This window comes from Phymastichus coffea, unplaced genomic scaffold (assembly GCF_024137745.1).
Source record: "Phymastichus coffea isolate CEN01 unplaced genomic scaffold, Cenicafe_Pcof_1.1 PCOF00016, whole genome shotgun sequence".
Classification (NCBI taxonomy): domain Eukaryota; kingdom Metazoa; phylum Arthropoda; class Insecta; order Hymenoptera; family Eulophidae; genus Phymastichus; species Phymastichus coffea.
In genome coordinates, this window is record NW_026706827.1 from 64,334 (window position 1) to 135,513 (window position 71,180).

General features: G+C 34.7%; 8 protein-coding genes and 1 long non-coding RNA gene across 11 annotated transcripts in view; 5 read left to right on the forward strand and 4 right to left on the reverse strand.

Moving 5' to 3' along the window:
* Positions 1-4,801, forward strand: part of LOC131675075 (protein pygopus-like) — a 6,310-nt gene extending 1,509 nt beyond the window's left edge. For 2 of the 3 annotated variants that reach the window (XM_058953917.1, XM_058953918.1), the window contains exons 5-9: positions 1-377; positions 449-690; positions 767-962; positions 1,503-1,831; positions 4,197-4,801. The exon at positions 1-377 is cut by the window's left edge and continues 89 nt beyond it. In XM_058953917.1, the coding sequence (XP_058809900.1) occupies positions 1-377; positions 449-690; positions 767-962; positions 1,503-1,831; positions 4,197-4,403 (1,351 nt within the window). In that variant the 3' untranslated portion in view covers positions 4,404-4,801. Of the gene's footprint in view, positions 378-448; positions 691-766; positions 963-1,502; positions 1,832-2,906; positions 2,987-4,196 lie in introns of all 3 variants that reach the window. The other variant, XR_009302987.1, reaches the window with a different exon arrangement.
* Positions 4,802-10,701: 5,900 nt separating this feature from the next.
* LOC131675137 (breast cancer metastasis-suppressor 1-like protein) lies at positions 10,702-13,942 on the forward strand. The gene is made up of 3 exons (XM_058953996.1): positions 10,702-11,028; positions 11,423-11,643; positions 12,149-13,942. Exons 2-3 carry the CDS (start codon positions 11,423-11,425, stop codon positions 12,618-12,620), a joined length of 693 nt encoding a protein of 230 aa, XP_058809979.1. The 5' UTR covers positions 10,702-11,028; the 3' UTR covers positions 12,621-13,942.
* A 4,131-nt stretch (positions 13,943-18,073) lies between these two features.
* LOC131675132 (pre-mRNA-splicing factor Slu7) lies at positions 18,074-21,007 on the forward strand. The gene is made up of 6 exons (XM_058953989.1): positions 18,074-18,260; positions 18,693-18,923; positions 19,096-19,364; positions 19,435-19,764; positions 19,890-20,187; positions 20,265-21,007. Exons 2-6 carry the CDS (start codon positions 18,696-18,698, stop codon positions 20,859-20,861), a joined length of 1,722 nt encoding a protein of 573 aa, XP_058809972.1. The 5' UTR covers positions 18,074-18,260; positions 18,693-18,695; the 3' UTR covers positions 20,862-21,007.
* Positions 21,008-21,141: 134 nt separating this feature from the next.
* Positions 21,142-24,015, reverse strand: LOC131675152 (uncharacterized). Its single transcript, XM_058954018.1, has 2 exons — positions 21,649-24,015; positions 21,142-21,281 (listed from the first exon to the last, which is right to left on the reverse strand). The coding sequence occupies exon 1, from the start codon at positions 23,392-23,394 to the stop codon at positions 21,661-21,663; it is 1,734 nt and encodes a 577-aa protein (XP_058810001.1). The 5' UTR covers positions 23,395-24,015; the 3' UTR covers positions 21,142-21,281; positions 21,649-21,660.
* A 634-nt stretch (positions 24,016-24,649) lies between these two features.
* On the reverse strand, positions 24,650-28,537 carry LOC131675083 (integrin alpha-4-like). The gene is made up of 10 exons (XM_058953928.1): positions 28,151-28,537; positions 27,599-27,995; positions 27,239-27,528; positions 26,707-27,169; positions 26,483-26,628; positions 25,982-26,398; positions 25,735-25,898; positions 25,226-25,674; positions 24,868-25,151; positions 24,650-24,786 (listed from the first exon to the last, which is right to left on the reverse strand). Exons 1-10 carry the CDS (start codon positions 28,535-28,537, stop codon positions 24,766-24,768), a joined length of 3,018 nt encoding a protein of 1,005 aa, XP_058809911.1. The 3' UTR covers positions 24,650-24,765.
* Positions 28,538-29,963: 1,426 nt separating this feature from the next.
* Positions 29,964-36,517, reverse strand: LOC131675141 (DDB1- and CUL4-associated factor 5). The gene is made up of 8 exons (XM_058954003.1): positions 35,044-36,517; positions 34,037-34,217; positions 33,499-33,774; positions 33,184-33,401; positions 32,882-33,099; positions 32,537-32,801; positions 32,041-32,468; positions 29,964-31,718 (listed from the first exon to the last, which is right to left on the reverse strand). The coding sequence occupies exons 1-8, from the start codon at positions 35,420-35,422 to the stop codon at positions 31,062-31,064; spliced, it is 2,622 nt and encodes an 873-aa protein (XP_058809986.1). The 5' UTR covers positions 35,423-36,517; the 3' UTR covers positions 29,964-31,061.
* A 942-nt stretch (positions 36,518-37,459) lies between these two features.
* On the reverse strand, positions 37,460-40,499 carry LOC131675142 (WD40 repeat-containing protein SMU1). The gene is made up of 7 exons (XM_058954004.1): positions 40,329-40,499; positions 40,167-40,233; positions 39,959-40,102; positions 39,754-39,868; positions 38,916-39,660; positions 38,493-38,829; positions 37,460-38,429 (listed from the first exon to the last, which is right to left on the reverse strand). The coding sequence occupies exons 1-7, from the start codon at positions 40,352-40,354 to the stop codon at positions 38,331-38,333; spliced, it is 1,533 nt and encodes a 510-aa protein (XP_058809987.1). The 5' UTR covers positions 40,355-40,499; the 3' UTR covers positions 37,460-38,330.
* Positions 40,500-41,771: 1,272 nt separating this feature from the next.
* On the forward strand, positions 41,772-42,534 carry LOC131675167 (uncharacterized). Its single transcript, XR_009303009.1, has 3 exons — positions 41,772-41,917; positions 41,988-42,291; positions 42,367-42,534. It is a non-coding gene; the product is annotated as an uncharacterized LOC131675167 (long non-coding RNA).
* Positions 42,535-43,398: 864 nt separating this feature from the next.
* On the forward strand, positions 43,399-45,314 carry LOC131675164 (uncharacterized). The gene is made up of 4 exons (XM_058954036.1): positions 43,399-43,862; positions 43,988-44,264; positions 44,338-44,433; positions 44,504-45,314. Exons 1-4 carry the CDS (start codon positions 43,671-43,673, stop codon positions 44,569-44,571), a joined length of 633 nt encoding a protein of 210 aa, XP_058810019.1. The 5' UTR covers positions 43,399-43,670; the 3' UTR covers positions 44,572-45,314.
* Positions 45,315-71,180: the final 25,866 nt, after the last annotated feature.

A 71,180-nucleotide genomic window follows, 5' to 3' on the forward strand; every position in this document is an offset into this window, starting at 1 on the left:
TATTAATTACCAATTAGGTCCTGGTTTAAACCCAAGGGATGATATTGCTTTACATGTATCACCAAGATTCAATGAAGGATTCATCACTAGAAATCATATCCAATCTATGACCTGGGGACCTGAAGAAAACAGTGGTCCTATGTGGATAGAGCGTAGTGCACCTTTTGAAATTATCATACTATGCGAATACCAATGCTTTAAAATTGCAGTTAATGGGAGACATTTTACTGAGTTTGGGCATAGATTCCCTTATAGCAAAGTTACTCACTTAGTGATTGATGGTGAAGTAGAAATAAGTTCTATTTTCTATGAAACAATTCCAATTCCTAAACCAGTAGGTCCGATACCTGATCCTCCTATAAATGTTGGTCCACCAGGTTAGCCGAATCTATACAATGATTTATAATTTTTTTTTTAAATTGTAACATTAATTTATAAATAATTGTAGCACCTGGAGGTTTGTACCCTACATTGAATCCACAAGGACCTCCATCAGATCCAGGTGCTCCTGGTGGTCCACCTTCCTTTGAGGATGATTTCAGAAGTAATCCACAAGATTATGGCTATCGACCAAAATCACAGAAATCTGAAGAAGATGATCTTTTTGGTGGATTTGGAGATAAAGCTGCCCTAGCAGTTGGAGGACTTGTTGCAGCAGGAGGTTTAGCAGCTGCGATGCATGCATATAATGTTAGATTACAAATTTAATTTTATTACAAGAAAGTCTAATTTTATTTGTTACTGATTATGATATTTGCTTTACCAGAAAAATAAGCAGAAGCATGTGAATGAAGGTGACCATGAGAGATCTCAGGCTACAACAAATGAAAGTGGTCTAGGTGGATTAGGTGCTTTGGGAGCAGCTTTAGCAAGCAGCTTAGTATCTAATTCTCATGCACAACAAGGCTATCCTCCGCCAGATGCTAAAAGTGATGTTATAGGTTCTATTTTGGGAGCTTTAGGTAAGCCATATTTTTAAATGCATGGATATGATAATTTTGTGATTCTATTAGATGTACAGAAAAAAAATGTTTCACTAGTTCAATATATGATATGAAATAATGAATAATATATAAATTATTTTAATTCTTTCAATATATAAGATCTTAAACTAAAGAGAAATGTCTAAATTTGGTTATAAACTAATTAAAAAAAAGCAGATGTAAAGTAATAATTTAAAATATAGAATGTATCTAAAATTAGAAAATTGCCAATTTGAATGATACTTACATGACATCATACTATGGAATCTGGACTTATTATGAAGGTTAAACTAATGATTCATTTATAAGATAACTAACTGTGAAAATGACTTGTAATTTTGCAGACTATGAAGTTGCTATCTAGGATTGAAATAATTTTGAGATATAACTAAGAAAATTATTTTATTAGAAACAGTATTCAACAATTATTTTAGTCATTAGTAAAATTAAAAAATTTCAATGTTATTTGCTTGATACAATAAAATGAGAAAATGTGAAAATTTTCATTGAATATTTTAGGAGGAGGAGGAGCTTCTCACAATCAGCAATCATTATCTGATCCTCTTGGTGGAGCTTTGGGATCAATTCTTGGTGGACTTGGAGGAGGATCTCATTCTAATCACAATCAACAATCACCACCTGATCCTCTGGGTGGAACTCTGGGATCAATTCTTGGAGGAGTCCTTGGAGGCGGTGGTCATCATCAACAACCTCAATATCAACCATCTGGGGGTTATGGAGGCTATCCACAAAACCAAAATTCACAAGCTGGCAGTAGTGGTAGTGATTTACTTAGTGGTTTAGGAGGAGCTTTATTCAAATCAGCACTTGATGGCTTATCCAAACATGTAAGTTACAAAGTTGAAACAAGAATTTGGTCAAGAAATAGACCAAGTGCTTGAATAAAAATTCTATAATATCCATAATATTTTACGACTTTGAGTAGCTTTACTAATTATAAAACATATTTCACTGCTCTACTCACATAGATTTTTCGATACGGCGCACAGTGATGGAAATCGGAAACAATTCGAGCCACGCGCCAATTTTAATTGAATCCTAACAATTGTTGTGTTATTCTTCTCTAAAAGAATTTCTTCTGTTTTATGTGACTGGTGAAATAATTTCAATATCAACCCCTATAACCACCCTTATCAACCCCTAGGTAGGCTAACCCACCTGACCCAGGATAGAGCGAGATCAATCAACTGTTTCTTTTTACAAAAATCTCACATGATACAGGTTGGTTAGCCTATTTGTGGTTCAGATAATTGAGATTTTTGTAAAAAGAAACAGTTGATTGATCTCGCTCTATCCTGGGTCAGGTGGGTTAGCCTACCTAGGGGTTGATATTGAAATTATCTCACCAGTCACATAAAACAGAACAATTTTAGAGAAGAATAACACAAAAATTGTTAGGATTCATTAAAATTGGCGCGTGGCTCGAATTGTTTCCGATTTCCATCACTGTGCGGCGTGTGGAATAGTACATTACGGTACAAGTGCGGGAAAGTAGATTCTTGTCTCGTGTAGCTCTTACGCTCGAGCAAAGCAAGTTTACTTGTATCATAATGCACTATTTTCAATGCAAAGTTGTTGGCTGAGCGTGCGAAAAAACTATTAAGTGTTTAAGCCTAATTATGTCTGCTTTAACACACATTTTATTTATAAAATTTATTTATTTTTGCATATTGTTTCAATAATATTTTCTATCCAACTATATGTATTAATAATACGTATCTAGTATAGTTATGTTAATACAACTAGTATCAACATAACTATGTGTATTTTCCATTCTTTATTCGTGCTTCTTTTTCTTCTGTTCTATATATTATTTCTCTTACAACAAGCATTTATCTTTAAAATTTTCTTAACTTTTTTATTAATTTATGAAATCATTAATAGATAATTTTTTTTATTAAGGATGAAAAGTAGAATGGACAATTTCACAATAAAAAGTAAGCTACATATTGAAATATCTATATCTGCTTCAAATCTTTAAGGTACAAAATTTTAAAGGTTGTTGATAATAACTAAGAGTAATTGTGCTTACAATAATTGAAAAAATAGTTACAGTATTTTTCATTTATTAAATAAGCTTGAGTGATCATGAGAATGCAGCTTACAGTTCCAATAATTTAAGCAATTTTAATGCGTTTAATTTTGTACACAATGGTTTTTTTTTGGTCAATCATATGCAATCTTTTACATTAGAAGTCTTGGAATACTATTGGTATGAATTAAAATTCTTTTTTTGCTACAATAAAAAATTAGAGATTATATTTACAACATAATATTATCTAAAATAATATTAATCCTAAGTTCTTGGAGCAGAAAAAATTTATTGCGACAAACAACAATAATAACGAAAAAATTTAAAATATTTATTTTAAAACTCATTCCTTCTATTCAAATTTTGAACATAATTTATTTTTGAAGTTCATTAACATTTTTGGAATAGAAAGATTGATGTTGAATTATCATTAATGCTTACTTGACAATACATGTCTATCCATTAAAAAATAATATATTTTGATACTAATGCGAAAAAGTAATTTGAACCTCTTGTGGACGTTTGTGTCCGAATGAAGCAAGGGTAAAGAGGTCATACGAAGGTTTATTAACATAGAGAAAGTATAAACTCTTATATCTTGTAAGGTTTACCGAGCGAAGGTATTAAAATCTGAGCTTTCCACACATGCTGATAATAGTACATTACGATACAAGTGCGGAAAAGTAGATTCTTGTCTCATTTGGCATTTACGCCCGAACGAAACGAGAGTGGACAGACACACGAGACGAGAAACTTTTTCCTGAACATGTATCGTACAAACTATGTCTAACATGTTCGAGAAAGAAATTCTCGTCTCGCGGAAAAACGCGCGGAAAGTCTTGCTTTGCGCACGCTTGATCAACAACGTGTACTAACATCGAGCAGTTTCCAAATATTACATCAAAAAGTAATCTACCTAATATATTTAGAAAAGAGTATTTGCTTCTCAGCACTTAGATAGTGTATTATTTTATGATTATTATTTTATTGATACTATTAACTTAATAATGCACTTACTTGATGTTATATTGCTAACCCTAAATGTCAAATAACTGCTTGCACTACAGCGAAAATTACAGAATAATGTGTCAGCTTCTACTAATGAAAGCTCTTTAACTAAAGAAAAAAATATAATGTGTATAACCATCATTTGACCATAGTCGCACAAACCTCGGTATGGCAACGATGAGCCCAGCGGCGGGCATTATTCGGCGCCTCAACCTACGGCTCATTACGACGGCAGACATGACGGCGACTATAATTCACCTCCGTCACGACCACCACCTCAAGCACCAAGTCCACCAGCTTCAGGTGGCGGGAAACTCACCGCCGAGGAAATTTCCAAAGGTCTTGGACTTGACGATTAGCACCTTCCGCTGAACACCTGTGTTTTTTCAAACTATGCACTTTACAAAAAGCTTTAAGAGTTCATATTTTTGATTCTACATATGATATTATTAGTTATTAACAATTAGACGTCATTTTAAAGTGCACAGCTTTGAGTGCTACACTTATTTATACATAAGTACAAATTGTGAGAAATTATATTAACTCTCTATATATGATAAATTGTTATAAAAGCATCATTTTTATTGTAAAACTGATGAATTTTAAAAATTCATCTTAAGTTCAGCATTTATAATTACATTATGTAAATTTATTTTAATTGTAAGTTTATATTACAAGTTTTCATGGATAATGGACATCTATGTTAAGGGTAATAATTCAAAGATCTAATTTTTTTTGTATTAAAAATCAACAAAGTTTTTGTCTTTTAAATGTCACAGATCTTATAATATATTTATTTTGAAAAAGATTTTAATATCTACAAAACACATTGAAATTAAATATATTAAAACTTGCTTAGTTTTTATTAAATGACCGATTTTTGAGATATTTTTATTATTTAATAATACGATTTATTAAAAAGAGTAAATTTATTATATAATATTGATTTTACTAATTTTTTATGGTGGTATCACCATTATATTCAAAACAGTTGAATTTTGTTTGGAATGAAAATCATATTGCTTTTCACAATTATTTGAATAAAAGTATCCTCAATATTATAAATATAAAACTGCGAGTTTTATGGATTTATTAAATGTCTATTAATATCTATCACTGGATCTATTAATATACTATCACTGGAGAAAAAATGTTCTCTATGCATTGTTAAAAAATGTATTAATGTATACTATTTTCAAATGTTTGAAATCTTTCAGCCTTAATTTACAACTTAAAATTTACTACTACTTTACTTACAGTTGAGTTTGTATTTTTATCACGCTAATAACCATTATAATAATTGCTTTTGAGTAATTTTTTTGAATACTAATAATATTTATCTTCCATAAATTTGCCTACAAAAGCAACGAATGAATTGTTTTAATTTGATTTTTGATAGAAGCGTATTTTTACATATACATTTTACAGCTTATTGGCTGAATATTTTAAAGTTATTTTACTTTTAGAAAATAAAATTATATATTTATACTATGTTAGATCTGCTCAAAAATTATATAAATAAAAATATATCTTTTTCAACAGTAATTACCGTAGAGTTTTAATGTCCTTAAAATTAAACTTTATTTTAAGGGGTAACACTATTGTAAAATTTTCCAAAAATCGATTTTTTTCCTTAAATGGTAGAGAAACATCTCAAAATCAATGTCCTAAAGTAGTTTTGCAAAAAAAATTTTTTTCCCCGAGTTATGAGCATCAGACCCTAGGCGCCCCGTTGCGCGCTTAAGCTCACGCAGCGCGCCCATCGCTCCGAAATACTTACCTGCCTCAGGCATCCCTAACGACCTATTCCTAGTCGTACATAGTACACACAGATACCTACAAATGTCAGTAGTTGAATTTTGAACTGCATTTGTGTGAGTGTATCAGTGTAGCGTCAGTTTAACCGTTGTGCACGCTGATTCGAACACCGTGTGTAGATTCAAAGTAATATTCTCGCACAAATTTTGTATTCGATATGACGCCTACTAAAAAAGGATTTTTTACGAAAAAAGGTACGAAATCAACAATCCGGAAGGCAGGCAGAGGAAAGAGGCGTCCTTTGAATCGTTACGAGTCAGAAGCTGATTTCGAAGAAGTTAGTGCGTCGGCAAAAAAATTGAGAAGAGACAGTACGCGTGATCCGATGGTCGACCCTACTTTCTCTTACTGTTTTATTGCTTTTGTGTCAGTGTTTACAGAAATGTCAAATCATCTTGTATGTGGCATTTGTCATTCACCAGTGAAGTTTTTCCAATCTTCAAAACGTGGCTTCGGTTTCAAAATTGACATTGTCTGCGACACGTGTGCCAAAAACAGCAGAGATAAAGTGATTGCCAGCATTCCTAATAGTCCATTTATTCGAAACGCATACGACATTAACCGCAGAATAGTATTGGCAATGCGTTTGATAGGAGTGGGACTAAATGGATTATTAAAATTTTGTGGTATTATGGATATTCCTCCGCCAATGTTTCAGTCATGCTACGACTCCATTGTAAAAACGATGTCTGCTGCAACAGAGAGTGTGCGTAATGCAAGTATGAAGAAACAGCAAAGGAGGAAGCCGAATTATCTGCTGAAAAAGGACAAACTAATGGACTAACAGTTTCTGGCGATGGAACCTTGCTGGACCTTGCTGAACCTTGCATGGACCTTGCTGTGTGTATCTTCAATGATGGAATTTCAAGCGTTATGGAGGTGATGACAGTATTAGATATGACAATTGGAGAAAACTGCTACAATTACTGCATGGAGTTCGACGAAACACGTATCGCACTCTCGGAGCGCTCATTGACTGACGCGGCGAGAGAGGCTCGATTGAGTTTGAGAACGTCGAGGATTAAAGAAGAACAAGAGAATGCCAGCTTGGAAGTAGAACTTTATGGCCCTGGTATCGCTGACTAAAGGTAAAAATCATAAAAAGTTAATATTTCTAACGTTATCACCAAGTTTCGCCATTTTCAAACTTCAAACGCGATTTTCTCGAAACCACTTTTTTCCACACGGCCATCAAAGTTATTCAGCCAATTTTTATCCGATCAATCTCAAATTTTGACACAGCCTTCGAAACATCATTTCCAAGGGAACCACGTAGGATTTTTTGAAAAAGTTGAAAACTTTTTTATTTACGTCTGATTATTTGCGATTTTTTTAGCGAAAAAGACCAAAATTTTTTTCAAACTTATGCCAATTTGTGAAAATTTAATATTTTTGAAAACGGCTACGTGGTTCCCTCACTTTTAACTCTAACATGAAGAAAAAATTTCGATTTTGTGTTTCAGATGAATAATGACGACAAAAAAGTGATGGCCATGGAGGCCTCCTTAAAAATTCTATCATCGCTCATAGCTGTGTGCAGCCGCCATTTTTTTTTTTATTGCTTCGAAAAAATTATTTTGTGTAGTTAATATCATGTATAAGAAAGTTATTAAGTCCAATTTTCAATATAAAACTATGTTTCTTTTAAAAAAATTCCAAAAAAGACCTTCAAAAAGTGTGGTCTACAGTAGTATTACCCCTTAACATGATATAAATGAATTACAATGTTATCAGGAAGCTATTTATTCTTGCATGTAAAAAATAAAGACTTTTATTTTAATTTAGAAAAAATCAACGAAATATGAGTAATTCTTGGCTGTTCCAATGGGTCTAGAGATACAAGGTCACGGATTTTGTTTTATATTTTGCACAAGATTTGTGCATATTGAAGTACGTTTCCTCCTAAATTTTATTCATAAAATATTAATTATATTAAACAAGTTTAAGAGGCTATATTTTAAAAACTAATAAAGATATCCAAGTAAACGTTCTTTTTTTAAATACGTATAATATCTTAAGCTTTCCATATAATCACTACAATAAACAGTAATTTTTCTTTTTTTTAAATTATTTACTTTACTTTTATACTTTATATTTATTTTTAATTTTAACTTTGTTCGAGATGGGTCCTCGTTCGTCAACCGCCACATCTTGGGTGCATGTGTAAAACAGCCATTATTGTTTGTGAAGTCGCCACATGGTGAGTTTTCCCTAAAATTTCGAATTTATTGTAGTGTCGTATTTCACGGTCGTAAAATAATTAAGCGTTGCTGCTCTCAATATCTTTGCGTCTCATTTCCCTCAGCGCTTAAAATTATAACGAGTTATTAGATTAAGAATGTTAATCAGGTCGAAGCGACAATATCAACGATCGGTTGATTCCCGGCGCCTCTCCCTTTCTACTTTACTCGAAGCTCGAGAAAACGAGCATGGGTGTAAAAGCGTTACCATGGCCATGAAGCCGCCAGCTCCAAGAGTTTGGCTCTTTGAGGCTGTAAGAACTCGTGAGAAGTGCTTCTGGGTATTGAAGGTCACCTAATACGGAAAAAGCAGCGGTTAAGCTGTCTTTAGGCCAGTAGGCTGCAGAGCAAGGAGAAGGGTCAGTCTATATCTTCCGTTCTTCGCTCGACTTGCCTTCTTCACCGCAAATCAAGTATAGAAAATACTTCATAATATATGTACAGAAAATACTTCAATACTTATTGAATCATAGAAAATACTTAAGTACTTATTGAAATATAGAAAATACTTCAATATATTGAAATATTTTTATAATATGCTACAATGGATTATTACTTTATATTGTTAAGAAGAATGGAAGTAAAATTAAGTTCGTTATTAAATAATTCAACAAATATAAAACTAAGCTATAAGTTTTTGATCAATGATTGTTTTTTTCAATTTTAACTAGTCAATTCAATTTTTTTATTACTTTGTTTAGAATTATGTTATTTTATATAGTTAAAATATTATTTATAAAATTGGCATGTTGACAAACTTATAGAAAACCTTAGAAAAAATTATTTATGTATATGTACATAAAATGTGAATGGTTAATTGAGTAGAATTTGAATTACTTATTATAATTACGTAATGTAGAACTCATATAGGGATATCTGGTGATTAGCAAACGTTTGACCTGCTTTATCGACTAACTGCCGCATATATTACTAATTTTTACATTTTCATCAATTTTGGATAGAAAATCGACAAAAGGAACATTGTTTCGTAATCCGGGAATAAGGAGCTATCATCCGCTATCGATATTATTTCTTTTTAAACAGGAGAAAAATGTTTAATGCATTTTGCGCGCTGTACGAACACCCGATTTTTTTCGCAATTTTCTTAAAAACGGAAAATCCGGAAATAAAATTTCAAGCGGAGACATAATCCGGAAAAAGGGAGAAAACGTTTTAGCTCATGAAAACTCAAAAATATGATTAAAAAATTTTTTTAGGCGTCAGATTCACAAGTCTTGCACAGGCTGGCATTCACTTCTAGCCTTGCAAAGTGAGCACATGAGTATGAATAAACTTGGCTAATACATACGTTCTTTCTCTCATTGTAATTAACTGAACAAGACTTCCTCTCCTATAATTCGAGCTCAACTTATAGAACATCTCGCGCTATAAGAAACTTGGGCCGAATTATATCCAATCCCAAGAAAACTTTATCTCTGCTTATAGGACAATTCGCACCATAAGAAACTAGGGCATAGTCTGAATTTCCTTAAAACCTCAGCCATATTCGCATATATTTGATTTTTCAATTTATTTGACATAAGTAGAGTAGATTTATTAGAAACGAATTCTTACTCATTAGCGCAACTAGATACGAGAGTTTGAATTATTTATAAGTGATACGAACATCACAACAATTAAATTTTGTCTATCAATAAAAAAAATAGCTCCAAGTATATATGCAATCATTTTTATTCTTCTAAAGTGAAGAAAAATGAAATATTGAAAAATCAGGCTACTTGATATTATGACGGAAAAAAAATGTTTTCATATGGTTATGAAAAAATTTTTGCGTATTTTCCTTACAAAATAGAACATTATCTTTCAAATAAACTTTTTTCTACGATTCAAATTTTCCAAGATCAAAAGCAATAAATATAGACGCTGATTCTGAAGGAAACGCTTTTATATTCGCTGAATCTAAATCAAAAATATTTTTAAAAAAGTGCTTTGCATAGTACATGAAAAGAACAAAAATGGTTTTTTTTTATTTTTTCTATTTTTTTCTCAAAATGGCAAGCGGTTATAAATACGACAAAAATGTTGTAATTTTTGTTTTGATTTTTGCCTCGCTATATGCAAAAAATATATATTAGCATAATTTTAATATACACCATTTAAAAAACCTGAAAAAATAATCTTTCAAATAAGCTTCCGCAATGTTTTATATAGGTTTATTTTCAGTCAATATATGGAACTCTAAGTCGTTTTTGTTCGACTTCTCGGATAGATAAAGATTATTAGGCAAGAATATATTTTTAATTGAAAATTTCATATTTTAATGTATAATATATTTAATGTGTAATTTTTTATTATCATTGTTATTATTATTGTTGCTATATTCTTAAATAAATATCATTAATTCATGAAATAATTAATTGATTTCTTGAAGTTTATTTGACTTTATTTCATAAATAAATTGATGTGTGTGGGTGCGCGCGCGCGTCTGTGTATGTGTGTGTGCATGTGTGTTATTTCAAGGATGAAAACTTTGTCGGTAACTTCGGAATCTACATTTTTTTAACTTAAAATATAGTATAAGATCGAGCAGAGGATGAGTATATATATAGTCATCAGAATTACAGATTGCATTGCCATTGGGTGTACATTCAAAAATTGCGTTGTCGTTAGACATCATCGTTGTGCGTGCGGTGACCAACATTACGAAAAATCAAATTATACTTTTCAATTGTTATTTTAATTAACATTTTTATTTATTTTGTTAATAATCCATCGTTATCAATTAATTATCACAATTTTTATGGCTATGAAAGAATTCTTTTCGTTTTAATAACTTTTGACTCAGACTGTATTCCTCGTCATTAATTGTTGGTGAAATTCTGACAAGATACCGGTGATTATGTTATGAGTGTACTATCGCAGGAAAAAACAACGGACATATTTTATTTATCACTTATAAAATAAAGTAAGTATTTCAATATCGAAGGCAAAAATAACTGACTAATTTCGTTCTAATGAAATTTAAATTCTAATTTTCAAACGTATGGATATTAAATTGTTTTGACGCTAATCTCTAAAGAATCATAATCATAATAATGCATTGTTAATACTATAAAAGAAATCTTCGTTGAATCATGAAGAAAATCACTACATTCAATTCTTAGCACATTGTTACATTGAATTTTTGCTTTATGTTATTATTAAGTGTTTGTGTTGTATAGAGGTTAGTTGTACAAATTTTAATTTATTTTTACCGTTGTATGTATACATACTGTTGAATTTTTATTCTAAACAAAAAATATATTAATAATAAAGGTTATTTTATGTGAACCTGGAATAAATGGTACATTATTTTTTAGATGCCAAATAGTGTAAAAGATGATTCAGAACCAGAAGGAGATGAAATGTCTCATGTCAGTAATGATAGTAATGCTTCCACATCATCTACTGAAAGTAGTGAAGAACATTCAGATAGTGATGATTCTTCTGATATGGATGAAGAAGAATGTGAAAAACGCAGAGCTGAATGTGTCGAAAATATGGAAGATTTGGAAAAGCAATTTCACTTACTCAGAGAAAAGTAAATAATCTGTTTTTGTAAATTTTATATTAACTGTTATTGAACATATGAATTACAGTTGATTATTACAATTTATTGTTCTTTGTGTCTAAATCATTGTTCTGCCATGCCATTTTGATGTTCTAGATCAATATAGGCAATAAAAATTAATATTGTTCTAGATCTATATAGACAAAAATGGAATCAAAACCTTGTTTAACGTTTTATTCACAGATCTAATGACAAAGAATCTAAACCAGCTAATGCTATCAGTCAGAACAAATACTTTTTGTTAACTCAGTATCTATTCTGACCAACAGCATTAACTGCTATCAATTTTTTCTGAAGAGATTAATGGTTCTGTTAACAAAGCATTAAACAGGGTTTTGATTTCTTTATTGATTACACCAATCAAGGGCAATGATATTAACACAATTTATTGTTCTAATTAAGATTGAGTTTGATTATATATGAATCTTGAAATGTAATATAATATTACACATGTTTTCACTTTTATTTTTTATAGAGTATACGAAGAAAAAATAGCTCAAATAGAAAAAAGTTTGATTGAAATCAGAGGAGAAAGATCTGAAGAGTACTTAAAACATGTTGAACGTCTTCGAGAAATTATGCGAACAAAAGAAGCAGTTGCTGAGGTACTGAAAAAATATAGATTAGAAAATATTAGACATTTATTTTCATCTGAAGAATTAGCAGCATCTCAAAATTTAAATAGTGAGAAAGGACTTTTACGAGACGATATTCAAGAAGAACTACAAGAAAAAATTCGCGTATTAGAAGAAGACAGAAAAAATAGTGACTTAAATACAGATCTTTGGATTTTATCTAATGGAAGAAGACGTAAAAGGTCTCAAAGAAGAAAGGCTGTGACCGTACATGGACCTTACATTGTATACATGTTAAACGAGACAGATATTTTAGAAGATTGGGCATTAATAAAAAAAAGTTTAACTTCTTTCAAGACAGAAATTATGTAACTAAGATTCAATTTACTAATTTAATATAGATTTGTAATTTTCGTTTGAACCATTAGCTTATATTTATAATATATTTCGAAAAAATTTTGAAATATGATTAGTATTTTATGTAAAACAAACGTTTTCTAAATAGAGCAGAACCTTATGTTATAATAGATATTTTCTCTAAGGCTTAAAACTAAATAGTATTTCGTAATTTTTGGTGAATAGAGCAGAATTTTGGTTGATAATATAGTAATTTATGGATGTTAAATAAAGTAATCTATCATTATAGATGATATGAAATTTATTAACAATGCTCATAGTACGTAAATTTAAATTTTTAAGCAATGAAATTTGTAAGCAAAAAAAACATAAAGACGATTCATAAAATAATTTACAAGTTTGCATGTAGATTTGCATTTATTTCTAATATTTCCAAAAATGAATGTAATATAATAAATTTTAATTTTGAAATTGGATAAGAAAAATGAAAATAAATAAAAATAAAACTAGATAGGATAGATAGGATTATGATGGTTATTTTATTAATAATAATCAATTACTCAACATTGCAAAAAAACGAGAAACTTGTACACAAGACAAAAATTATAAGAGTATTGTTACATAATACTCGTTTTCATTAAAATATATGTTCAAGTTGTAAATATTGCGATAAAGCTTTTTAGAAGTAGTTTTTTACCATGGCGAAAATTTATCAAAACACTGTCATCCCCTATAAATTTTAATATTAATTTTTATACTTATAGTTTTAGAGGGAAATTAATATATTTTGAAGGTAGATAGTACATTTGTGTGTGTGTGTGTGTGTGTTCATGTGGAGTGCCATCCACTCCGGTACAATACCTCGTGATATTTAAACAATTACTAATTTGCGTTTTTATCAGTAGTGAAATATATTTAAGAACTATACATGTATTGATTAATATATGTACCTCCTTTTAAGGTGCATCAATCTGCATAACTTTGATCATTGTTATCGTGCCTTCATCTCTATTATTTTTCAAAAGAGAGTTTTTCTGTTAGAGAATTGAGAAAAACTATTCAAGTTTCAATATCGGTAAAAAAAAAATTATTCCATTATGATGAAGTATAAAAACTTTGCTTTTGCAATTTTCCAATTGAGCGTACATTCGTTTTCTTCAAAGTGATTTCTTTTTCTCTAAGACATATTTGTCAGCTATATTTAAATGTTTCTAAATATAACGACGAGTTTCGTATGTTTTGTAAAGATTCTTTCGGATTTTATAACCTTCTTGTAACAATTGTTAAAGTATTGAAATTATTCTTCACGTTTCTTCTTGTGCTATTTTTCGAATAAAAACTTCTTCATACTACCAGTCCATTTAAAAAGAATAAATCTTATCTATCTGTTTCTTTCCTACCCAATTACTCAATGTAGTTTCTACTATCTATTATTGCTATTTATTTATATTTCTTATTAATTTCTTAATTACTCAATATAGTTTCTACTATCTATTATTGCAAAGGAAAAATATGAAACTTACAAAATATTTCTAAAGCATTAACAAATTGAGAAACAAGCGTCATAATTACCGAGTAAAAAAAGAATTACTAATTAGATTTGAATTTCAATATTCCATAGTCCACACACTTTTTAAGAAAGGTAAAAACTGGCAAGCGAGTATAGACATTGGCGTCTCATTATTGCAAAACATATTTTTAAGTATCATCGGAAGAGAACAATTTCCATAATTTTAGTTCATAATTTTATGTTTAGCTTAATCAATATTTTTATCGCTAGTGTTCCCTCAATATTGCCGATATGAATGTCAGCACCATGTTTCAAGAGCATTCTGATACAAAATATATAAGCGAAATGTAATACTAAGTATCCTGGTAAGAAAATTGAACCTGCATTAATTTTATCGTATAGTAACCTAGAGAGAATCGTGAAATCAACTTTATGCAGGTAAGTATAGATTTATCGCACTTAATTAATATCAAATAGAATACTGCACTAAAGTAGGAAATGTTCTGAATTTAATTTTGTACAGGCAAGTAAATAATTTTAACTCAAATTTGTTAAAATATTAAAAATATTTTAATTCTTACTTTGGAGCAGAAAATGATTTATTGAAAACGAATTTTCTTTGCAACTACTAAGCCTTAATTAAATGAATGAAAATTATGAAACTGTTCCTCAGGCCCGTGGTTATAAGAAAATCAATAACAATAAATATTCTTTTACGATGATACTCCTAAAACCATGTTTTGTAATAATGAGACGTCAATGTCTACGCATCTGTAGATTTTTACTTTCTTGAAAAGTCCATGGGGAGAGAGAGAGATTTTATTTAAAGTGTATCATAGGTCTTAATATTTATTACAAAAAATGTTAGAAGTTATTTAATGAATCGGCGTAGCGCCACGGTGACGATTTCTGACACATTTTTGCAACATTTTCATTAATGGCATAAAAAACGGTGACATACAATTTCGAACACAGAAATCACTTCAGAATTCAATTAACTTCGTTATATCACAGTTTCGTAATGTTCTAAAATTTCTTAATACTTTATTAAAAAGAAATGGAAAATTTTCTATTTTGTAAAAAAATACATGAAAAACTATATTTTGTCTATTTTGAACTAAATTTTAAAGCAAGTAGTACCATTAAAATTGTTTTAACGATTCTAATATGATATTCTCATTACAAAAGCCATGTAATTACAATACAAATTTCTTGGTATATTCATTAATATGCCAAAAAAATCTTTCGAAATGTAATACTGTAAATAAAACTAACTGCAACAAAAAATAAATAATGAATATTGAAATGGACTGACGATCGAAAAAAGAGAATAATTTGCTTAAATTTATACTAAAAACGTATTGTGATTTTACCCTTTGGGCAGCTCGCGTCAACTAGTTAAAATACTGGTGTGGGTGTTCTTTCAGGTTCTTTCTATCAATTAAGCAATTCTTTACTCATTTGATTCTATTGATAACAATTTTTTTATTTTTCTGAAATTAAAACAAATTTGTTTGAAAATTCCTTTTGGATAAGAAAATAAAATAATACTTCATTGAAAATGAAAAAAAATACTGTACCTTTCGTTTGCTATATTCCTTGTAACGATTTGATTTAAAACTTTATAATACTTCTGAACCATTTATATACGAATATTTTTATGTATAATATAATATGTCATTGTAAATTGTAAAACTATCATTAGATCAAAACAAAAAATTAATTTGAAATAAAGAATAGTATTAAATATTAAATATAATAGCATATTTAATAACCTGTAAGAGATGGCTATCGGAAGATTGTACAAAAGAAACATGTTATGTTATTTGCGACGAAATTGAGAAAAAACAACCGTTATAGTAATTATAACTTTTTACTGCATCAGGAAAAAAAATAAAACAGACTTTTTATGAATTTTTAGGCTCACGCTAATTTATATTTGTAAATAGACTATAAGGGTAACTTTTACTTTTTTCAATGAAGAAAACTCTTTCACGCAAATCAATTACAATATTACCTTTCAGAAAAGTTATCATCCACACCAAAATATTTTCCTAATAACGTAGAATAATAATGAAACTCTGAAATTTATCGAATCTCCATATTTAGTTATTGCGGTGCGATTAATTATTTTTACAGATAATTACCGAATAATGATTTGAAAACGTTTTAGAAATGTTTTTTTGCAAGATTTCTAAACGTTTGTAGATTTTGATGAAAAAAAACCGTTTTTAAAACGTTTTTACAACTTTTTCCAAACGTCAGACGTTTTCAAAACACTTTTAAAATGTTCTCAAAACGGTTTTTTAATAAATTTTTTTATAGCTCTGAAACATAGAGACATTTGTACAACGTGAAATTTGTCCACTCATTTTTTAATTTATAGAGTAAGCTATCGTTTTAAAAATGCTTTAAAAACATTTCATTAAAACGTTTTATGGACTGAAACATTCAAACGTTTTAAAAACGTATTCAAAATAAATAAGCGTAAATAAACTACACAAGTCTATAGAATATGTCACTACCATTTATATTTTTTAATTATAACAATTTTTAATATTATTTAAATTGATAGTTTTTCTGAAAAGGCTGACAATCAGATAGTACGAGTTTTTAAGTTTCACGGATGACCTTTGCCACCGATCAGAATTATTAAATAATGAAAGATGAAAAAAACTCATATTTCATCCACTGGATTATCATAAAAAATACAGTATTAGTTCTACAACAAATTACAAAACATAGAAAGAGTAGCCACAAATGAGCTATCATTAGCAACTTATATTTATATATAATTATTTAAAGCAAAGAATAGAGCTGGTCGTTGTGAGTATATTCAGGTATATTTTGTTTTTCATTTTTTTAAAAAGCCAGGCTATTTTTATTCTCGTTTTTAAGCATTGTGATCGATTGATATCTAGAAAGAGTGCAAAAATTAAACGTTGTTCCAGGATATCTGATTTTGCTTGTCAAGTGAAATACAAATATATAAATGACTTGAAAGAGCCTACGTATTTAGTTTCTGTTTATTAACGATAATTCAATGATTTTCAGTACATTTTACATATTGCTGTAAATTTTGTCCTTAATTACCCTGTTGGAAATAATTTTCGCATAAAACTGCTGCACGTAGTTATTTGTAATTTAAAATAGTTTATAAACGTCAGATTTCAGACACGTATAACAGTTTATTAACAGTTATTTTCTGTCAGTAATAATTAACAACTAGACAATTTTAGAAATGCACCTTTTATCATAAAAAAATTTGATATTAATAACAGTTATAAACAGTTTTAAATCAATTTTAAAAATGTAAATAATTGTTTACAATTGTAATAAATATTTAGTTATCATATATGATAATTAAGAATTATTTTAAACACTTATATATTGTTATTATTTTTTTTATTTTTTGCTTATAAGTATTTTTTTCGTGTCCGATATTGGCAAATTAATAATTACAATTAACTGCAAATAATATAGTTAATAATTTTTTATCCTAATAGGATAATAATTATAGTATTAACTACGTTTAACGACGGTTATAAATTGTAAATAATTGTTAGCAAATGTAACTAACTGATGATTTCTCTTTATTTTAATTTTATGCGTAAATTAATTCCGACAGGGTACTGATAATTATAATTTCTACATGCGAGGATTGCAAGGTATTATTGAAAAAACGTTCCTAAACTAAGTTTCTGTCCAATAATCATAGTTTTCCCAGCACTCGAGTTTGATTATTTATTTTACAGGTAAATAAGCTATGCACAAATGATTTTTTTACAGTTGCGTGAGACGCAGCTTTTGCACAAATTAGTGGATAAAAATTAAATAATTATATTGATAAATAAATGCCTAGTTTACATGGTTAAATATTTGCCATTGTCAGTCAATGGCTGAGAAACTAACTCACGTCAGAGTGAGTCAGAGTCAAAATCAACCCCCTCTCTCCCTATACACACATATACACTGCTATATGTACTGCCATATTGTGAAGCTTACATGTAAACTAAACGTAGAAAAAAAAAACAAAAATATTCAACCATTGCTAATATTGATGTCGACATCAATAAAGTTTAACATCTAATACATACTTATTTTTCTGAATGAAATAAATGGTGTTATCATAAATCTTCAATAAGGTAAATAAAAATTATATTACTAAATAATAGATCAATTCTAATATATTAGGTTATGAAGAAGACTTGATGAACACATAAGAGATAAGAAGGATAATTAAACGAACAATGAAAGTTTAAGCATTATCGTTGAGCAGTATTTTTTATTCTAAATGTACTATTTTTCATTTTCAAATTAATTTAAACAGATTCCATAGTTTATTTTTTAACTGTTTTAGATTTATGTTTTTATGCAACTACACTGTAGCTTAAAGTGATTAGTAAAATACGGGCATTATTATAAATACTTCTACTACTTTCAAATCTAAGCTAACCACTTGAAGTGACCTAAATACTTACAGTTTTTAAGGATTATTATTCATTTATTTTTGTAACTACACTAAATCCTAAATAGTTTAATGATTCAGTTACCTAAACTAATAATTTTGATGACAGAAAATGTCCAACTCGTCAACAAGTGCACCAGTCAGTCAGATATTGAAAAATGCTAGCACATTTGAAGATGAACCAAGAAAGAAAAGTCGCGAAGACTGGCGTAAAGCAAAGGAGCTTGAAGAGGCTAGAAAAGCTGGTACTGCACCAGCTGCTGTAGATGAGGAGGGTAAAGATATCAACCCTCATATCCCACAATACATAAGTTCAACACCTTGGTATTATGGAGCTTCGGTAAACACTTAAACTGTTTTAATAACATAAATAATATATTAATTCTATTTCAGATTATCTGATGGAAAATTATTTACATGTCTAATTATTTAATTTTGTAGTCTTACTGTTAGTAATTTAGTGAGTTTATAGATTAAACTATAAAACTTATTACTTAATTTTTATTTTCTAGGGACCTACATTAAAACATCAGAGACCACAACCAGAGAAACAAAAAGAATTTAGTGATATAGACAAATGGTATATTAGAGGACAATCAACAAAGAAAGCGACTAAATGGCGTGAAGGAGCATGTGAAAATTGTGGAGCTATGGGACATAAAAGAAAAGATTGTTTTGAAAGACCTAGAGCCAGGTTAGCTAGATTTACTAATGAAAAGATTGCACCAGATGAAGTTCAGCAACCAACACTCTCATTAAGTTATGATGGAAAAAGAGATAGGTATGTTTTACATTTATTTGATTGTATTCTCTCTGTTCAAAATAATTACAAGCATAATTTTGAAACACAGATGGGCTGGTTATGATCCATCAGAACACAGAGCAATCGTTGAAGAGTATCAGAAAATTGAAGAAGCCAAAAAACAACTTAAAGCAGAAAAACTTAATTCATCAGAAGCAGAAGAAGAACAAGATGAAGATGAAGATGATGAAGATAAATATGTTGATGATATTGACATGCCTGGTACAAAGGTGGACAGTAAACAACGTATTACTGTTAGAAATTTGAGAATAAGAGAAGACACTGCAAAGTATCTTAGAAATCTTGATCCTAATTCAGCATATTATGATCCCAAAACACGTTCGATGCGAGATAATCCTTATAAAGGAACAGATAAAGAGTAAGTTTAGCTTAGATAAAAAATTATTACTTATTATTTAAGTTAGAGATAAGTAAAAATTGAAAAGAAATTTACTGAATCAATGAGATTATTGACCTTTTTAAAAATGAAATTTTTTATTTTAGGGCTGATTATGCAGGTGAAAATTCTATAAGGTTCACTGGTGACACTAAAGAACATGCAAAAGCGCAATTATTTTCATGGGAAGCTCAAGAGAAAGGAATTAATGTCCATTTGTTGGCCGAACCGACTAGAATTGAGCTTATGAAACAAGATATTGAGAAGAATAAAGAGCAAATCAAAAGTGTGGTTCGTGATAGCATAATTGATAAATATGGAGGTGCCGAACATCTTGATGCTCCACCACGTGCGTTATTATTAGCACAAACTGAGGAGTATATAGAGTATTCCCGTACTGGACAGGTAATTTAAACGGTTAAAACCTGTAATCCTAAAAATATTTAAAATAATGCATAATAACAAAAATTTATTTCTCCTAGATAATAAAAGGACAAGAGAAAAAAATCATTAGATCAAGATATGAAGAAGATATTTACATCAATAACCATACAACAGTTTTTGGATCGTATTGGCGGAACGGTCAATGGGGTTATAAATGTTGTCATTCATTGATTAAAAACTCATATTGCTGTGGTGAAGCTGGTCAAAGAGCTATAAAGGAAGCAGAACAATTTTCCGGAAATGCTACTCAATCAGAATATAAAGAAGCAAAAATTGAAGAAGTCAAAAATACAAATAAAGAAAAAACTAAAGACTCATCCGATAATTCAAGTGAGTCTTCTGAAGAAGACACTCGCACTACAACTGAAAAAAAATCAAAGAAGGAAAAGAGGAAGAACAAGAAACGCAAGCATAAGGAGAAAAAGAAAAATAAAAAGAAAGAAGAAGATAAGTTGAAAGAAGCTTTGAGAAAAGAAGATGAGCATAATAAAAATATTGAAAAATTGCTTCAAATGGATGAGAGAAAAAGGCCTTATAATAGTATGTACAGTGCTAAAGAACCGACTGAAGAGGAAAAAGAAGCTTACCAAATGAAGAGGTTTAGGGAAGAAGATCCCATGGCACAATTTATGTAAAACTAAGGTTAAATAATTATTGTAAATATATTTATAGAAGAATAATCTTTATAAATGCAGACAATGCACCTGTATTAGATGTATTATAACAATGAATATGTTATAGCTTATGGGTATATTATATAAATCTATGTAATTGAATTCGATTGCTATATATTACCAAATGTTTATATTTTTATTCAAGGGGGTATCCTACTTTGGAAGGCCTAAAAAACCGTTTTTTTAAGGAATTTTTTTAAGATAGAAAAAAATAACCAACTCCAGCGAACTTTCAGGAATATTTTAGTATATAATTGAACATTATAAAAAAATTTTTTTAAAGAAAAATATCAAAATGCAGCCGATTATTAGACACATTTGTTGGGCAATCCGTAATCCGAGTCTTCTATTGGCGGGAGTGATAGAGCTCTTAATTTTGATCTGAAACAGAAAGTCAAAAAAATATTTCATTTTCATACATGTATTTTCTATTTGAACCAAGAAAAATCCGAAGAAATTGTGTAATTTAAAATTTTTTCCGAATTTGAAGCAAAAAGTGCTTTTTACAAGGAAAAAAAATCTCTTCAATGTGTTGAAAAAGTCTTGTAGAAATTTATTTCCAAAAATCTTTTTGGTTCATATAGAAGAGTAGATAAAACTGAAGCTAAAAAACTTCGGATCGTTACGATAACTTATTTATTTTTTTGCAAACACGCCCGCCAGTTTAGAAAAAGTGAAAAAACGAAAACTCAAGGAAAAGCACTTTGAAGTTTATGAACTGGAAAAATGTTAATTTTCGACTACTTACGGCAATAATTCGCTAATGAGCTATTCCTGCGCTATACAATAGACCTTCAGCTTCCTCATGGAACTCATTTTGTTCAAGTTGTTCAAGTCTACGGGCCGTACGAGCTTCCTTACTGGAAAGAAACGAACGTCGTCTTTCTCGTTCAATCCGTTGTATGTCGACATTATCCGCAAACATTTTACATTGCTGGCCAATTTTCAAATTGAGTAATTGCATAGTATGCAGAACTGCTGAATATCCTTCATTGAACATTCCTGCAGCCATATACGCAGCAATTTCTACGATTTTTTGACCAGAATTGAGATGGTTCGGAGTTATGCGCCAGACAGTGGAGTTGAACGATTCGTTCGAATTTTGCGTGTGTCCACCTAAGCATCGCGTCATGAGATCGTCATTCGAAAGTTCTTCGTAGATTGGACGAATATGTTCCTTCACTTTTTCGTCAATTAATCGAGCAGAATGTTTGAAGGATGCAAGACGATTCGTAGCTTCGGCTTTGCGCCATTCACACCAGCTGTCAGTGCCTGTCGGACAATTCTCGTGACAAGGAGATTCATCAGTTGAACAATAATGATCCAGCGTTGCCATCACAGCTTTTTTCATATCATGGACAGAATGAATATTCCTTCGAATTGCTAAACCATAATATATTGTCAACTTTTTGATGAGACTCTCCGTTAGACGCTTTTTTCCTCCAAGCTTCTCTTCCTTCCTTTTATTTCGGAGTCGAGTACCCATGCGCTTTTGTACGTGTTCCACGCACACATTTTTTGTCACAGGGTAATCATCACCATATGGATTCATTTTTACAATACCATTGAAAGTTTTCGAATCACCGTCGCCGATGTAATTCGTATACTTTACTCCAAAATTTTCAACAGATCTCAAGAACATCTCCACGATTGAATCTACCTCCATCTTCCCTACTAAACCATCGTGATTTGAAGAGCATGATTCTTTATGATCATTATACCATTCTTCAAATTCTTCTTCGTCTAATATATTCTTTTGTAAAGCACATGAATGACAATATGCACTTTTTACAATAAGGTCGACTACTTTGCCAGAGTAATATGCAATGAGCGTTGTAACACCAAACAATGAAGTAAAACCTCGTTTTTTCCAGGATCCATCGCCAGAAACTTTCAAACAGTCAGCAGATCTATCATGTTCTATATTTTTTTCTTTCTCTTCTTTGACAGCTTTTTCACAAACGCTTTTGAACATTGATTTTGACGCTGTATATAAATGCTGCACAATTTGATCATACGTTGATTTTGCTAAACCTTTACATATATCCATAAGTCCACAAAACACATTAATACCTTCTCGTTCAATACCGAAAAGCCTCATAACAAAAACAATTCGTCTATTTATTTCGAATCTAGTGTTTATAAACGGTCCTGAATTTATTTCTCTATGACCACACATACACGATAATACAATTTTAAAACCTAAGCCTCGATGTCCGCTCTCTGAAAATTGTATATTTTGTTTGCAATATCTGCAAATTACAATATCAGAAATTGCAAAAAATACTGTGACAAACTCGATTATTCGATAGCAGTGAGTTAGATGCACAATGATGTTCTCGGTGCTAGCGGTGGCTAATTTTCTCTCAGTACTGCTTGTGTTGCACTCTGTATCGTCCGATTCTGTTGTGAATTGATTACCATGGAATTTTCGTTTCCGTGGTTTTGCAGCACGATTACTACTTAATTTGTTACCTTTCGGATAACTAGACATGATTATATTGAAGCGCACTCGTCAATAGTCAGAGCAGAACTAAACGTTACGCCATAAACAGCTATATAGGAAACAGACACAAATTATATACCGATGACACATACTAAGGTTCAAAAGACGCTTCTATGAAAGCAAAATATTTCGAACAGCTGCTGAACCTTTTCAGGTTCAGCATTATTATATTCAGAAACTATATAGTTTCGAGCTTAGAGACGAGGGGAGGAGCGAGCGCGTTTCAGTCTGACCGAGCACTGGCACTTGCTCGATGCCCCGCTACGTTTAGTGCTGTATCTTCGGAAATACTGCGAATCCGACTCTATAACTTCGGATATATGTTCTTATACATATAAAGAATAGATTTAAGCAATAAAAAAATCGATTTTTTCAACATTCTAAAGCAGGATACCCCCTTAAGCTTCAAATCAATTTTTTCCGCTTAAAACACTGTTTTTCTTAACTTGAATAACCTAACGCTTTCTACATTATTAAGAAAGATATTCTTAGAATTCAAAAATTCATGAGCAAGTAGCTTTATTTTAACCATCTAGACTATAACCACATACAAATTTAAAAAAAGGCTACATGTATTTTGCAATTCCAGCTTAGTTGCCCTGGTTTTGTCGAGTTATATCTATAGACGCAAATTCTAACATTTTAAAAATGTAGATTTTTATATGGTTTTAGACGCAGTATTAACTGACTAAAAGATTGGTAAAATAACGTTGTCTAATTTTTTTTACGTACACAATAACCGATAAGAAATATATCACTTTTGTAAGTTTGAAAAATAATATTATATGTAATAATATGTAATAAACTGCAAATAACTCAATGAAACTTGCAAGTAGTGATTACTCGATCTCCATTTTTCCATGGATGCAAGCTAAACGATATGAATAATCGAGTGTTTCATATTCAATAAATCAAGATTTGGAAATAAATTCTTCCAGTAAAAAATTATAGGAAAAATTAAATAATTAAAAAGTTCAAAATAGTTTTTAATATTTAATTAAATTAGATAAAATATAAAAAATTATTTTGACGAAGGTAATAAGGTTGTAATGATTAGTTAATGTTTATGGCTATAAAATTATCGAAATCAAAACCTTTGCGTAAAATTTATACTATGCAATGAAATTATATTTATCTTTACAGAACATATACTATTTGTTGTTAATTAATATTGCTGAACATTGAATTTTCTATTATGAAATCTTTTATTCGATAAGGAACATTTTATAAATAATAGTCTGATTTTCATCACCTATTGTAACGATCATTTACGTCGTAATTATTATGTGCACCTTTGATTTCGAAAATATCCAAATTCCAAAGGAGTCACTTTTTTTATTCAACTGATTATTTCAATCTTCAATCATTTACAACGGTCAGCTAGAAAATGATATTTCCTATAATTGGAAACATGAAAACTATTTGGATTTTCAAACAATCTATATATAATTATATACATACTTGATTTGTAGTCCGCGTAACATCTAAATCTTCTTTACGTTTACGGTTGAAAAATCCTATTTCCTTTAAAAATAATGCTGAAAGCAGAATCAAAATTACTCCTAGTAATACTGATACAATAATAATCCATATCGCAACTTGTTCTGGTTTACGATGAATTAAGAGATTTGTAGCTAGTAATTTGTAATCAAATAAATCATTGAACAGTTTTACTGTTAAATTTGAAGTTTGAACAAAACCTTCGGTTACAAAATAAATAACATCTTTGCCTTTATACTCGTTCTCTGTAAAAAAAATAATATAGATAAAATAAATACATAGGTATATAGGCTAGCATAAAAATTATGAAAAATATTACTAGTAGCATTAGGCAGGCGAAAATCTATCGTCACAGTAAGCGTAGCTAGTGACTGATTTTTTAGTAATGGACCTAGTTGGCATTCAAATTTTTGACATTTCGTATGTTGATCTGTGCAATTAATAAAGAATATTTGTTGTTCTGAAGGAGTTGTGAAACTATTATGTTTGTTAATAGTATATTCAAAGTCGTATAATGACGAATTCAATTTTTTATTGAATAATCCGTCGCAGTTATGTTCTTTCCCGTCAACAGATGCTCGTATTTTTTGAATTTTCGTTATCTTTTCTTCATTCCAATAAATGGGCACATTAATAATCACAAGGATTTCTTGCAAGGGAGTAACACCAATTTTCCAAATTTTATAAATTTGATTGAAAGTTACAGTTTTGAAATTGTTATCGGCTATGTCTTGCTCTTCAAATGGATCTAAATCTTCATCCGATCTCCTACGCATACAAAATAATTAATCAAATAAAACAAATATATGTATTTTCGTATGAATCTACCCTTCAATTGTGATATTTGCATCAACGAAATAAGCGATATCCAATGTTGCCAGATTATTAGATGAATTTTTCTCTTCGCTTTGCGTTGTAACTAGTACTTTGATAGAGTTCGATTCATCGTAATAGTTGATAGCTCGCATATCTAATTCCATAATCACAGTATTCTATATATTATTTAATAAATAATTGGAATTATTTTATGTGATAAACAACAACAGGATAAATAATTTTGGATATCGATGCTTACATTAATTCTTAGCGGATTACCAAGACTACAAACAACCTCCAAGGTTTTATTAATTTCCTGTTTCTCATCGCACTCTGGGGGTATTCTGGCCATTGTAATTGGCGATGGAATATAAAGGTGCGCTTGACTTTCGTATGCAGGTTCTGCGGTATTTTCAACAAAAATACTAATGTTATAAGTAGAATTCGATCCAATTATAAAACTGTTGTCACTGTTCGAGGCACTGGAAATTGTAACTTGTAAATCAGAATGACAAACGTCATCCGACCCACAGTCGAGAATATATGCGAGTGTTAGATTGTCTGAGATTTTTGATAATCTTAGATTTATTACGGGGCAATATGAGCAGTTAGGAATTTCGTTTGATATTATATTGCCTATTATTTCAATTGGATCCAATACATTTTGAATGTTTTTCTAGAAATGAAGGAATAGTTAATTATAGAAACAAAAGTCATATTGTTGCATAAGCCATTGAAAAATGAATAAGAAATGTATTGCCTTTAGATTGATTTTGATAGGTGCACACTTTTCCTCTCCTTTTCTCAACGTATTTGAAACTTTATAAATGTTGCCAAATAATCTTCCATCCTGATACACAATAGCACGTTTGTGCACTTCGTCGATAGTCAACGTTTTCGTTACAACTACAATTATAATGAAATTGTAATAATTAGCAAATAGATGTAGCTTCAACGAAGAAGATTAAAAGTGCAACGTCTTACGGAAAGTGGCAGGTGCAAAAGGTCCATCGTAGAATGCGCAAAGATCGAGGATAAAGTAAGTGGAATTCTGCACGAGAGTGAAGTTTTGCCATTTGACCAGACTGAGATGGAGCGTAAGGACAGGCCGGCTGCGAATCAACAACGCGTGCCCAGAGCCATAAGCGCCGAAGGCTACGTCGGGGAAGCGGTTGCCGTCGACGTCTCTTGGCTCGGAAATGGACATGCCGAAGCCCCGCAGATTCATCGGCAAGTCAACAGCGTGGATACGCTGCGAGGGCTGAAGTGACAAGCCTTCGGGCGAGCCATTGAAAATATAAACAGCTCCTTGACCGTCGTCCTCGTAGGGTGCACCCACGGCCACGTCCGCGTAGCCGTCAAAGTCAAGGTCGTTCAGGCAGTTGACCGCTGTGCCGAAACGGCCGCTTTCCTGTGCACCTTCCATTGTCTGCACTTGGAACTCGATCTGCGTGTATGTACGAAAGATCCGTGACTCTTCCAGAGAACTGCTATTCGTAGGTGTACTCGCTCTTACTTGGCCTCTGGTCTTGTAGACGTATACTCGTCCTTCGTCGGATACTCTGGACCACAAAGGAGCGCCGATGATCAAATCGTCTCTGCTGTCGCCGTTGACGTCGCACGACGTCAAACTGGCACCAAAGTACTCCCCGTACTGCTCGCCTTCGAATACATTCCTGAACGTGTTCTCCCTGGTCCATCTCGGTACGCCGTGAATGAGTACTTTGCCCATTCCGTTACGAGGAGCACTCGAGGCATACAGACGCTCGCTCAGTTTGTAGAATCGACCAGAAGTTACGGAATAGCCTGAAAAGCTCTCGTACGTACGCGGTCGGACGGTAAAAGAGGATTCGCAAGCTGACGACTTTCGATTTACCTAGGTAGCTATTGAATTCCAAGTGCGAATCGTCAAGCACGTTCGTAACAATGCCAGCCGAAGGGCTGCGTTGAGCGCGCTCATCCAGGAATACCGTTGTTCCTGTCCACTGATAAAAACCCGGAGCACCGAGAATCAAATTGCCAAAGATACCAGGTGTGATATGCATTGAAAAGCCAACTTGACCCATAGCCTGATGATATACGGCTTTTCTCTCGTGTACGTCACTCGGCAGGACATATGTTTGCTTGCTGACGCCTGACATTGGCATGTGTTTGCGTGTAGCGGCTCGAGAAAAACTTGATACGTCGTTTGCAAGCATAGAATAACACATGCCGTTCGGGTACCAGTTATGGGATTCATCGTTAAACATGTTCGTCCAGCGAGGTGCGCAAACCTGTGAATCACTTGGCGAGTAAGTAATTTACCTGACGCGTAAGCGTCAATTGTATTTAAAATTTTATATTACGTAAAAATTGTGCGAACGATATCACAGTCACTGCAAAACGTTAAAGGGTTAGAAAACTCGAAAAATTAAAAGTGATTAATTACCACAACTTTAGGTTTGGTCGTGTTTTGAACACTGATTGTAGCGCCAAGCCACGCATAGTCCATTGAGTTCCGATTAGCCGTTAGAGTTTGCGGAGTCGGATTGACCGGCCATTCAATGCACGAGCCATTGGAAGCCAGACGACATGAATACACAGCGCCAGGTTCAATGAAACCACCTCTCATTGCTGAGGAATTCGCCCGTGGAGCTCCCACGAGTAATACCGAGTCCGAGCCCGACGAGTAAAGAGCCACCGAAAAACCAAAATAACTTGGACGACCATTTTTGCTAATTTGTGGATCCTCAAATACTTGGATGTTTTGCACATCTAAATTATAACTTTGGACGTCAACCACCAGCAGCGACAAGACATATAATAAAAGTGTCATTTGGTTGGTAATGCAATTTTGATACTGTGCTCAACGATGTATATCCGTTTGATTCGATCCCTATCCTAAAGATATATTATATTCTGTTGATGTTTTGACACTATTTTGCATGACGGAGTTCATTTAAAATGAGTTATAATAAAATTTAATGCGTTATGCAAATCGAATAATCAATGCATTATTTACGTTTCGTTTTGAAAGTGCAATTCTCATACCTCGATATCTTTAGGTCTGTATATTAATTGGAAGCCTTATAATTGTTCACTGTATTTCACTATTTTTCAAATAAGCAAAATATAATACATTTGACAACAATCAAGTAGTAGTATTGAAATAGGTGGATATAAAAAATCGTTAAAAAAAAACAATTTTTGATAAACGTGTTATAAATACACTATATATATCTGACAGACCACAAGTTTTACGTTATCACTTCCGTTTGGCAATATCTTCTACATTCTGAGTAAGCTATGTTGATAAATGTATATATGTAAAAGTCCTACGATTAAGTACATATTGTATATTTGAAAATAAATTTTATAAAGTTTTCAACTGATTTTCCAGTAATTATTTTATTTAGAATGTCTAATTAAAAATGCACTTTAAATAACACCTAAACCTTTTTACTGTTATTCCATAATATTACTAGCTTTGTTAGTCGACATAAATCTTCATATAATAGTGAATCATTTACATAGCATCTGACTAAATAATAGAGACTCTCCGTAAGCAAGTCTTCATCATTATACTTTTGTTATAAAAAAAAATATATTTCCGCGGTTGCAGGAAATGATTGTACAAACTCACACTCATTTTCACGGCTTTTAATTAACTCACGTCTTACAAGAACGTACAGCTAAAATAAATCGGCCGAAAGTGATACATTCAGACTAGCTAATGAGCGTTTACTGATTCGCTCGAGTTGTAGGATGCATCTCTGATGACCTCACTCTTTATACTTTAATGTTTGGATAGATACAGAATTCATTGGCTATGTAGATTTTGTAAGTATTAAAAAAATCTTCCAGAGAAAGTTTCAATTAATTATCGGTAGAGCCAAACATTTTAATTTATATATTATAACTTGGTAAAGTATCACGATATATTGTTCGATAAATATATAAATATTATTTAATACAATATAAAACGTTAACACGTCGGATGCATATTGACAATTTTCATTGAATTAAAAAGTTTTTAAAAGTAATTGTTTTTAATTAAAAACTTTCAATTTGAAAGCATATGCATCTAAAAATTATTTCAAATCTGAATCACTTACAAATAGTAATTTTTTTTTTGTTTCATTACGTGTCGACGTTTCCTTTCTTAGTAACACTTTAATGCGATGTTATAATATTGAATAAATAACTTTTTCAAGTGTAATAATAATGATTGTTACTGAAAAAAGTCGTTTTGAGTCCATACAAATACAGACCTGAAAACCAGTTTCTATTGAAACAATTAGTATTAATAAATATAATCGATCAGCTATCTAGTGTTAGTTTTAGCACTATAATCAGAATAGTATATGAAATAGCAACAATTTTAGTTATTTTTAAAACTGACTATATTTAATAATAAACCATAAGACTTACATAAAAAATGATACAGAAATATTTTGTGTTACCATTGTCTTTTTTAACCTAAATAATAATTATATCTTATGTTAACTAAAATCAACGGTAAAAGGGTAAAAGTGAAGTAAAATTGGGAAAACTCACTCTAAGATGTAGCATCGTTACTTAAAATTAATAACTCATTCATGAATATTTATAATAATTCATTGTATAAAGTAAAGCAAGATTACTGCTTACTTGTACTTTACTTTCACGTAAAACTTATACTAAATTATCAACAGTACACGCACTTTAAGGTCCATGTACATGTGCATTATTCATGTACAAATAGTATTTATATATCTACACTTTTTTATTTTGAAAGTTACTGCTCCTCTTTTTTAGCATGATTCATATTTGAAAATCTCAATTAAATTTTTTATTTCAACAATATAGTCACCAAATTCGAAAAGGAAAAAAAAATGTTAACGCTTATATGACAATTCCGATTGTCCATTTTTTAACGTGAACTTGAAGAAAGATTTATAATTGTAACGTATATTACCAATTTTTTCTTGCATTAAGAGAATATCAGTGAATAATTTTAAATGAATTTATTGAATTAATTTCAAAATGTTTTCTGCTATATCCAATGTTAATCACCATCAATCAAAAAGTCGTTATCATCTTTATCATCCGAATAAGTAGTAATAAGCAATCAAAGTAACTGACTAATATTTTTGACAATTGAATAGAATTTAGTTTTCATTTTCATTCGACAATTGTTAATTGCTCGTGAATTCCTAAATAAATATCGGACAAATAATAAAGAAAAAATCGCCAAGAATACGCGATACTCACAGAAATAATATTCCACGTTATTATATAAAAATATATGTAGCTTGAGGAATCACAGATTCATTATATACACGCACATTCGTTTCGCACTATTCGATTGCTCTGCAAGTTTAATCATCAGATGAATCGCTGCTGCTCGAGGGCGAAGGTAACATCGTTCGTTTCCTATAACCGCGCCTCGCGACGTCCACCTTCTTCTTGAACCACTCGCAATTCTTAGTTGTTCTCTCGCGGTCTGGACTTGCAGTTCGTCCTCTTGAATTGGACTTTTCCGCTGTGGACACATTACTTTTGTCTGCAGACATACCCGAGGCAATACCACTGTCCGAGTTCATAGGGCATCTAGTGTTCTTTGAAGGTGTCACCAATGAATCTTCAGAAGTGCCGTTGTGAATAGACTCTTTGCTAGAGTTGCGATTATTATTGTGATTGCTGCTCTCCTCTGCGTTTACCTTTTGACGTTTACTCTTGACGCGCAGCTCGCGTCGAGAGTGGACCACCATCGACGAAGTCTTTGTTTTGCGGGTGATCTTCCTCTTCTGCACTTCTTTGGAGGAGCTGTCGGAGTCTGTTTTAACGGAACGGCGTTTATTTACGTCGCCATTTATTGTAGTTTTGGTATGCGTATCCTCAGAGCTGTTACTGCTGTTGCTGCTAGAGCGCGAACGTCTTTGTCGCACTTCCACGACTAGAGGTGTTGATGCATAGCGAGAACGACGAGATGATATGACACCAGTACTGGTGCTAGGCTGTGCATCGACTACGTGCTATAATAACAAAAATTATACAGTCAATGATATTAGTTGCAAAATCACGTTTACAGCCTTTCTTTTAAATATAATGTATCCAAACAATTTTAACAAATGTGTCATTAAAACAGAAGCAGCATTACCCTTGTTACTAATGTCAAATGTTCGCAAACACATGATAAATAACAGTTAATTCAATAAAACCTGGCAGTATGCCACTGAACGTACTAAGTTAGAATTGTAAATGTGTATAGGAATGCTATACACTCTCTATATTGTAAACTTTTTAAAAATATTATATAATTATTTTTGATTAATAATGATTTGTTCTAAATCTTACATTTTGTGATGGCTGTTCTTCAGGTTCAGAATCACTGTCATCCTTGGCGTTATTCTGTTTTCTTCTGGCTCTGTTTCTCTTCGACAGACAACTATGTTTCCTTTTGGTTCCCTTAGATCTAAGAGCAGTTTTACTCGACCTGCATCTGCCACTGCGCAACGTGTAATTGTTTTCAGGTTCACTAACCGAACCGGCCTCTGGAGCATTTGAGTTGGTCGCAGCAGAGGTATTTAATGTCGTACAATTATTCTTGGGATGCGTGCCATTTCCAAGAGTCGCGAGACGCACGAGTTTTTCACGGCGATTTGCAATAAGGCGAGTTATACGATTTGGTGATTCAAGTGGACGTTCAGGCACGTTGGTTGTTGTGTGCGAGTTGACAGACCCAAGAAAACAACGCATTATCTGATGATCTGATGCTGTAGAATCTGAAAAAGCAAATGTAGACTTTAGCTTGGACAAATAAAAACTTCTCAAAATTAAAAAAAAACTTTACCATCTGAATCTGACGGTTCTGAGCGGTCGGATGCGTTGTAATTTTCAGGTTCACTTGGACTTTGTGGAGTTGCCACTTCTTCTGAACTCCAATTTTGAATTTCTCTTTGAACTAAAGAATCAAAAAATGCCATCATTCTCTGATCTTCATCAGTAGATTGATGACTATAATCGTGAGTCATAAACTGATTGCTCTGTAAAACTAGACCAATGTATTCATCATGGGTATATACTCGGCGTTGCTTTTCTTCTCTGTCGTCCTCTCGCTAAAAATATTGTATTGATGCGTAAATATTCAAATAATTAAGAAAATATTAAAAAATACTATTGGCTTAAAAATATTTACCTTTAAACCTCCTTGACAGTTTTGACTGATTTGAAAAGGAGACCACAGTTTGATAATTTTTTCTACTCCTGAAGATGCCAGAATACAACTGGCTGAATTGTAACGTACTTGGTTGACGATAGATCTGTGACCACGGAGAACCATATGTGCAGAATCAACCCAATTCACACTTTTGTCAGTAGGTATTTTCCACATATATAGATTAAAGTCATCAGAGCCTATAAAAACAGATTAATAATTTAATTGAAAATTGAATTTATTATTTTATAATATAAGAAATTTCAGATCAATCAATTTCATACCGGATAATATATATTCACTATTGGTTCCAGCAAAACAACATGATTTCATAGTACAACTATTATAGTACCCAGGGTGGTCAAATTGACATAAATGATTTGGCTTATTTACAGTATACAGTACAGGTGGTAATCGTCTACGCAATGCTAATAATGTAGCCCCATCGTCACTGAATTTAACATTCATACAGCTTTGTGCTGGTCCATATTTTATAATAGGTCTGTTTAGGTAACATTAATTTTATAATACACTTTAAATGAACATTTGTAAACAATTTTGTAGAACATATCGTAGAACAGATAGATTCAAAAACTTACTTAAGTGGTTTTCTAACATCCCACATGCTAACTCCTTCTTTTGCATTTGCTGTTGCCAACATTTTTGGGTCAGCAGGATTAAACTGCACTGCATGAAATGGACTCTTATGTTGTGCAATACACAAAAATGATTCTGCAGAACTAGCAGTTCCTCTAATATCATAGATAAGAACACGCCCATCATCACAGGCACTTGAAAAGACATTTTCGTTATGTGGATGAGGCGATAAACCATATACAGGTTTTTCATGTCGAAAAAAATTAAGGACATCAGTACTGTAAAAAATAATAATATAATTTAATATGTCTATAACATCACTTACTTAATATTCTTAACTTTAAGTTCTATCTTATTAATGTCTTGTAAATAATGCAAGAGATATCAATTTATTAATTATTGAACTTATTTAAAACAAAAAATTAATGAATAAATTAATGAATGTGAAATATCATTTATTTAAATAAGCTTTCTTTTTAAATATTCTTCACAAAAAGTCATAAATTATCATTTCAGAAGAAATAAAAACTTTTTACTTACGTTACTAGGTCATGTACAATAACTTGGTCATCATTTCCAGCAGAAAATATTTTAGAATTGCAGCAATTGTAACCCAAACAAAAAATGTTACTCATATGTTGGGCTTTCATAACAACTGGTTTACCATGATTCCGAATAGCTTTTGCTGTTTTCCACAAAAGTACTCTTTTATCATCTCCACCTATTTCCAACATAAGATTATTATTTTAAGAATGGATACAATATTTGAATATCTTATATTGGCATTTTGATATGCTAAAAATGATTATAGACTTAATTTGGATAACTCCTATGTCTATTATATTAATATTAATTAGATAAAAAAATTAAGTGGTTAAGTTCAAATTAATACTTAACTGAAGAGTTTATTTTTCAGTTATGTATATTTTAAAATTAAAAACATGTTGTGTCAAATTGCTTTTATTAAGCTGTCAGATCAAGAAAATTTGTAAAAAAATAGGAATCACAAAACAGATTATTACATAAACTTTCTTTTAAACGTATTTGTACATTTTATGATCATGAAACACGACAAACATGAAAATACATGTAAGCTCTTAAATAACATGACCTAGATGATAAACCTGAATATATTTAAATGTCAATAGAGAATGATATCAGTTCAGTCCCTTTAATTAAAATCAATACTCTGGAAGCTCATGAATTGATTCCTACCCAGCTTTTCTCAAATAATATGATAGATATATTAATAAAAGCAACATTTATCTAATTAAAAGATATATCAAATTATTTGTTATTTTTGCACACAAGAACAAATCAAGTAAGATTAGCCAGTGTCTTATTATATACTATCACTGACAAAACAAGATGGGAGCATGTAGTAATAATATTAATATTCAAGTTAAATACAAGAATGTATAATGCAAAAAATAAATTGTAATGAATGATTATTTTTTTAGTTTTTATTTATTCAATTTTTTTTGAGAATTAATCTGAATAAAAATTATGGCTAAAGGCTTGTACATTAAATAAAAACATTGTCTAACCTGAAACCAGCAGATCACCCTCCTTGGAAAATTCAATAGCATTGATGCATCCATAGTGGGCATACAGGTCCTTTCGGAAGAGGTTCTGAGCATTAAAAAACCTAGCATCAATGAGTTTATGACAATAGTTGACTTTGCTGTCGGTTTGCCTATTAATAATGTAGTTGATTGGATTGCAGGGATTGGTCTGGAGCTTGACACTGGAACTGGCCATCTCGAGCTGCTGGTCATGGTCGTTGTGTTTATTGGTATTCATGTTGAGTTTGCGCTTCTTCCTTCCGCAGCGACGGCAACAGGATCGGCCGCGACCTACTGTCACAAGCGGACTCGTCGTCGTTGTCGTTATCGCCTTCCTCCTGCGACTACTCCTATCTCCCATTTATTGCCAAAAACAGCTCTAACTGTTGTCTCGCCTGGAGAACTGCCACGACTGATAGAGCTGGGATCTGTGTATTTAGTTTGTCGTTCTTTCCAGAAAAACAGCTTTCTCTTCTTCAACCCCCCGTCGCTCTCGAGATCTTTGTGCTAATTGCTGACCCTTGTATTATCTTGCCTTTAGACCCATTTCGCCATCGTTCAAACTCAAACCTGTACTAACCACTCGCTCTCCTCTTTGTCTCTGTCTGCTGTGTATGTGTCTCACTGACTCTTTTTCTCTCTATTACTCTCTCTCTCTCTCTCTCTCTCTCTCTCACTCACTCATTCACTCACTCACTCACTCACTCTCTCTTTTTCTCTCTCCCTCTCTCTCTGTCTAACTTAGTTTCGTATAAAACTGCTTGCTGCTGCTCGTGCTGCTAGGTACTGCGACACTTTTGCTCTCTCTCTTTCTCTCTCCCGTCTTTGTTTATTTTTATGATCCCTTGTCTCCCACCGCGCCCCGCATATTACAAGAAATTTGTGGATTATAAACTCAAGGAATTGGAATGCTGAGCACGGAACTACAATCGCCACTACCGCGCTGCACACTTAAATTCAATTATTTTCTAATCTCACCAATACAAATTGTTACTCCTCTCACTGAAATGTTTCATAAATTTTCCATATTTAGAAAACAAGGAGAAATTTTTTCTCATCACCCGATAGAATTCGTAAACTTTCACACACACCACCGCCGCGAATCCGTTATAGGATAGATATTGAGACAGATATGTTTAGTTTATGCAATTGCCACAGGTCAAACTGCTCGTAACTCGTTTTGAACAATATTTTAAGCGGAGTAGCTTGGTTGTTTGTCAAGGATCGAGCGCTTCTCTTCAATACACTTCCTCCACGTAGGTTGCATACATGCTCGATTATTTTTCACGCTCGGTTGTTTGGGGTAAGCCAGTTGCACGATCAGATTAATGTGACCGATTGTCCCAGTAGAGAGAGAGAGAGAGAGAGAGAGAGAAAGAAGGAGAGAAAGAGAGAAGGAGAGACTCAATGCGATGACGATGTAAGAAACAAATAAAACCGGCTTGCTTGCGCTGTCGATGATGATAAAGTGGGGGAAAAACCTCGTCACCAAACTCTCACAGCAGTTACCTCTTTAAATCGCCTCTTTCGTGTGCGATGTCCCTTTAAACATGTGCGGACGCATATCAACACTACGAGTGGCACATGTGCCGTACGGGGCGACTTCACTGCGTCGACTCCGACTCGCGCTATTTCTATCTAGCGCGTTTAAAAGCATTAACTACAGATAACGCCGCGAGTCCGTTTTTTTTCTGATGTTATAGCTATGACGTGTGCTCTATGTCAATGGCCTATTTGGTTAACCGAATGGTTCACCGAATTTCTATACATATTTTACTTTTCTCATTATAGTTCCTCTCTGGGTATTAATCTTTTTTTAATTTAGACTGGTTTATGACGAATACGACCACCTGCATCTGTTTTCTACCAATTTATTTTAATACAATGTAAAAAGCTGATTTTATAGTAGAACTAATATTTGTAAATATAAATTACTTGTTGAAAAATAAAATAAAATAAGATTGAAAAAAATATTCTTTTCGTCTGACTAATATAACACTTCTACTATGAATCAACTTCGTTTTCAGCTAAGAAAAGATTCTAAAAATAAGAAAAGTAAGGCACGTGTATAGATTTCATAATTTTTAATATTATGATTTTCATTGTCAAACAATTTATTAATCGCCTTTACGTAATTAAAAATCTATCTATGAATGCAAATATTATTTTAAAAACATATTTCGTTACAAATAAGTAAAATAGTGAAATAAATATTCTTCTAAGAAGTCAATAAATATTTTTGTTCACATTTATTTGAACAGCAAATAAATCAGAATTGTAAATAAAGTTAGCTAATTTCTATTTATTATTTCACAATAAAGTCAATTTATTGACTAAAATAATGTTTATTCTCGAGTACAAAATATAAATATCATAATCAAACTTTTTATGTGAACACCACTAAATTTAACTACATATCATATAAATATGAAATACATTGCCTATTCCTAGTTACTAATAATATAATTTAGAGAGTGGTCACTTGTATTGCCTAAAACATTTTGTTCTAGAAATCATTTGAATACATTTTCGAAATAAAGTTCCAGATATTTAAAGTTTTCTGTTTACTAACAATTTATTAAGCAATGAAATCACCGCAGCATTCCAAAAAAGTTCAAAACCAACTTTTGAAAAAATTGAAGCGAAGACAGAATTGTTACAAAAATCGATATCATTACATTCTTATAAGTGGTTCAAGTTATACTAACAAATCGAAGTTAATTTTTATTCAAAATAGGAACGAATTATGGTTGAAAAGAATGCACATTTCATTTTAATTTCACAAAATTCTGTCAAAAGCACTTTAACCCCACTGTCTGAACCAAATCAAATATAGATAAATTTGATATATATATATATATATATATATATATACGCAAAAATATATAATGTACATACATATATACTTAAATACAGTACTGGATACTATATACCTCTTTTGATAATTATTAGAACTGATAAGTTTTCAGCACGACAATAATTAGTAAAAAATTACGTACATTGAGTATTAAAATACATACGCAGATTCTGCATTGCAAAGCCATCAAACTAAATTTCGTTCAATACAAAACCTATTAAATTATAGTCAACTTGATCGTATAAAATTATCATTATACAGTGTCAGTTATTGCATATAGATTTCATAATAATTGCAATACTATAGTATTTTAAGACATGCAACAAGTCATAACAGTTTTAAAATGGCTCTGTTTTGTAATGACAGATAGATTGAAAATGAATAATTGGTACGCCATCCTTATATGAAAAATTCAAGGTTTCCATAGCTTTACTAAACCGTCTTCACTGTAAGAACACAGTAAGTTTTGATGGGGATGATGTGCTAATCCAATAACATCTTTTTCGTGAATCTAAAAATAATACAAATTAGTAAGTTTGTTGGATAAATATAATTAAATATTAAGTTTACATACGTTTAAAGTTCTCTCGAGTTTTCCAGATGTAGTAGAGAAACAATACAGTACAAAATCTTCACCAACACAATAAATATACTCTCCTTTGGGTGAAACAACTGCACAAACAAAGTCACCCCCTTCACGCTTACCGCTTGAAAATGATCTCACTATTTGTCCTTGCATATTCATAATTACAACTGTGTTTGAACGATTACAAACTACAAAATGTTCCGGGTTTTTTGGTAACGAATGTACACTATTTACAGTTAAATCGGCAGCTCCTAATGACTTATAGGTTCCAATACATTCAGTTGTCTTCAAACTCCAAACTTTAACAGTTCCATCTGAAGAGCCACTACCAAAAAATATTTAAAAAAATTAAGTATTGTAGTTTCATATTTAACAATCTAATAAAAAAATACATAATTCTATTAAAAATACCTAATAATATTGTGTGCATCCGAAGAGAATATAACTTCATTAACATATGAAGTATGTCCTCTAAACTCTTTCAATGTTTTGCCTGATTTTAGCCCATGAATCCTGATTGTTGCATCAAATGAGGCTGAAAGAATTTGACTGTTATCTCTACTAAACTGTAAGCATGTAACACCTTTGGTGTGAGCTTTTTCAAATTTTCTTAATGTTTGACCACTCTGAACTTTCCAAATTTTTATTTTGCCATCTTGAGCTCCACCAGCTAACATTTCACTATCTCTACTGAAGGCTAAAGCTAACATTGCTGCTTCCATCATCATAAAATTATCTTGTGCTTGATATTTCAAATCTTTTCTGATTTTACCAGTAGTGAAGTTCCATACTTCTATCATACCATCAACTGATCCCGTAACTAAATACTGGCCATCGGGAGAAAATCGTGCGCACTCAACATGAGATTTTGTACCAAATTTTATTTGTTTAGATAGTTGTGTAGGATACTTTTCATCTTCTTGATCTCTTACTGCAGCTTTACCACGGAATAAATCAATAGTTGTGCCAGGAGGTAAAAGTCCTTGGTGCTGTTGCCATTTCAATGCTTGTCCTAAAAGGGCTAACAATCTACTTGATGGAACAACTGATACTTCTCCTGCTAAAGATGTAGCAATATAAGCTCTTCTTTTTTCTTTAGTACTACCATCTGGATAAGCTTCTCGAGGATCAAAGTATGACCTTGCAAGCAAATTTTCTAAAAGAATGTAAAATAATAGATTAAAATAACTTTATATTGAGATAAAAATAATGAATGACAATTTAAATTGTTAAAAATAAATTCATTTACCTAAATGGATATATCTCTCTGGTTCTTGTTGTTTCATCATTACCATAGGTTCAGTTTGTCTCAGTAAACTTCTAGCTGCTCCAAGTTCTCTCAATTCAATTAACTCCATGACTACCTAAATAACATAAGATCCCATGACAATCTTCCATTACTTTATTTTCACAAATCTCAATAGATTAGATTATAAAAATATTTTCTTTCTTACTTGCTCGTACAGATCAATAAGTTTTTTATCTGGAAGCTTCAAAGACTGTATAGCTTTAAGTACTGTGTCCCAATGACCATTGTTTATATCAGCTACAAAGCCATCTACACTGTCCACTGTATTCAACGAAACACCAGTTTCCTCCTAAAGTAATACTTTTGTTTAGATATTATTTTGAATATCTTGAGTTATATATTTACAACATTACCTGTAAAGTTTGCAATGTTTTTACAAGATTTGATTCTTTTAGGTATTGTTGAATAAGCCGTATAACACTGTGAAAGATATAATTTATTCAGATGTAATTAATAGCTTATCAATCAATAAATAGATTCAAAGATTGTTAAAATAAACAATTGTGTAAACTTACTCGGCTGATTCAATTTCTATAGACATTATTTAAAAGTTTACTCTTTGTGATTATTATAAATAAATAATTAGATGAAATAAAATTCGACTCCTTAAAACAGTTGTTGATTAACATACACAATTTATTTCATTAATTTTTAGGTTATATTGCTTGTATTTGTACCGTTGTACCGGCCGGTCGTCATTCGTCCAATCACGGATTCACGACCAATCAAACCAAATACATAACGGTGTCATTCGATGAAAGCGACTCCGAAAATGTAGTGTTGCCAACAATTTACGTTGCCGGCTCCGCTCTATGCGGCATGCCAATCTCCGAAGAGTGTAAAGTTCAAAATCTAAATTATTTTTGGGGATTGAGCATCAATTGAATCAAATGGATTGTTTTTGGCAAGTTACGAAGGTACAATTTGCCAAAATAAGTCCTTGACCTGATTTTATTTGGTTAATCGTCAAAAGTAATTCGAATTTTGAACTTCGCGGGTTGCGTATTAATATTCGGACAAAGTTAACGTAACTTCCTGACCCCGGGGCTGTCCGCTGTCCCGTCTGAGATTTTATATGCACACGCGCCATCTCTATAACTTCAAACTCAGTGGTAAGTTTCATAATGAGTGCGAGATACGCACCTTAATCTATGAACTTAAAATTATAGAGATGGCGTACTCATACAAAAACTCGATCGGGGACGGCTCTGGGGTTGGAAAGGAAAAGGGTTAAGGGATTCCGCATCCTGTGATGGTTGTGTCTACAATATATCGAACGAGCGAATATACCGATACACATATAGGTAACAGAGTAACAGTATGTCGTTCAAAATATCATTCGTAACGTAAACTTTGTCTGAATATTAATTCGCAGCCCGCGAAGTTCAAAATCGGAATTATTTTTGACGGATAATCGTCAGTGATACAAAATGAGGTAAGGTTAAGGGCTTATTTGGACGAATTGTAACTCCGTAATTTGCCAAAAATAATTCATTTAATGTCATGCAGGCTCAATCCCCGAAAATAATTTGAATTTTGAACTTCTCAGATCGCATAGTTCGGGCTCAGTGTCACATTATCACTGGAAAATTTTTTTTCAGGGTCCCTAAAAATTATCCCCCAAATGACGTCGATTCATGCCGAATTACTAGTTCAATAATTTTCTTTTTAATCAATGTCGTTTGCTCAGTATACATATATATGTGTGAATTTTAATGTATTAGGTCACTATAACTCGGACTGAACCGCAGAAAATAGTGAAAATTTTTTAGGGGTTGGGGACCTTCGAAGAGATTTTTCAATCGAAAACCCAGCCCTGGCGGTAATGCTGGTTCGGGCAGCGTGAATTATTGGCAGCACTACATTTTAGGGATCATTTTTATCGAACGACATACCATTATGTGTGAGGTCGTAGTGGTTTTTGTTAGATATTGTAGACGCAGCCAATCACGACTAATCGTATCTCGAGTCGCACAGAAAATCACGGCGATATTAGTCACCTTAGGGAGTGTCCACATGGGATCTCTCTTCCTTCCTGGCCCGGAGTTATTCCCGTTCGAGATTTTATATGTACACGCCATCTCTATAATCTTCGAGCTCAGTGGTAAGTTTCATAATGAATGCGATATACGTTATTTGGCTATTCGTATTTTAACAGACATATTATTGTCGAGAATTGTTTCGATACATATCGAATGGTCGTTCCCAATTGTCGTGGACAGTGGTAACGTGGAACGAGAGATTGAGAAAAAAGTTGCACGAGAGCGAGCTAGCCGTTCACACTCGTAAGGTAGAAGAACGTGGTTGGTAAGGCAGAAGCGTTTCGACCCGGTGTTACCGGCTGAACTCGTCAGTGAGGCTCGGCGGCCGATAATACCTGCCTCCTCGGAATGGTCCGGCCGCTATGCGGATTGCGGGCTTTATATATTAATTCAAAGAGCGAGTTTTCTGCCGCTTGGAAATGGCCGACACTATCTAGTAAGAATGCAGGTGGACCACGAGATTGCCACATACCCCACATACGCATCTTAATCTATGAACTCGAAATTATAGAGATGGCGTGGACATACAAAAACTCGGACGGCGACGTCCTCGGACTCCTCGGGATCGGGAAGAAAGAAGGATCCCATGTGGACACTCCATTACCTCAGCCAGCAGACTATCAAAATTAAAAAAAATACCAGTCGAATTATCTATAACTGCATCCTTTAAATATGCTAATAACTTAAACAGCATCCTTCTAATTCATAAAAAAAAGAATTAATCAATAATGCTTGTTTTATGGAATCTTTCAACAGCGATATCTCGATAAATAATCAATATTTTTATGCACTATCTAATTTTTCATGCCACCAACCGTAAAAATAGCATAACTTGTACACTGATAATGACAATTCTTTTTTGTCATTTGGCTTCAAGAGAGGTGAAAAATTAGTTACTGCATAAAAATATTGGTTATTTATCGAGATATTCATTAATTTTTTAATTTTCCCGCCAACATTTCATAATTCGCGCGTATACGTCCTGAGCATTAGGCCCCGGTCACATAGGTACACCCAACGTGAATTGAATCGCGACCCCCCCAGTTAAGTTGGTATGAGAATTCCGTCGTTGCATCGGAACGAAAAAACCGCGGGAATATTCAAAAATGAAAATTCGTTTTAAGATACGATAAAAAGCTAAAACGTTACTAATTTGTTTTTAGGTTTAAAATTAATTGTTTGCAAACAATGAATTTAGATGCATGATTATTTGATTTTAGGTTTTAATTATATAATTTAAGAAAGAGCGTTATACTATGGCCGATCTGAAAACCACCGTTACGGACTGAAAGTAGCACTCTACCAACCTAACTAGGGGGGTCGCGATTCAATTCACGTTGGGTGTACACAAATAATCATGCATCTAAATTCATTGTTCGCAAACAATTAATTTTAAACCTAAAAACAAATTAGTAACATTTTAGCTTTTTATCGTATCTTAAAACGAATTTTCATTTTTGAATATTCCCGCGGTTTTTTCGTTCCGATGCAACGACGGAATTCTCATACCAACCTAACTGGGGGGGGTCGCGATTCAATTCACGTTGGATAACATCCTATATACCATTCATGCATTTTTCCTCATGAAAATACCGCCCTAATTGAAACATTGCCATTGAAACAGAGATAAATTGTCATCTCTACTCTCTACAATGAAATCGTTGTTCGTTCGTAATTGCCTATTGCCGTCTCGCCTTCTCATGTGCTGTACCTAAGTGTATTGTTAAAAACTAAAATTATTTCAAATTTTGTATCATATTCATTGATTTAGTTGTGTTAATTATAAAAAAATATAATTCATACGAATGAAGAAGTATGTTTGTGACAAATATAAATTCATGGCTGAACAAAATATTTTGGAAAAGATGGAAATATCTACTATCAATTGCTGCAATTATATTTGTTTTCTTACAAATCGGTAACATGAGCATTTTAGGATTTGTTAACGAATCTCCTAATTCTAATACTAGACTTAGCAAGCATTTGCAGCATGTATCTATTAAAAAGGTAAAATATTTTTTAAATATTGATAAAATAATTTTTATGATATTTGTACAAATATATTATTGTAGTGACTGAAAATTTAATACAAATTTATGAAAATTGAATTAAATTATATCATAACTGAACAGGTTCTATCAAAATGGACTGAACCTCAACATTCCAAAATTATCAAAGATCCTGAAGGCCATGCAATATCTCTACGAGGAACTCACGATAAAGATATTATTAAATATTCTCCTAATTCTGAAGGAAAATTCACTTGTTTTAGTACCAAGGAAGAAATTGATTTTATTAGAGTCAATGATGACTACTGCGATTGTGTATTAGATGGTAGTGATGAACCAGGAACTAATGCTTGCAATAATGGAATATTCTATTGTGAAAAAACAATACATAAGTTTCCAGGTTTGTTTTTTATTGAAAATAAATAGTTTTTCCAATTAAAATTGTAAATCTCTATTTTGCTATATTATTTCAGCAAGTATTTCATCTTATAAAGTTAATGATGGTATATGCGATTGCTGTGATGGAAGTGATGAATGGCAAGAAATATCTGTATTAGATTCAAGTGATGGTAAGATTAAATATGTTTATATTAAAATTAAAGAAATTTTATATGTATAGGAGGTTTTTCCATTTTCCAGTTTCAGAAAATCATCCACTACAATATCGCCTTACACAATGTCAGAACCACTGTAAAAATGTAATTTAGGATTATATAAAATTTATATTACATTTTTATATATCCACATGACAAGTCAGAGGATAAACCTCAATGGATAAGACTGAAAATACAACATTAGATTATATTTCAGAAATACAAGATTATATTTCAAAATATTTCTTTATAAGAACAATAGGTATAAAGAAAGTATGTTGGAATTTTTTAATTGAAAGAAGATATGTAATACGTATTCAATACGTTAAAAAGGCTTTGTTTTCCAATGCTTGGTACTGTTTCTCTATTTTAAAATTATAATATATTATAATGATAGTTATTTGTATTCTAATTTATTCTTTCGTGAATTCAAAACAAATATTTTTAAATATTTTTAAATTATTTATTGTAAACAGCATCATTAATTTCTTTACTTGTTCACGTCTGTACTCTCATATATCGATTGCATTTTATAATCACTTGCTTCTAATTAAAAAAGTTAATGTGAATCATAAAAAATATTTCATCATTGATGAAGAATATTCAAAAAATGTTTAGACTATTTCTGTACATTAAAAATTCATCGATTAGCATTAAATAATCTAGCAAATTTTAAAAAGTAGAAAAATACGCTCATGTCGTCAACTGTTGAAAAAATAAAAAATGCTGTATACATAAAAAACATAGTAATAAATAAATTATGAATATAGATCTACTATATTTTTAAATAAAATGGTAAGATTATGAGTGTTTAAAAAAACGTACATAAGTATTTTATCGGACATATAAAAATTGAATCTTTTGGACTATACATTTTTCAAATATCTGTGATTCTTAAATACACATTCCTTAAAAAAATAAATAAATAGTATTCTAATGTACATGATAATAAATTTGTTTTACATGTTTGTAACATCCACGACGTTGAAAGTAAAATGTAAAGAATTCAATATTTCAATATTATCAAAGATTCTTTTTCCATTACAAATTTAACAGTAATAACATTTACTTACTGTCTTAATATGTAAGACAGATTGTAAATAAAATTTTGCCTAAAAAAAATTAACAGTGTCAATGAATAAAACCGTTCAAAACTTTTTAAAATTCATAACAAATCTCTAAATGAGATACAATTTCATATAATTTCTTTGTATTGCTGTAGATTGAACTGTCATATAACATAGCAAAATATTTAGATGAACTGCTGTTAACGCGTTAAGGGCTGTATAACCCATATGAGGATCATATTTTTCATTTATTTTTCTTTAAATATTGTAGAAAATTAAATGTTAAAAGTATGATATTAGTACATAAATTCACAAATGTTTTTTGAATTGAAAAAATAGGATACTGTGCTCAATGTGTCAATCAAATAAATAAATAAGGCGCAAACTCGAACAAGTTGACCTACTTGTTTGAAGATTTCAAGAATATAATCAGTAACCAGGCTACCAATTAGCCTTTTGTTTCACATACTTAATAAATCCATAGAGGCGGCACTCAATTAAGTTATTACTGGATCGGCGCGACCCTCGATATTTATTTTTTTGATTATTTTTCTCAGTATAATCCCCGGATGTAAAAAAGCGCAAAGAAAAAGAAAAATAAAATCAGAAAAAAGTAGGTGGGAGGAAGGAAGAGGCGAAGGTGAAGATGGAGCTGCGTAATGTATACCCTTATAGGGGCAGAAGAGAAGAGCGGTGCGTCAAAATACATGTATGTCGGAGCAAGCAAGGCGCTGATTTTGGTGCTCCGAAAATCGGAAAAGATCGCTGATAAACCGTTTAACTGACTGCTAACCTCCTCCTCCTACCCCTCTCTTCGTCTCATAGATTCGAGTGAGCGAGGCCCCGTCATTATAATATTTGCCAAGAGAGCTCGACGATTGCTTGTTATTTGCTCGAGGGCCAATTACCACGACGCGTGGGTGCGACGCGAGCGATGAACAAAAAAAAAAAAGGGCGGGCATGCGTAATTACTTGCGTTTCAAATAAGACTTGCGAACTTCACATAATACTACGCAGATTTTGTTTGCCTTCGTGAAAAAAAAATGCATTGAGATTTTATTCAAAATAAGGAACTACAAAATAAAAATCCATTTATTCTATATTTTTTTTATACTTAACCGTAATTTATATTTATATGTATAGAGCTAATGCACTGATGTTGTATGAAAAATGGTAACAGATAAAATAAATCTTGTTAGATTGTTCTAAAGTTCGGAAGACCATCAGAAAGGGCAGAAGAATACATGTTTTATGTCGATAAAGAAAAATGTATTTCATTGCTTTCTCCGATCGCTGATCCCGTACCTCATGTACATGTATGCAACGAATATAGCTCAAGCTGACAAACATCAGTGTAATAAAACTGGACAGGTTGCAAGAAAGTTGAAACAAAATGAAGAAGCTAGAAAGTCGTAAACTATATTATTTAAAAAATTACTCTCCTAATGTTCAGTTTGCGGTCAAGCGATTGTCTATATATGGTATATACACAGTGTTACTTGTTTGAATTTCTTATTGAAAAAAAAAAGAAAAAAACAGAAAAACTTGACCGGATGAATATGTATGTAAACAGTGATCAGTAAAGCATCAACGATATGCATAAGCGAAAAGACACTTTTAAGCTAAATGCGGAAACTCAACGATGAAAGGCTTTCCGAGGAAGCCCAAGTCTTAGGAAGGAATTGCGACTGGCTTAACTTTCGCTCAAGGATAAGTATAAGCACGATCGAGGACATCCGCTTCATTAATTTTCTCCTGCTTCGCTCTTCCTCGTATCAAGAGGTCTTCGCAGCGATCAATTTGCTTTTATTTCAACAAGCATTTAGTTCGTTATTTTTAATGCCTCGAATTATTTTTCTTCAAGATCTTATAGCTGCTATAAATTGATATAAATTTAAAACGAGACTGCACTGCATATCTTATTGAACAAGTAGATTGAAAAACAATCGAATTATCGATTAAAATAGACTAATACTTTCTCCGATGAAAGTAAAGCAAGCAAAAAATTCTTTGTAGCCTATATCGATCTTTTGGAGCTTCTTATTTAAAATAGGCAAGCAGTCTTCTCACAATCAGTACAATATGAGATTATATCGACTGCATTGGTCAAAGGCAAGAAAAAAAATGTGTTGCTTGTTTTTTTTTTCATGCGGAAAACTTTGCATTCGTCAAACCGACAGATATATTATTTATTCATCGACGTTTTCAATATTAACAACTGGGGATAACACTCAAGCCAAGTGAGTTAAAAACATCAATAAGCACTGCATAAAATTTGCGTTTACTGACAAAATCACCTAAATAAAACTAACTCTTGTTCCTCGTGGAGAAAGAAATTTGGCATTAGGTAGGTGTAACGCCGCTAGAGATGAGCACAGATAGTTAAGCACGCGAGTCCGCAGATTCATTGTTTCCGGATTTCCGGGAGCCGGTCGCACTTGGGTTTTCTCCCCAACTTCGCTGTTATAATTTGTTAATAATTGGTCTTTGGCGGCCTGGTGTGCGTAGTACGTATGTCGTTATAACGCACGTGTGAGTGCGCGCGCGCGCGTGTGAGTCTGTGTATATTGGGCACGCTGGCCAACTGGCCCCAGGTGCGCGCGCTCCTTCCTATAGGTGTATAAGCGTGCGGCCCGTGGCGCGTGCTCTCGCCTCCCTCTACCTTTTTAACCCCACGAGCCGACTTCAGCACTGCTCCCCCAAAACACCAGAGCCCGACAAGGCCTCCTTTCTACTCCACCGCTCCGTTTCTTTTCTTTTCGTTGCCACTTTTTTCCTATTCCCCTCTTTGTTATATGCAGCTAGGATGCACTCGACACCCAACTTTTTTTCCTAGTATACACTTTCTTCCGTTGGTTTTTCGATTAACGCGAGATAACGCGCCGCTGTGGAAACCTTCTTTCGATGCCTTGTCACCGATACACTTTTTTACGTACCTCGATTCCTCAACATCCTACTTTCGTTGAAGTGCTACTTTTGTTTTTCTCGAGTAGCAATTTTGTCAAGACTCTTGTTGAACGCCAAACGATATCCCACACGATTGACAGATTATCGCCGACTTACGTTATCGACTAAATTGCTTTTCTAAATTATAGAATTAAATTCTTAATAGCCTGCGTTAAAGTACAGAAATTTCTACAATATAATTAGAGTCTGCAATCATGTGACCATTTCATATTCTTGCATTTTATATCAATGCTATTATTACATTACTTTTTAACCGAATGCTCGTAGCTTTCCAAGCTTTCCAATCTAATGCAGTACAGGAGCACGGAGAGTCAGATAGTTGGGTGTTTTTCTTTCAGCTCATATTACAGACGTGGCTAACCTTTTACATTAAAATGTGAATATTGCACATTTTAAACCATCGCAGAAAACTATATGGGTAAGGTTCGGCATGAATCATTTCAAAACTTTTATGACTGTTTTCTGTCACTAATGAAATACGTTAAATATTAGTTCAATCAAGAGTTATATTCTTCTTTCGGTCTTTTAAAAGTATATTGTTTGTGATTTTTTGCTATAATATGTTTTTTGTTTAAAAACATATTTGGAACATTTTTTTAATACTCTTCGGTATTTTTCATAAAAATTTGGCTAAGATTTTTACCTCGTGTATGTATTAAAAAAATGTTAGAAGTATTTGCTTCCATTGGCAAGTGTTAGAATTGAATAATAAAAATCATAACGATGCACTTGAACAGTTCGATTGTCGAGAATGATAACATGAGAAAAGTACAGAAGAAAAGGAGCAGTTTTGAAAGTGCTTGCGCAATAACAACGTACTTCCGTATCAGTCTGGATCTGCGCATCAGAGTATAATTGTAATCTGTTTAATTAAGTCTTGCAGCGAGAGAAAGAGAGAGAGAGGGAGAGAGAGGTGCACCTCCTCGCCGTGGCCGAAAGTGCATATCCGTTTTATTGGCTTGCCCTTTTCTCTTCGCATCCTCTCCCGCGCGATGTAAGAATTCGACTGTCTCCGTTTCGGGTGCGCGCGCGGACATCGGAATCTGCGTGTGCGCAGGCGGAAAGGTGGTGTTTAGGGAGGCAAGAGGCAGGAGGGGGAGGCCATTGCCGAAATAACGTAATTATCGAATTACCCGGCAATCGCACCCCCACACGCGGTCAATTTGAATGATCGCGTGATCGCCGCTGCTGATGCTGAGACGCGCTTTTCGTGAACGTCTATGCGGCCGCAGCGAATGCGCAACCGGTAATTTCAGTCGGCAAGTGACGCACCGGCGATTTTTCAACGGTTTTAAAGTTACATAGGTGGAGCTGTATCCTTTTTGCCTGGCTATCTGCACAGCCTCCAAATCTACCGGCCACTGCTTCGACGTTTTATAAGCCCTGCACTACTTTCTTTTCCAGTTCTTCCTTTCTCTCTGATCTTCATCTTCGCAAAATTCATTTCAGCACTTGTTATCTTCGATCGCGCCATTACATTGTTCTATCTTCATTTGCGTTCTACAAACGCACAGTTAACAAAAACATTGTGTCGTTAAAAAAATTGAAAATTCTTTGCGCAACTTCTCGTAAATATTTTCAACGCAAAAAGATGCAAGTGGTATTTTGTGTATTGCAGGCGTTTACATTTTTTGACAATAAATTACAATAACCCAAGGTGCCCCATTGAGCTAAGCGTTGCATACTAATTTATGAAAAATGCTGCAACACAAAGAGACGCAAGTTCGATCGTTAATCAACATTATATCGAGAGAGACGAGCATTAATACGCCAAGCCTTAATTAATCTAACTTGACCTTTACACAGAGGCGACGAAGATTGATCGTATAATAATGAAATAATTGACCCTCTACACAATAGCGCCAACACACTCAATCTCGGAGCGTATTATTAAAACGTTTTCCATTGCAATTCTTTGTTTTCTTCAATCGTATCGATGGCAACATCAAAAGCCAGGAATAAACGACTGGAAAACTGCAGCTAGCGCAACTCCGCGTGAAAAAGCCGTGGCAACTCGCAATGTTTGCGGCGGACCGAGTGTCGCTCGGTCACACTTTCGGACGCACCGCAGTGGCGCGACGGCTCCACCCGACAGCGCACGGGAACGTTTGTTTGCAAACGTCGAGAAGCGATCTCCGCCCCAAAAAGTGTCGCCCCAGCACCCTCATTATTTCTCCATTTTCGGCGAACGCGTACGCGCTCGCTATCGTTTCACGGGTGGCGCTAGTAATTACAGGGGAAACTCGGCTTTAGGCACGTTACTGATTTATGAAACGAATGCAGATTCCACACGCTGGGCGGCTTTCGGCAAAAGGGTGCACGTATAATTGCCGGCGCTATCTGTCCATCCCTCAACGGAAGTGTCGACTGTTAGGCGTGTCGCTTTTCCAAAAAAAAAAAAAAAAAAACATTAGAGACTGTATGACAAACGGCTGTTTTGGAGTCAGACTCGTGCAGGCAGATTGCTCCTTAAATATGCGTTGCGGCTTGTTAACGGTCCTTAAAAAGTATCCGGTTAGAATAACTTATGAGCTGAGCCCGTTAATTAAACGTACAAGAGGAATTTGTGAAATATTGCACGACTGACATAGGCAATGCATACTTTACTCACCTGTTTATTGCGCCGACAAATGGTCAATTTGAAAAAAAAAATAAAAAATAAAAAGAAGAAGGAAAAACAAACGGCCAATTCCGATTTGTTTTCCAATCAGACAATATTGGTTTTTGATCGAACAGTTATTCTTGGTGAAACCTTCGAGCCTCGGGCGAGCTTGGCCCTCGTGAATCCACGCCAAGTATCGCGGCGAGCATAATAGCCGCCATTAACAAATCATTAATTCTTCGATCGCCAGGCTGTGCCGGGCTTTTCTTCGTAATAAGTACACACGCGGGAGCGAAATCCTCCAAATATTTGCATTAAGAATATTGGCGTCGGTGCAGGTCCTCGAGTCGAGAGCCGTATCCGTACAGGCTATCACAAGTACGTACGGAAGAATTAGAACTGCTTCACCCTCGTGTCCTGCACGCGCGATTGTTTTCTATTAATAAAGCTGCCGCACAAATTTCTGCCCGCGGGTATTCATTTCATAAGTAAAGCTTGCAGCTTTTTCATGCAAATATTTTCCATGGCTTCAATTGTGATTAATAATTTTATCTAACAAAGGCCCTGCGATCTCGTATGATTGAAGTAACAAAACATTATAATATTTAATACACACACACATGTGAAAACCATAATGATTATAGCTTGGAATGCGTAAACGTGTGAATCTGAACTGTCGGTAAAATCACGCGTAGTATAAAAGTTTTAGGAATTAGGACGTTTCAAAGCGTGAACAAGCAGCTGAACGGTCATAAAATCAAAAGTTTATTGGAAATCCAAACATTCTTACCGCGCATATAATTACAGCGATATCTCAAGTTCTCGCCCGTCCGCCCGCGAAGCACAGAAAAGCGCATTGGACGATTATCGGAACTAGTGTTCATAAATCTAGCTTTATATGGCCATAGGAATCCGAAGAACAAAGCACCGAAACAACCCGACCGCGAATTCGGTCTGGGAAAAACAAAGGAAAGCCACGCAATAGTTGTACGATCGCCCACGTTGCTGGCGTGTCGAATGATGCACGGTCACACCCTCTACGCCCAGTCCGATGGCTTTTTTCGCGCGTTATACGTCTATATGTATTTTTATGTGTGACCGGCCGGCGTTCTTCGGGAAATGAGTTTGCGCGAGAGAGACGCGCCCACACGTATAATAATATCGACGTTATTATTTTTTTTTTCTCGCCTCCGGGAGTTTTTCATTTTCCTCCCCTCTCCAGGCACGAGGCTCGGCACCCTCTTGTTTTGATGGGTCATTTCGGCGCCGTCGACACTGCGCCTGCGCCTATGCGTATGTGCCCAATGCGAGGCATTTTTTCACGACGATTGAAAAGCTATTTTCAGTTGAATTCGTTTTTTGAGATTTTCGCGATGAGCGCATGCCGCGGGACCAACTTTTCATAAAGCAAACAAGAATGAATTCCTGCGTGGGATAAGACGACGACGCGCAACATCGTTGCAACGGTAATCTACAAAAACAGCCACAAGTGTAAATAAATCGGCATCCGTAGAAAAGAAAGTCATTGCACCTTTCCCTAATATTCTGATATCTCTGTAAACATTCGGTCGGCCGTTCGAGGCTAACACTGCTTCAAGTAATTGTAGAAAAAAGATTTGTGAACGTCGTCTAGGACACAGTGATGTTTTAAGACTACCGCCAGTTGTACAACTCAATTAAGAAAGTTCATCTATTTTGCTAAAAAGTAATCCACACAGTGAAGTATATAGATGTTGCTGCGCGGCCATAGACAATCGTAAATTTTTCAGAGCATACCGATAATCTGCATCACGATAGTAGTAAACCGCAGGTGTATAATGGTCGTTCCGTTACGGTGGTGATTTACTGTTAAAACATACTCGCGCCAAAGAAAGAGAGAGCGAGAGAGAGAGAGAGAGAGAGAGCGCGCAGTGGCAGCAGCTCACTTCCGTCAATGTCATGATCGTCATTAGCGACGACTGCAGCTCATCATCGACGCACGCGAGATTAATTCGACTCGCGAGACTGAAAGCCGCGCGCGAGATGATTGCTCGAACTTGACCTTGAGGCACGTGCAGTGCGGCTCTTTATGCATTCTAATGACCATCCTCATAGATTGCCTGAGGATATATGTACGCGCGCGACACATTGTTGCGACTTAACAACCAACATGACGGGTGCTGCATCTACGTATATATATATATATATATATAAACGCATTCTGTCGTCCCGCGAGCAACTCATTTGCGCATCGAGTACTGCGCGCTATCGACAAGGTTCCAAATCACCCTTCATTTTTAATATCGGGTAAACCATTTTTCACACGACGAATACTCAATGAGGATGCGATAATAAAAATAATAAATTGTTTCGGTATGATCAAAAGCAGTAGCAACAGCTCGATCCAGCACAGGGCTTGGGAACAAAAGCATCGGCATCATCGTAGATGTGTGGCACGATCGGCGCGGCGCTCAAGGGAATCATGGGAAACCGGGGGGCGGTGGTCGGTCACCGCGTGCTCCAATCAAGCTAACCGGGCACTTGAGTACCGGCTCGAGTGTAAATATCATTGTAGCACCTCCCCCCCTCCCTTCATTCATTATTTCGCATTGCGCGTGCATGGTACAGCTTAAACATTCTCACCGAGCTTCTGCGGCCGCCGATCCTTGCGCGTTGAACGGATCGTTGGCGAAACAATGTCTCGAGGGCTTTCTTCTTTCAATGATTAGATCGCGCGATAATTTCGAGTACATAATTGGGCGCTGCGATCGCCCTTGTTTTTCGATCATCTTGCTTTTATTCAGGCTGCGCCTCGTTACGTTTCATCGGCGGAACCAATCGCCTGCTTTTTCCTTTTTCATCTTGAGGCTCCGAAACGGCCGAAAGCCCAAGTTTTTCGCAAGCGGCACGAGTAAACACTAGAGCCACGCAGGTAGGCGCGAAAGCGCGCTAATCCTCTAATTATCGATGACTCCGCGAAGGAGTAAATAGTCAAAGCAAATTCCGAAGTGACCAAGACAAACTTGTGAGACACGTCAGCGAAAATATGAGTGCATCCTAATAGGACGAAGGTGAGTCGATGACGAACCTGCTGCGAAAAACCGACGCCGCTGCGTCAGCGGTAAGCAGAGCACCTTATCTGTCGCGCTAATCTGGCCTAATCTTCGTTGGTCCGGCTTTGCGGCATTTCGCGCGTCTCTTAGAACTGTTTTTCACTGGATTACAACTAGCGGAAGGTTCTAGCAAAGGCTAATTGGGTTGCAACAAATCCCTCTTATTCCAGCTTTTATTTATCTATTAAAATGCAATCGATTTCCATCCGTCATATGGACTCTCATTCATCGAAAAAGTTGCAAAAAAAAGACAAAACATGCACGGTAGGCGCATGCCTTTGTCGAAAGCGAGATAATCGAGGCTGAATCGTAAGTATCGGCAACGATCTCGGTGAGATCGCTAATACCGTATAATCAGGCGGCAGAGATAGAGATCGGAAATAATTAATTACGCCGGAGGTCCAAAGAAAGGCAGTGCGCGAAGATAAGAGGCGGATATCGCCGAATCTTCGGCTGCCTCCCTTTGTTTATCCTTTCCCGAGTCTCCTCCGCTTGCAGCGCCAATTTGGCAGGTAGTTTTAGGGTCACTCGGCTCTCTATCTGCTGGGAGTGGCGTGCGACTTTGGCTGCACATTCTTAGCGCCCGAGCATTTAAAAGCGTTTAACGCGCAGCGGAGAGAACATAACCGGCGGATGGCTCCGCTCGGGCGTGCGCCTGCACAACAGCATCGAGTACCAGCGCTCGACCAGAGAGAGCTCGACAATGGGCGCGTGCGCGGCTATTATTTGTCGGTGGAATAACACGGCTGTCAGTTATGGGGGATATGCTAAACACCGAGCCCCGCGCTGACCCGTTGATCGCCCCGCTCGCGCTTTCATTCGCCTTGGGAATGAGAGAGAGAGAAAAAAAAGAAGACGCGACGCGCATAGAAGAACGCAAATCGATCTCTCCTCTCCGCGTCTCTTCTTTCTCTTTCGCTTGCTTGCTCGTCGTCCTGTTGCTTCGTCGCGATCGTCGTACGCTGCTGATACAATTCGACCTATGCCTTACGACTTTGAATAGGCAATGTTATTACTGACAGCGAGCGGATAGGCATTCCAAGGTGTCCGCGTGCTTCCGCACATGAATATCGAGTATCCGGCGAATATGAGGCGAAAGGCAAGACATCAATTTTATCGAAATTCATCGGCAATCTGTTCACTGGCTCGCCACGCTGTTCAGAACAACTACATCTCTGTCGCGTATTAAACGTTCGGATCCGCCAGTTTTTCAGTTATTCAACAGTATCGATGATGCCGACGGTCGTTGTCGCGGTCAGATTTTGAGGGCATTGTTCAACGACAATAGTCGAGACTGCAAATTAATATTTAAATACTGCGTTATAGTATCTTTTTTTATATATGATCAACTGGATGTCCTTTCTAGCTACTCAATAAAAATTGTCTCAAAAAAGGTATTCATTTACTCGTCCGAATTCGTGAAACATCACGATTTCATTTTAAGTCATAACTATTGCTTAAAATAAATAAGTAATCAGGTACTATATTTCAATATAATTTTTCAAAATCAGTAAGAGTATACCGAAATTAAAATTGAATAATTTTACTGAAACGAAATAAAACTTTCCACTGTGTTCAACAATGGAAATATATATAATACCATCATTTTTAAAGTATTAAGCTGAATGTACATTTTTTTAAAATGGCATTGACATATTATATGCACGCGAAAATAAATAACTTTGCTCGAAAGTTCAACAATTTCACACCCAATCTCGATAATGGAAGTACATTCACTTCGGCCGTAAAAAAAAAATAAAAAAATTCGATGGTACATACGCGTTTAGCCTGGTCGCATCCTTTTTATAAGTATAGTGGATTTTATATAATGACTTAATGTGGATGGAGGACTTTATTGTCCCAGAAAGTCAGTATTTGTGCAGAATACTCGTAAACCATAGGCTTCGGCGAATCGAACCTTTGTGTCCCGCCCGGCGCGGAGCGAGCATCGATAATATCTCAATCGGCTGTCGACCAAAAGAGAGAGAGAGAGAGAGAGAGAGGCGCTGCAGCACTTCTTCCAATTTCCTCGCCGCCTACATCCGCTCGATATTTCGGGGCCCAATAGTTCACCGGCGAAATAACAGGCGCACGCGTTGCCTTCCCTGCTTTTTCGTCGAGTGGAGCGAAAAGCCGCTGCTAAGTAAACAGAAATCACTCGTCACTGTCTGCGCTGCCAACTGCAATTTTCTTGTTGTTTTTAACGCGCGTCTATCTTTTCACGGACTTTTAGTTTACATCATAATCGGCAATTAAACATCAAGCGAAAGTAAGCAAAATTAACTAGAGATTTTTTATTTTAGTCTTGCCTATTTTTCATTCTTTTCAGTCATGTTTCTATTTTATTAATTTACGTCTAGTCATGCGCCAAATTGAGATAATCTTCAAAAACATCACCTGCAAAAATTTCTTAATCTTAATTACTACCCAAATGGTGTTTTTTCAGAATATATAAGAGATGCCTGATGTAGTGATAACTCAATTAGGACCCTTAAACGAGTAGAAAATTATATACTGCGTATTGCGAAAATGACATTTTCATTGTGAATTCGTTGAAATTATCTCACTGTTCTCTAAACACTTTTTTAATGTACTTTTTCTGAAACACTTGATGAAAAACAATTCCATCATCTTTAAACGGGGTCAGTGTATCTTCATATTTCGTGATGCGAAAACGGCTTTGATCTGTATGCTTATTATAGAAAATGGGAATAATCTTCTTTGTATTGTAGACCCAATCCTTATATGAGAGATCAGATCCCTCTGATTTAATACGCAGTAATCTAGTTAATATCGCGGTGAGAAGGGCTTTATTATAGATCCTTTAATTATATATATACGGAATTGCGCATACAAGTATTAAATTAAATTTGATTATCGTACATTAAGAAGAAAAACCAACATTGGGGAGGAGCGCAACACCCTCGACTTTAATAACTTTTCTTACATCAAAGTTCGGTTTTGACATTCTTTTGATATGAATTTTATAATAAAAACATTTGCTTTCTCGTCAACGTTAATTTATCAGATTAAAAATATGAGTTGACATTTATTCTATTATCTAAGAGAGCCTGTAAAAAATTATTCAACTATGTGACTGAAATCTGCATTTTCACTACTCGTGTACCCGATTACCTCCTGATTTTCATAATTTTTATGTGCATAATTACACAATTTGTTAAAAATACATTGCATTATTATATTAGAATTGTATTCTAGGACAATTTAATTCATTCAACGAAATGATATATTAATGTTCAAGGCAATCCGTTCAGAATGATGATCAAAATTAAAAGTCATTTATACCGTAATACCAGTGATCAAAACTTAAAATTATAATTTATTCAAAACATACAATCTTCAAATCTCGGTAGCCACAAAGTGTTTTGATTACGGTGCCTATGTAACCCATCGATTAAACGAAAAAACAAATTTGATTTATAGTATTTTGATTCTTTGAAAATGCGGACCATCTATGACTAATTAGCATCCTTAATTTCGTATTACCTGAACATTTACCATACCCATAATCAAAACTTTTTACTAAAAATAAAGATTAAGATACTCATTTCCAATGAAAAGTATAAAATTACTTTTACGATGGAAATTTGAATGCTAATTTTATTGATTTTTACATGAATTAAATGACAGTGAAGTAGTTGATTTAGGAATCTCTACTCAAATAACACAGGTCTGCAAGATTTTGTTATAGAAAAGCCATAGGTCATTTTCGAAGTAATTTTTGGCGTAGAAAACGAATCCGGAGTCCAAATTGCTCCATCACGTCAGGATTTTGAGATATCCTAACCTAAAAATGCGAAAATAGTGGTTTTTTGCTATTTTTGAGGCTATGTAGCACCGCGGCATTCTCATTAATCAGAAAAAAACCAACGACACCTTAAAGTATAAGTCTGACACTTTCAAATACCGTTGAGTTTGCTCAAATAGCTCATTTCTGCATCAAAATATTCCATCTTGAATTTTTCAAGTTTCATGAATTTAGTTGTTTACTTCGTTGGTAAACTCACATAGTTTTGGAGAAAAAGTGTTTGACTAATCGCCTTTCTTTTAAAAAATAAACAACTTAACCTCAGATAGGCTAACATGACTTAACCCTCAAGTATTTTATCTAAATACATCTTATGAACCCTCATAAACCACCCTAGCACATCAAACAGACTAGCCCACCTAACCCTGGGTACACCAACTACTTTTCTTTAAGCAAACCGAATTCTCCATCACTGATGGACTACCCTATTTTAAGCTTTATAGACTTCATTATCACATACCCTTAAAACCCTTGTAACTGCTATACTTATACTTCTATACTCAAATAGGTGAACCCACCTACCCTATGTAAAACAAGTTGGTAAATTTTTTTTTTTTTCAAAAAAAAACCTAATTTTGTTATTTAGCAAATCCGATATTTTTGCAGTTTATCTAGTTGTAGATTTATACTTAAGATGTGATTCTAGTTTTAAATCTTGAATCGACTTTTTTTTTTATTCAAAAGATTTTAAAAGCCAAAATGACTCAAAGTTCAACATCCTAAAATACCTTTGAGTATCCTAAATTAGTGAAATTAGTGATATATTGTTATTCAGTTTATGTGTCTGTGTATTTCTGTAAACTTTTGTATTTTCATTACTAAATCTTCGTTTCCAAATTCTTTCGTAACCGTATTTTCATGGGATTATTAAACAAAATTCGTATTCAAGTTCATACAATTTATGATTAATGTAAATGACGAGTGTTAAGTACTTTATTTTAACCTTTATAAAAACTACAACGTGAACTGCTATAACTAACTTTTTTGATAATACCTATCAAGCTTAAATTCTTAAATGAGTAAAAAAAATTTATGCTGTAATCAATATTGTTATTTTTTTATTTTTATTGATAGAGTCACCTTAACCTGGTGCTAACAACTTGTGAAGCTATATACTTCTATCGTAATTTAATAAATTTTGGTAATAATTTGGTTGCTTGTCCACAAATCAGCCGTTATAACGGCTACTTTATTTACACAATGGGATCTCGTAAGTGTTCTAATGACCCTGATCAATTTTGCTATATTTGTGGCCGTTTTACGTTTGAGAACAAAAAAGTAGGTATCAATGAATCTATTAAAACTCAATATTAAACTTACTTTAATATGCCAATTTCTCATCAAGATAAGCCGTGGGCTCCACATGTTGCATGTAAGTCATGCGTTGCATCTTTAAATCGTTGGAATAATGCTACGAGCACGACGACACCAATGCCTTTCAAAACACCTATGATTTGGCGAGAACAATCTAATCATGATGAATGTTATTTCTGCTTGACTAAAACTATTGGATTTAACAGTAAAAATGCACATAAAATAGAATACCCCAATGTCTTGAGTGTAACAAAAACCATTTCTTATGATTCTCATGATAAACCTCCGATTCCTCCTCTCTTACAGCAAAAAGTTAAAGATGATAAAATCCTCGATAAAAGTGATTTATATGATGCAGATTTTTGTGACTCTGATCCTATTCTCTTTGATCAAGCTGCACTAAATGATTTAGTTAGAGATTTGGATTTACCTAAAGATAAGTCCGAGCTACTTGGTTCACGACTGAAGGAAAGAAATCTTTTAACTTCTGGAACAACTTTTGCGTGGTATAGACATCGAGAAAAATCTTTAATAGAATTTTTTTCTCAAGGCGATAACTACGTCTATTGCAGTAATATTAAAGGCTTAATGCAAAACTTTAAACTAACTTATAATCCTGAAGATTGGAGATTATTTATTGACTTATCTAAGAGGAGTTTAAAAGCAGTTTTGTTGCATAACACAAATAAATATGCTTCTATACCTATTGCTCATTCCGTATATTTGAAAGAATCTTATGATAATGTAAAAACTATCCTGAATGCAATTGATTACAAACAGCATAAATGGAAGATCTGTGGGGATTTGAAAATCATATCGATGATACTTGGATATACAATCAGGATATACAAAATATCCGTGCTTTATTTGTTTATGGGATAGCAGAGATAAGGATCAGCATTATATCCAAAACAGTTGGCCTAGACGTAACTCTCTTAAAGCTGGAGATCCAAACGTTCTTGAAAACCCTTTAGTTGATAGCAAACAAATTTTACTACCCCCCCTTCATATTAAACTAGGACTCATGAAGCAATTCGTGAAGGCTCTTGATAAAGATGGTGCTTGTTTTAAGTATCTTGTACACACATTTCCCGGTTTAAGTGATGCAAAAATAAAAGAAGGTATTTTTGTTGGGCCCCAAATACGTCAACTGATGAAAACAATTGAATTTGAAAATGTGATGACCTCCGTTGAAAAGAATGCTTGGACCAGCTTCAAAAAAGTTGTCAAAGGATTTTTAGGAAATAACAAAGAAAATGATTATGAAAATTTAGTAAAAGACATGCTAGTTAACTATAATAAACTAGGTTGCATCATGAGTATTAAATTACACTTTTTGCATTCTCATTTGAACTGGTTCCCAAAGAATTTAGGTGATGAAAGTGAAGAACAAGGAGAACGTTTTCATCAAGATATAAAAGAAATGGAACGTCGCTATCAGGGAAAATGGTCTCCATCTATGTTGGCAGACTATTGCTGGTGTCTTCAACGTGATGAGCCAAATGCCAAACACAAAAGACGATCCAATACAAGAACACTAGAAGAAAAGAAAAAACGGTTTCACAAAGATGACGACAGCGATCAGCAAAAGGCCACACAAAAATCAAAGATTCCGATTCGTAAGCAACAAAAAAGCAAACAAAAATCTAAGATACCAGTTCTCACGTAAATCCAGCACCCCGTAAATCCAGACTCACGTAAATCCAGCACCCTGATTCGTGAGAGGCGAGGGGACTCACGTAAATCCAGCACCCCGATTCGTGAGAGGCGAGGGGACTCACGTAAATCCAGCATCCCGATTCGTGAGAGGCGAGGGGACTCACGTAAATCCAGCACCCCGATTCGTGAGAGGCGAGGGGACTCACGTTAATCCTGCATCCCTTTATGAAGACGTTAAACAGTGTTAGTCTACATATGATTGATATTTTAGTTTGCTTAAATGGAAAATGTTGATTGAACTCGCTCTACCCAGGGTTAGGTGGGTTAGTCTGCTTGGGGGTTGGTAGGGGTGGTTTATAGGGGTAGTGAGGGTGTGTGAAGGTATGTGGAGATACGATCCATCAAAATTGAGCCTGCTCATTTTATTTGTGATTGTGGTATCAACTTTTTCAAGGAAACCAGTCGATAAAACTCGCTCTACCCAGGGTTAGATGGGTTAGCTTGCTTGGGGGTTTGTAGGGGTGGTTTATGAGGGTTCATAAGATGTATTTGGATAAAATACTTGAGGGTTAAGTCATGTTAGCCTATCTGAGGTTAAGTTGTTTATTTTTTAAAAGAAAGGCGATTAGTCAAACACTTTTTCTCCAAAACTATGTGAGTTTACCAACGAAGTAAACAACTAAATTCATGAAACTTGAAAAATTCAAGATGGAATATTTTGATGCAGAAATGAGCTATTTGAGCAAACTCAACGGTATTTGAAAGTGTCAGACTTATACTTTAAGGTGTCGTTGGTTTTTTTCTGATTAATGAGAATGCCGCGGTGCTACATAGCCTCAAAAATAGCAAAAAACCACTATTTTCGCATTTTTAGGTTAGGATATCTCAAAATCCTGACGTGATGGAGCAATTTGGACTCCGGATTCGTTTTCTACGCCAAAAATTACTTCGGAAATGACCTATGGCTTTTCTATAACAATCAAAATTCTGATTTTGCAGACCTGTGTAATTGTTACTCGCTAAAAAATAGTTTTGAGTTAGGAAAAAGAAAAACTTCCACAACAAATACGTAGAATTAGTTTTGTCAGGGTCAAAGTCAACCGGTGAGTGAGAAGAGGAGACACACTAGACGAGATAAATTGCATTTCAAATGAAGACGAGGCGATCGAGCGGCCGGGCGATGGACGGTCCGAAGAGAAAAGGGTCGCGGAAAGAACGTTAAAAATTCTCACGCGTGGTTGTGCGTGAACAAGTCTCAATGCGTCTGAAATCCCTTACACGCGTTGAGGCTGCTTTTTCTGTAATGACGTTTTAATAATGTTCGCATAGTACCTTAATTATATGCGTCGCTCGACGCCGACGAAGGCTGAATTTCGCGTTCATTGTCGGCAGCAAGATGCTAAGTGCACTTTGAATGTCGGCGTTATGTTGGCGGGATAACGAGATTCTGCTGGACTGTTGTGGTGACGTTGTTGAAAGATCATGCGATTATTTTGACGTGAGAATGAATTAAAGCCATTTGAAAAGAAGATGCTTCGTTCTTGCCAACTTTTAGAATATACATATTCATTCATTAATTATATGTTTTACCACTGATGGATCTGTAATTATAATATTTATTGTTTTCATACATTATACTATATTATACTATATGATGTAAGAATAACACTATATCATTTATTTAATAGATTTTTCTGCACGATGCAAGTGCTGCTCGCATATTAGTCACAAAAATATTTTTTAATTTAAAAACTCTACAATTTTACAAAAATATCCATTTAATTTACATAGAATAGTCATTACGTTTATTAAATGGAAGGCGTGCGAACATTAATTCTATCATTAAATTTTTGGACAATTTTTTTTACAGGCACGCCTGCTGGAAAAGTAATTTTATTTCAAGACCCCTTTTTATCACTACTAATCAAACTCTTTTCACTATTTTCATAGTTTCTGATAATATTTCAATCAAATAAATAAATAATAAACTAATGCTTTTAATTATACGTCCATTCTATATAATTTAATAGAGAATGGAACAATTGATGCAGAACTTGCGATTAATTAACATTTGTTTGATATATTTATAAATTTATTGATTTAACCACACACGTCGCAGGATACTGCTGATATCCCGCAGAAGTGTATTGAATACCTGTACGCGGGAATGGATACATAAAAATCGTCTTACGAAATAAAAATAAAAACTAAATAAGTAATTTTAGAAATTTTTTATTGTACTATTATTTAAAATATTTCATTGCTAAAATATAGCTGTTATTTTCATACAAATAAGTTTTTCAAACGTTGATAATTGAACGCTTCTAATACATCTATTTTTCAATTGAATGTAATAGTAAACAAGTAATTTCAAAGTGAAAAGTTGACAAAGTATTACAAGGACACCCCCCCCCCCCCCCAACCCGACCTCGCCGATTTCAATAATCTTTTGATATATTATAGTTCATGAAATAATAAAACATACGTGTTTTTTATCTGCGGAAAAACACTTTAAGGGGGTGGAAACCGCCCTCAAGGATCACCCCTAAGAATGGATTTTCCAATATATCTCAGTTTCTAATTAACATTTTACTATGAAACAAATTTCATATCACTTCACATGTGAATACGAAATGAGTGCATGCAATTCCGATCATAAGGGGCGAAACCCTTTTTTTTTTTATTCCAAATTCTACCTTTTTAAGATCCAATTTCTCTAAATAGAAGGAAGCTTGTCACGCTTTTGTTGGAAAATGAGAAGTTTGTGATCGATAAGAATCGTGAAATTATGATTTTCAAGAAAATGACGATAATATTGGACAGTCTTGTAAATAGTGAGGAGTTCCCGATAACATGCCGGAGATTCTGCCTGCTTATCAGTTGGATTTCTACCGTAGAATATGAGAGGCTACCAAGAATCATCAACGAATTGTTGAAGACATCCACCGATAGCAAATCCAAGGATGGACTAAAAGAGAAGCCGAAGAAAGACAATTTTTGTAAGCTTGGAAAGATTTTTCGAGATCTTGAGTCCACATTATTTTGTTATTGTTTTTTAAGTATAAGCTTACTGATGACATCGTGAAAAGGGGCTTTAAATTTAGATCCATGAGGAATAAATCGACAATAGAAATCCGTCATGCCAAGAAAGCAACGTAAATTTTTCGTAGTTCATGGTAAAGAAAAATTTTGAATAGCCGTGATATTCTCTGGAGGAGATTGAAAATCATTAAAAAATACAAAGTATTCCAGAAAATCTAATTCAGGGGGTACCAAAAGTGCATTTTAACGCATTTGTAACGATACCGTAACAAGAAAGATATTCAAATACAATTCAAAGATGACGTTTATGCTCTTCAACAGAAGGAGAGAAAACTAAAATAAAAATATCGTCAATATAATCATAAACAAACTGAATAACATTTCATTCATGAAGCGTTGAACAATTTACCCGGCATTACAAAGACCGAATGTCATAAAAGGAAATTCAAAAAGACCGAAAAGTGAAATAATAGCTATTTTATAAATGTCATCGTTGAAAACAGAAATTTGATTGTAAACTTTAACAAGGTAAATTTTAGAAAATACTGTACAACCATAAAAATTACAAGTAAAGTTATGAATGTATCGAACGGAATAATGATCAGGCATAATACGACTATTTAATTGTTGATAATCACCGCAAGGTCTCCAGTCCGACTTGCCTTTCGAGGCCAAATGCAAAGGCAACAACAAGCAACTTTCGAGTGGGCGAGCTATGCTAGTCTCAACCATATCGTCAAATTGCTTCTTCGCAATTTAGAATTTGTCCGGAGCCAAGCGACGAAGAGCACTTGAGACTGGAGGACCTAGAGTGGTACGTATGTTTTGAGTTTTATTTCACAATACCTACCACATAAACAATTTCAATCAGGAAACTCAGCAAGGATACTCGAAAATTCAGGCAAAGAAAATGTATCAATCGTCTTAATACTTAGTTCTTAACACTTAGTTAAGAAACGTATGAAACCTGAGCACTAGTTCGTAAGCCAGTGGTACTATTAATGAGATATTTCGTGTGATAGCCAGGTAACAAATGGAAATGTGACAAGAAATCGAATCCAATGATTGGGACGTCCACATCAGTGATGACAAACTTCTATTTAAATTCCCTATGCAAGCGAAAATCTACACTTGAGTCGAAATCGGTGAGAGAACAACGCTGGCAAATAAAACGGCGAGGAAACAACAAATGTCAGATCCAGTGTCGATTAAAAAATTTTCTTTGGTCTTCTGGTGAGTGACGAAAAGACGGCTACTCAAAGACGAACAATGCGACGCCGTCCTTACAAACTGCCGCTGAAGTCTTCCGACTGATGACTGCAGGGTTAAATGCACTTTCTAGCCTTCTCTTGAAACTATCGTGGTACCAGCAGATACAAGAACTAAGATTCGCATCTTATCTTGAAATTAATGCGCAAAAAAAGCAAATTAATGCGCTGTTGCAGTGATCCTACTCGATTGTAGTCGCGGTAGCGCGCACCAATACAGGAGCTACAACTTTGATAATTTTATCCGCTAGGTCGGAGAGTTTTTCAAGCATAACGTCGGACTGCGCAGTGAGGATAGCTTGGACTTGTGACGGCGGGCACCGGAGCCAGAGTTGACGTAGGTTGTCCTAGATACTAGTCGTACCGATAAGCATGCGTAAATTATGGAGAAACTAGGATGGTTTACAATCATCGAGTTGTTTCGCGTATTGTTCTTCTGAGGAACACTGACGTTCAATGAGTTTCGTGCGTAAATATGTATACGGAGTTCCGACGGGAGGATTGTCACAATATCCACGCGAGTTTCAAGTTGCGATACAACGTAATGAAACTTTGTTACTTCATTTGTAATGTTGAAGATGAAAAATTGCGAATTGGCCTGCGCCGATCGGTCGTTTTGTTGCTGATGTTGCTGTTCTGCGAGTTGCCAAGTGAGCCGTTCATTATTGCGGCGAAGTTGATCGAACTGCGCACGAGTATCGTCGTCGTCTCCGTTGTCTCGTGGAAACGCCATTTCACACAAAGTTGTTTTTATTTTTTTAGATAATTTTTTATAGTCGATATCACTAATGAGGAATGATAATAACTCCACACAATTAATTTTTAATATTTCTTTATTACTTTGGTAATATTAGTTAGCAGTCATATTAACGACTCAAAAAATTTGTGTAAAAGAGTTGCGATAAAATAAATAATCGATATCCTCATGCGGCAAGTTCAGCATGAAACAATCGAATTCGGAATACTTATATCGAATGATATAATGAATCATTGAAGAAATGAAGAAATCTGAAAATTGTAAGCATAACTTTTGAATAGCTGCAAGAGTTGAAGAAAAGAATGAGTTATTAATGGCTTAATTAATGTTTGTGTATCCAACGTCGAAAGTCAAAGAAATGGAGAAAATGTTGATGTAAGCTGTTAGTAATGTTTGAAAGGATGGAGAGACCGGCAATTATAATAAATTCGAAAGGGTAGCATGCGCGTTACGTGAGGCGGCCGTTCGGAGGGTTGAAGCGCGGAGAAATGACGCTCGTTCAAAGGCAGAGAGACCACCTATAAGAATTGATACGGGCGTGGATGGCAATGGACAGAGGACCAGAAGGAAATCCATAAGAGAAAAGCCAGAGACGTCTCTATTTCGTAAATAAAACCGTGCACGCCCAGTTTTCCACTCCTACTCTGTATGACGCATGGGTACGACTTTTAAGCCTACGCGGATTAGTCTTTCCCCAGCGCATCAGCTAAATCACTTGTGCAGCACTCCAAAATCACCGCCCTACTTATCAAGCCATCTCCTCCAAAATGTTAGCCGACCAAGCCGAGGATTCCGCGGCTAACGCAAACTTGTCATCGATCATTTAATCAGATCATCAAAGAATATTAATTTACGAGGTTGATGCCGGTGTTCGTAAAGTATGACTCGCGCTGGCATAAAAATTAAAGCGCGATTTTACGCTCAATAAGTGGCGACACCCGAGCGCGAAAGAATGCCTGCAAAAAACGCAGGATTCGGCGCGCGCTACGCGGGCGAGAGACCCGATCTCGAGCGCAGCTGAGCCGCGCGAGAAAGGCGAAGTTGCGTACTTAAATTATCAGCCAAGTGACACGTACGTGTCACTTAATTTACGCGCGCGCGCGCAAGTAATGATTTGCGAGCCATCCCAGTAATGAGCGTCACACCCCGGCGTAAAGCCTCCTCTACCTGTCGCACGTAAGTACCCAAACGCGGAAGTTTACGCGCGCGCGATCCTTTCATTTGCCTCGACGAAGATTGACCTTTTAAGCTTCGTTATTTCGGGCTCCGCGTGTGAGTAACAGCAGACTGCCGCGAGAACACCAAATGGAAATATTGCTTCCCGAAGCGATGCTCACCGGCGGAAATCTAAGCAATAATCGAACAATGGAGATTAGCCGAGAGGACGAGGAAAAAACTAGGGCTTAATACGACGCACAAGGAAGTCATAACGATAAATATAGAAATTTTGAAAATATCGGAGGGCCGAAATTTGGGTCCAGATGGGACAGGAAGCCGTATAAAAGGGCAGCCGATAAAAGCCCTTTGGGCACCTGCTCACTCGCTCTCTGAATCGAGCGCGGCCGCGCGCAGATGCTCCGACGCTTGATTATACAAATGGGTTCCCCGGCCGACACGCGCTTTTTTTCGTCCGTTTACTCGCGCTTGACAAAGTCAAACTGTCCTCGGAGCCTAGCACCGCTCTCTGGGCGTCGCGTCGTCGCAGAGTGCCAGTCGATACTTCGCTTCCGAGCCCGAAATTCTTATTCGCGCTGAAGCTTGAAAACAGAGATAATGGGCTATCCAAGTTTTGAAGTAAGCTAAAATTTGATTGGGCTATTATGGATGTCCAAAGTGTTGCCTGCATCATAGATAAATTTTGAAGGCAACTCAAATTTTGTTAGATAGCTGCGCAACACATGATCTTTGGTAATTTCAAGGCGCTACGCGATCCCACGAAGGTGCTAAGGCTAGCCAACCCGTGTGTGTGTGTGTGTGTGTGTGTGCACGCGCGCGCCCACGTCACTCTCGACACCCTCATTAGCAATAATTTTCTATTAAGCAGCAGCAGAGGTGTTGACTGGGCTATCTTCAAAATTCACAGTTGCTTTTTGCTCTTCCCTCGGCGACGATTTCTTCGAAAAGCGAGAGCCACGAGAGAAAGCGAAAGAAGAAGAAAAAAAATGGCTTGCGAAATTAGCCGGCGATCGGGCAGCGCTGAATATAGAGTGCAGTAGCGGCAGCGAACAATTTTCGGGGAAAAACGCGAACGGACGAGGTGATAATTGAATAATGAACGCGCGCAAAGCAAGAGATACAGCGGGATCGACTTGGCGGGGCTCCCTTCGATCGCCTATTCGACCTTATCCTCCGTGGCGAGAGACACGCGGACGGAGGCGTTTCGATACGCGCACGCGCGCGGGGAAACTCTTGGATTTAATTTGCCGGAACGAACGCGGCCCGAGCGTACGCGCGTAGGCTGCCAGGGCAAAGAACATCACGCTCGCGTACGCGCGGTGAGCGAGTGGCGATCGCGCCGGCCAACTGTCACTTTTTCGACGCTGTATACGTATACGCATGCGAGGAGCGTGGCCGGCACGCGCACACCTTCGAGCGAGAGCGAGCTTCCTAGACACCGGCGCTGCGCGCGAGCGATCGTCTCTTTCTCCTCTCCGCTTTTTTGCCGTCCGTCCTCGCGTGCTCTTGTCTAGGATCGTCTAGCGCTGGCGGCGGCACGGCAGCCCTCTTTTCTCGATGCCGGCTCTTGATTGATTACATTCATTTGGTAATGACTGGTTTGGAAATTGGAAACATTCGAATGGCACGACGCAGGCTATCGGACGAACTATTAGCTGTTCCAAACTACTGTACGCGAGTTCTGTTATTTCGCGCTAAAGTGTATTATTATTCGTTGGCTAGACCAAATCGTAGACGCCTGATTGAAAAAGCTTCATTATTTTATGCACTCGTGGTTGTAACGTGCAACATGTTTTAGATTTCATCTTCATCTCCGTACCGGCACGGGTGAGACGTTACGTCTCGGTTGTGCTCGGTTTCGACAGACTCTCGGACGGATAGGTCGATAACTGTGGACCTACACCGACTATGAAAAATAACCTATAAATAATTCGTATAGGTGTCCGATAGTTTGCAAGCCTTAAAAGCGTCGCGGAAAAGATAATAATGTCGTCGCCGCGCATAATAAATCAGATATTTGTCTGAAAAGCCAATAAAACGTCAGCATTAAAGGGACGCGTTCCATCGACAAAAGCCCGCAACTCAGCTCGAGCCTTTGTTTTCTTCCGCGGATCCATTTCACTTGCCCGAGGACGGGGGCGAGTCGTACCTGCGCTCCTCGCAGCTCGCGCGCAGCGAGCGAAATTTACGACGGCCGTGCGGCGAGAGGACGCCCACCTGAGAGAAAGAACGAGAAGAAAAGGAGAAAAGAGTAGCTGCGACTTGCATCCGCACCTATATACCGGTCCACTTTGACTCCCATCAATTCTCACGCTCGCGCTGCAGTAATTAGTTGTTCCGAGTTTCGCTATGCATGCAGCGCCGATCGAGCGCCGATCGGGTTACGCGCGAGACGGCCACCCGAAACTTGCCGGCGTAACGAGGACATTTTAAACTTTTTATTCTCTCTTTCAATATACATTGCTTGCTTATCATGGCATGAGCTTCGGATTACATCTCGTCGTATGCTCCTCCCCCTCGCATTGCACTTGAAACTTGTACTTATTTACGAAAAAGGTCAAACACTTATTTTTTTATTCTTGAACATCGTATTCATTTCATTATATTTACATTTTTCAATCGCAATTTTCAATTTACAAATCGTATTAGCGCTATTATTATCGAGGTTTGCTTCGTTTGACCGATCAAACAGTTGACTGACGACTTTGAATATTGACTGACTTTGAATAGTTTTTGGAATAGAATAGGAATAATTCTTTATTATGCACAACGGTATTTAGAGTGAAATAATATCTCAATGTTCATAAACCTTTCATTTCCTAAAATACTAATATTACTGTTATGACTACCAAACATTTTGATGAACCGTGGAGCAGTTGAATTGTGATTTATTTAAAATACAATAAATACTTCATCACGTATCATATGTAGACAATTTTATTTGTCGAACTCTTGCAAAAAGCAAGTACAATAGTGCTTTGGTTATCAGATTTTTTGTAAGGTATGATGAAACTCAAAAATCGTGCTGAGCAATGAGAAGTGAAATCACGCCCACGCGAAAATATCCCGCAATGTACGCATTGACGTTGTCTATGGAATCGACCACGCAGTAGCAGCAAAGCAACGGTTCGTCTCTCTCTCTCTCTCTGAGGTGGCCACTTCCGAAATTCTCTCTCTCTCTGTGGCGCTTTCGAATATTAGTGGGCGGCAAGAGGACCGCAGGCGGTTTGTTTTATCGGCGCTTCACTTTGTCGGCAGAAACGAGAGAGAGACCACCCTCGGTTCGCCGATTTTTCCAATATCGCGAGCCTAACCAGTATCGTTTCGACGAAGGGCCTGCTCACAGCAATGTCCTCGCTCTCCGCGCGCATTATTTCCGAGGCTAATTAACGCTCTAGCCGTACTTTTTACGTCTGTCGTAAAGACATTTTTTTTTTTCCTGCGTTTATTCTTCTCTTTCTAGTTTCAGGTAGTCCGAAGCTCACACTGTATACATCTCTCAAAGCTACTGTAGAATCATCGTTGAAACCCTTACTATACTTTCTTTTCTTTCTTTTATTAACCCATAGTCTGTCTTCTCACCTTCCACAAAATATCCTTAGCTTTGAAAATTCCTATTCGTCAATTTTCAATTCCGTTTCTCTGAAAATTATTCGACGAAAACAAATATATTAATATATTCTAATACCTGAACACCTTATTAACGCATCGTCGACAATAACAATTTCACTCGACGGATCAAGTGACATTAGCACCGAAGCACTCGTCAAATGAAGCACACGTTGTGCACGTAAGCTAAAAATCAAGAGAATAGAAAGAAATAGGGTTCGAAATTAGACTGGAGATCATTGGATATGCTCACACTTGAAGCGCATAGACAAAGCAAAAAAAAATGACCGTAATAGGTGTAGCGATAGTCGACGAGCCATACGAACTCGATACTCCCCTAG

Bases quoted from the DNA above. Each gene is read 5' to 3' on its own strand.
- LOC131675142 (XM_058954004.1), bottom strand. From the start codon at position 40,354: ATGTCTATAGAAATTGAATCAGCCGA. The intron at 39,869-39,958 runs GTAAGAAAGAAA...TATGTTATTTAG, and splicing joins TTATTGATCTGTACGAGCAA to GTAGTCATGGAGTTAATTGA. The intron at 38,430-38,492 runs GTATGTAAACTT...TATTATTTTTAG, and splicing joins AACTCGAGAGAACTTTAAAC to ATTCACGAAAAAGATGTTAT.
- LOC131675137 (XM_058953996.1), top strand. From the start codon at position 11,423: ATGCCAAATAGTGTAAAAGATGATTCAGAACCAGAAGGAGATGAAATG. The intron at 11,644-12,148 runs GTAAATAATCTG...TATTTTTTATAG, and splicing joins TTTCACTTACTCAGAGAAAA to AGTATACGAAGAAAAAATAG.
- LOC131675152 (XM_058954018.1), bottom strand. From the start codon at position 23,394: ATGTCTAGTTATCCGAAAGGTAACAAATTAAGTAGTAATCGTGCTGCA.
- LOC131675132 (XM_058953989.1), top strand. From the start codon at position 18,696: ATGTCCAACTCGTCAACAAGTGCACCAGTCAGTCAGATATTGAAAAAT. The intron at 19,365-19,434 runs GTATGTTTTACA...TTTGAAACACAG, and splicing joins TATGATGGAAAAAGAGATAG to ATGGGCTGGTTATGATCCAT. The intron at 20,188-20,264 runs GTAATTTAAACG...TATTTCTCCTAG, and splicing joins AGTATTCCCGTACTGGACAG to ATAATAAAAGGACAAGAGAA.
- LOC131675141 (XM_058954003.1), bottom strand. From the start codon at position 35,422: ATGGGAGATAGGAGTAGTCGCAGGAGGAAGGCGATAACGACAACGACG. The intron at 33,402-33,498 runs GTAAGTTTTTGA...TTACCTAAACAG, and splicing joins GATGTTAGAAAACCACTTAA to ACCTATTATAAAATATGGAC. The intron at 31,719-32,040 runs GTAAGATTTAGA...TTGTTATTATAG, and splicing joins AAGAACAGCCATCACAAAAT to CACGTAGTCGATGCACAGCC.
- LOC131675164 (XM_058954036.1), top strand. From the start codon at position 43,671: ATGTTTGTGACAAATATAAATTCATGGCTGAACAAAATATTTTGGAAA. The intron at 44,265-44,337 runs GTTTGTTTTTTA...ATATTATTTCAG, and splicing joins AACAATACATAAGTTTCCAG to CAAGTATTTCATCTTATAAA. The intron at 44,434-44,503 runs GTAAGATTAAAT...TCCATTTTCCAG, and splicing joins TGTATTAGATTCAAGTGATG to TTTCAGAAAATCATCCACTA.
- LOC131675083 (XM_058953928.1), bottom strand. From the start codon at position 28,537: ATGACACTTTTATTATATGTCTTGTCGCTGCTGGTGGTTGACGTCCAA. The intron at 27,529-27,598 runs GTAAATCGAAAG...AGAGCTTTTCAG, and splicing joins GGAATTCAATAGCTACCTAG to GCTATTCCGTAACTTCTGGT. The intron at 25,675-25,734 runs GTAGATTCATAC...TTGTATGCGTAG, and splicing joins GCAAATATCACAATTGAAGG to GAGATCGGATGAAGATTTAG.